This window comes from Panicum virgatum, chromosome 2K (genome assembly GCF_016808335.1).
Source record: "Panicum virgatum strain AP13 chromosome 2K, P.virgatum_v5, whole genome shotgun sequence".
NCBI classification, from domain to species: domain Eukaryota; kingdom Viridiplantae; phylum Streptophyta; class Magnoliopsida; order Poales; family Poaceae; genus Panicum; species Panicum virgatum.
In genome coordinates, this window is record NC_053137.1 from 33,558,608 (window position 1) to 33,630,696 (window position 72,089).

A 72,089-nucleotide genomic window follows, 5' to 3' on the forward strand; every position below is an offset into this window, starting at 1 on the left:
GCGTTTTCGTATCGCTGGTTTTGCTGCACAACCTGATTAAGCAATTTCCAGTATTTCCATGTCATTTTGAGTTGTATATTCCATTTGAAATGATGATAATGATGAGCCTAATGCAAAAGTACTCACATTTCAGATGGTTGGATCAACTCGAGGCACCCCTAGTGGTTTTGGAGCCGGAGGGAATGGTGATCCACCTCCACCTCCTCCACCAGTGGGTATTGCTGAGGTTCTTGCTGCCCAGACAGAGATTTTGCGGCAGTTGGTTCAAGCTCAGCAACAACCGCGGGGTGGGCATCATGCTCATCACGCACAAGAAGCGAGCTACCAAGATTTCCTCAGTACTCAGCCTCCGCTGTTCAATAAAGCGGATGAGCCTCTGGACGCTGACGCTTGGATTCGCACGATCGAGTCCAAGTTTTCTCTATTGACTACTCCTTGTTCCGAAGCGAACAAGACTCGCTATGCCGCGCAACAGCTTCGTGGATCAGCTCGTATGTGGTGGGATCATTACCACGGGATGATACCGGCTGATCATGTGGTGAATTGGAATGAATTCAAATTGGCTTTTCGAGATCATCATATTCCAGCTGGACTTCTTGACCGTAAGCTCAACGAGTTCTTGGCCTTGACTCAGGGCACTCGTACCGTGGTGCAGTATGCTCAAGTATTCCATCAATTGTGTCAGTATGCTGGACATCATGCCGATACCGACGCTAAGAAGCGTGAACGCTTCCGTCGAGGCCTTAGTACCAAATTACAGGAGAGGCTAAATCTTGTCCGAGCAGACTCATTCAATGAATTGGTGAATATGGCTATATCTCAGGAGGATCTAATTTCTGCACACCGCGCTGAAAAGAAGCGCAAGGCACCTGCTGGACCCTCGAGTGCCTCTACACCGAGGTATCGTATTGTGCAAAATAACCCACCCGCATCCTCTCAGAAGGCCCCTCAGCCAGGGCGTTGGATTATTAGACCTCCTCAACAGCAGCAGCAGACTCGATTCGGGCTTCCCCAGCAAGCTCGATTTGCACCTCAGCAGCAGCAGAACGGCCCTAGGCCGAATGCTCAGCCAGCCGCTCGCCCCGATAATAATAACCGTTGTTTCAGATGCGGGAGTCCAGATCACTTTGCCAAGATGTGCCCCCAGACGGGACAATCTCAAGGGCAGGCTTCTCGCAGAAATGATCAGAACAAGGGCAAGAGGCAAACCATTCAAGTCAGGCAGGGCCGACTTAACTTCACCAACCTTGCTGACCTTCCTGAGGGAGCACCAATCATGTCGGGTACATTCTCTATAAACCAACACCCCACTGTTATCTTATTCGATTCTGGTGCATCTCATAGCTTTATTAGTTCTAAATTTGGAGCAAGGGTTGGGTTAGATTTCTGTCACACAAAAGGGTCATTCATGATATCTACCCCGGGTGGTAAAGTCGCATCAAACCAAATCGTTCATAATGCGCCACTTAGTTTGGGTAGTAAAACTGTTCCTACCACTTTAATCTTGTTGCCACTAGAAGGTATGGACATTATTCTGGGAATGGATTGGATGAAAAGACATGGGGTAATGTTAGATATCTCTTCCCGAGCCGTTGAAATAAATTCTCCAACTCATGGTCATTCGGTTCTATATTTACCACATCATCAATGTCACAACTCTTGTGCCTATGCCATGAAAGATATTCGTCTCGAAGATATTCCGGTAGTCCGTGAATATGCAGATGTGTTTCCGGACGATTTACCTGGTATGCCGCCAGACCGGGATATCGAATTTATCATTGAACTTCAGCCTGGTACAGCCCCTATTTCAAAAAGGCCGTATCGAATGCCGCCTAAAGAATTGGCTGAACTAAAAATCCAGCTACAAGAACTGTTGGACAAGGGTTTTATCCGCCCAAGTGCTTCACCTTGGGGCTGTCCAGCATTGTTCGTAAAGAAGAAGGATGATAGTCTGAGGTTGTGTGTTGATTACCGGCCTCTCAATGCGGTGACCATCAAAAATAAATATCCACTTCCCCGCATTGATGTATTGTTTGATCAATTGGCTGGAGCAAAGATTTTCTCCAAGATTGATCTTCGTTCGGGTTATCATCAAATTAAAATCCGGCCTTGCGATATTCCCAAGACCGCCTTCTCAACCCGATATGGTCTCTATGAATATTTGGTTATGTCTTTCGGTCTCACCAATGCTCCGGCTTATTTTATGTATCTCATGAACTCGGTATTTATGCCGGAACTTGACAAGTTTGTCGTGGTCTTTATTAACGACATTCTGATCTATTCCAAAGATGAGGCGGAACATGAGCAACATCTGCGCATTGTTCTTCAACGTCTCAGAGATCATAAGCTGTACGCAAAATTCTCTAAGTGTGAATTCTGGCTGGACACAGTCAAATTTCTGGGTCACACTATATCTAGTGAAGGCATTTCAGTTGATCCCAGCAAAGTACAAGAAGTGATGGACTGGAAACCTCCTACTTCAGTTCATCAGATCCGCAGTTTTCTCGGCTTGGCGGGGTATTACCGCAGATTTATTCCGGACTTCTCCAGAATTGCTAAGCCCATGACAGAACTACTAAGGAAAGATGTCAAGTTTAAATGGAACACGAAGTGTGATGAAGCATTCCATACATTGAGAGCACATCTAACCACTGCACCAGTCTTGGCTCAACCTGACAACAATAAACCATACGACGTTTATTGTGATGCTTCAGGCACTGGTCTTGGTTGTGTTCTAATGCAAGACAATCGGGTGATAGCTTATGCTTCCCGAGCTCTTCGGCCACACGAGCTAAATTATCCCACTCATGATCTGGAACTAGCCGCCGTTATTCATGCTCTCAAGCTTTGGAGACATTATCTTATGGGCACTCATTGCAATATCTATACCGACCATAAGAGTCTCAAATACATTTTCACTCAAAGTGAGCTGAATATGAGGCAACGAAGATGGCTGGAATTAATTAAAGATTATGATCTGGAGGTTCATTATCATCCGGGCAAGGCGAATGTTGTAGCCGATGCGCTCAGTCGCAAGGTTCACTGCAATTGCCTATCAATGGAGTCATATAATGACACATTGTGTGCTGAAATGCAAAGGCTGAAATTAGAAATTATTCCTCAGGGCTCTTTGAATCATATTTCGGTGGAACCGACACTCTATGACCAGGTCATCATGGCACAATTACACGACAAAAGTGTTGGTATCATCAAGCAGCAAGTAGTAGAAGGTGAAAATAAATGTAAGTGTTTCCGAGTGGACCATAAAGGAATTTTGTGGTTCGAGGATCGCCTAGTCGTTCCCAAGAATCCTGACCTGCGAAAACAAATCCTGGACGAAGCACATCTCTCTAAATTCTCTATTCATCCGGGCAGCACCAAGATGTACCAAGATCTCAGGCAAAATTTTTGGTGGACTCGCATGAAGAGAGAGATTGCCAAATATGTCGCAGAATGTGACACCTGCCAGAGAGTGAAAGCTAGTCACTTGAAAGTTGCTGGAACTCTCCAACCTCTACCGATTCCGTCTTGGAAATGGGAAGATATCAGCATGGATTTCATCGTGGGCTTACCAAATACTTCTCAGCACCATGATTCCATTTGGGTCATTGTTGATAGGCTCACAAAGACTGCTCATTTTATTCCAGTGCATACTGAATATCGAGCCAAGAAATATGCTGAGATCTATATTGATCGGATTGTCTGCCTACACGGTATACCCAAAACAATTATATCGGATCGGGGTCCTCAGTTTGTGGCAAGGTTTTGGGAGCAACTCCAAGAGGCTCTCGGGACTAAATTAATTCGAAGCTCAGCTTACCATCCACAGACTGACGGACAGACCGAAAGGGTAAATCAAATTCTTGAGGATATGCTTCGAGCATGTGTCATCCATTATGACAAAAACTGGGACAAATGTTTATCCTTGGCTGAGTTTTCTTATAACAACAGCTATCAGGCCAGTCTGAAGATGGCACCCTTCGAGGCCTTGTATGGTCGACGGTGTCGAACTCCTTTGAGTTGGTCCCAGACTGGAGAACGTCAAATCTTTGGACCTGAATTAGTGGTCGAGGCTGAAGAGAAAGTAAAAATAGTACAAGCAAACCTCCGAGCAGCCCAGTCTCGGCAAAAGAGTTATTTCAATAAAAGAAGGGATCCTTTGAAGTTCATGGTTGGTAATCACGTCTATTTACGAGTGTCCCCAACTCGAGGCGTTCAACGTTTCGGAGTCAGGGGTAAGCTCGCACCTCGCTATGTCGGGCCATATGAAATCATTGAAGAATGTGGACCCGTGGCTTATCATTTGCGACTTCCTTCACGACTTGCCGCCATCCATAATGTTTTCCACATATCCCAACTCAAGAAATGTGTTCGAGTTCCTACGGAAATCATTGATCAACAGAAAATTTTAGTGGAGCCCGATCTCTCATATACCGAATATCCACTCAGAATTCTGGATCAAAAGGAGAGAGGTACTCGTCGAAAGGTGGTAAAAATGTATAAAATTCAGTGGTCTCATCACACTGAAGAAGAAGCCACCTGGGAGACGGAGGATTATCTTAATCGACATTATCCGGGTTTCATTAGCTCCATCTCAGGTATATCATTTTCCCCGCCTCAAATCAATCATCCAATCTCGGGACGAGATTCTTTTTAAGGGGGGTGGGTTGTGACACCTCAGGTGTCAGTACGTTTAAATACAATCAATGTACCTTAGTTAAAGTTAAAATAAAAATTTGAGAAACTAATTCAAAGAGAAAGGACCAAATAAAATACAAATCATACAAAAGAAATTAAAGGAAAAAGAGAAAGGAGTGAAAAGCTACTCAAAACTTAATTCAAAAATGTGCACAAAATTTTTTGTTGGCTCATGAGAGGTGTTTCAATTGACATGTGCTCAATTGAACTTCAGCCAAAATCAAGTCAAAAACTGAATAAAACTAAAGTCCTTTTGTGCAAATATGCAAATGTACCAATAGTTCAAAATGTGAGTTTCAAATGAAAATTTGCATAACACAAAAGTTGTAGATCATGAAAAGTTATGCAAAAGTGGTATTCAACACTTTCCCATTTGAGCCCTCCAAATAGGAGATAATTTTAGTTTACCGAGAGGTCCCTGGAAATTTCAGAAATCGCAAAAGAGCTCCCATCTCCATCTCTCTCTCCCGGCTGGCTCTGTTTCGCCCGCCGCCCGCCGTACGCCGCCGGTGGACTTCGTCCACCGCGTGCCCGCGGCCAAATGGACCCGGGGAAACCTCTCCACGCCACCTGGCCCGCCCCTTGGCACCTCCTCGCGCGCACACGCGTCCCAGGCCGCTCCCGAGCCGCCACGACACCCCGGCCGGCGCAGCGCCGCTGCCTCCTCCGCCCGCTCGCCGTCGAGTCGCCCAGGACCAAATCAACCGCCCCCAGTCCCTCCATTCCTCACCCAGGAGCTCTTTGGCCTATAAAGACCCCCAGAACCCCCACAGTCGCGCCCCTTCTTCCCCTTCTTCCTCCTCCCGCCGCTCCGCCATGGCCGCCGAGATCCAGCTCGCGCGGGCCGGCTAGCCCAGCCCCACATTGCCCCCTCCGACCACCGCAGCAGCTTCGCCACCTCCCAGTTAAGCTCCACGCGCGCGGAATCGAATCCAAACCCCCTCCCGAAGCCGTTCCCCTTTTACGCCGCCGCCGGCGAGCTCAGGCTCACCGTGGACCAGCCAGCTCCGGGGAAGACCGAGCCCGACAGCTACCCCAGAAGCATCCACGAGCTCACGCGGTGCTCGTGCGCGCCTTGTTCCCCTACCCCGAGCCCTCCTTCGCCTCCAGCGCCGGAATTTTTACTGCGTGCATGTAAAACTAAAATACTATTAATACCCAAATTTAAGATTTATTAGAGTTCATTTGCTATATACCATGATTTATGCTTGTTTAATCAACTTAATTCCTCGTATATAGTTGTTATGCTCAGAAAAATCCATATTTATTGCTGAAGTCTCTTTTTAGCTCTGTGTTCCTGTCTAAAAATTTTGAGCTGAAGTTACTGAGTTTGGCTTTGTCGAATAATCATGCTTAGCATCTTAGGGCTAGATTTACTATTTTTGTTCTGAGTAATATACAATGTTTCTGATCATTATTTTTGGGCATGATCTTGTTTAGAGTATGTTCTACCTGTGATAAAAAGTTCAGATGCAATACTGGTCAAATGCATCTTGAGAAATTTATTCAAACTCATGTTAAGTTAACTGAATAACTAATTTATCAAAGTGAGTTAAATCTTGAAAAATTTTCTGGAGTATGTTTAACTCAGGACTAGTCTCTGGTAAAAATTTGAGAACCAAATCCTTAGTAAAACTTTCTGTAGAATTAATCTTTGTTAATGGATTGCTGTTTTTAATTTTTTTATCACCTCTGCTATATAAGTGTATAAAATCTGGAAAAATTTTAGTACTGAGTTTATGCTTTGAAGTACCCATGTTGAACATTCTGTACAAAAAGATGAAGCAACTAGAGTAATCCATTTGCATGAATAGTTATAGTTTTTGCTCTATGGTAGATGCTGAAATTTATACCATGAATGTTCAAGTTTGAATCTGAGTTACTTTAGTGTTTCATCACTAGCTCTTTAGTTGTTGTGTTGTTAAGGAATAATGAAAGCATGCTATGTGTTGAAATTAAAAAAATGAAAACCCAAAACCCCACTCATTCATGAATAACCGTAGTTATGTTTGCTACTCTATAAACGATTGCCCATGCAATGAAATGTGAAATCATCATTAAATTAACTTTCGTGGACTACAACTTTATCGTGAAGGAAAGAAATTATATCCCTGAATAACTCAAAATCTTGCATTGCATATAGAAACGGTTAACCTCGCGGACGGAGACTACGAGCTGGTGCCTGCGGACTCTCGTGCGGAGCAGGAGGTTAATCTGAACTGTACTAACTTGTCTCAAGACCTGGGCCAAGCCCCAGAAGCTTTTCTGCCTGACAGTACCCAAGAAGGCAAGCCCCGGAGCATAATCCCACTAATTTTCCGAATTATCATTCTGCTATCTATTTATTAATGTATGGTAATAGTTGGTTTTCTGCATTTAAGTTCTCTAGGCGTTGATCGAAAACCCTAGATGCATGATCCATAGGAACCTATGTTTGATATCGGATCTTTTTATCGACTAGTTGCCATGCTAAATAGGCACGGTAGAAGTCGAGTGGTTCCCTGCCTCTCGCGAGCAAATAGGAATTGTACTGACTTTAATTCCTTTTGAAATGTAAGGACAACAGGCGGGGTTGTGTAGTTGTGATACCCCGCTGGTATAGTCAAAATGGCTAAGGTCGCGGTGTGTGGCTCATTTCGTTAAGCGTTTGAAAGTACTAGCCACATACCGAGAAATATGGTAATCGGTAAGCTTAAGTACCTGATTGGACCGGCGAGTGGAATGATCTAACACCCTCCTGGTAGAAGTAGGGTTTATTTTTATGTCGCGACGTACGGGTGTAGAGTGGTCGGACTCTGTAGTCGGGGAGGGTGTTCCGGATCCACGGACTGGAAAGAAAGGGGAAAAGTAGCGTGGGCGGGAGCGAAGTCGATCCCCATGCATGTGGTCTAGGTTCCCCTGGCCAGGTTGAAATTTGATTCGGAATCGTCCGCCTCTCACGGCATGAGATTGCTTAATGATTTCGGTCACATAGAGTAACAAGTGGAATACGATGATGAAAATACTGCTGGTTGATTAAATGGTTGCTCTACCATGTTTGAGTAGAGTTAGTTGCAAATTTAGAATGGTTAATTCCACTAGAATCTGGCTAAGTAAAACCTGAAAGTAAGGATCAACACTTAGCGGCATTTTCGGCAAACAAACCCTACCAACCAAAAAGCTTGCATGTCTAGTTATCGGACTATGTTATATCCGGAGACGGGTCAGTCTTGCTGAGTATTAGTATACTCAGCCTTGCTTGTGGCACTGTTTTTCAGGTACTAACTTTGAAGATCTGTTTGCGAGTCTTACTTGGCCTTGTACTCTGCCTCCGGGTTGGTCTGTTGAGTGGGATGGCCCTTCAGCTGGTGCTAATCACCCTCCCGCTGAGTGACGCATTCGTACGGGCTTTACCGATGCGTCACGTTATGTCGTTAGTTATCTTTTAATGCTTCCGCTGAACTTTGAGACTTGAATAATTTGAGGAGTTGGAACTCCGTAGTAATTCGCTAGTCTGAACATGGTTTGTAATAAATTTTCTTTCCGCTGCAATCACTCTGAGATGTATGAAATGGTTTGTGTTGTAATCTCTGGGCTCACCTTCGTGTGAGTGTTGTCTGCTGATCCTGGAATAGCGTGGCTTTTATCGAGGCTTCACTCGAGGAACTACCGGTGAGTGCCAAATTGGGTCAGAGTTGCCTAGCAACGAAGATCAGTGCACCCGGGCCCAGTAGTTTTGGGTGGTTCCGCCACACCGATGGCCCTGGAGCCCACACCCCTCACGTGGCTCGAAAGCTTGGCGCGCGAGTCAATCCACTCGTGGGAGGACCTGAAGAAGGCGTTCGTCGACAACTTCCAAGGGTCGCTACACCGAGTAGCTACTCGCCACGCCCTATCCATGATCAAGCAGGAGCAAGGCGAGTCGATCAGATCCTACATCAAGCGCTTCTTCGACATAAGATCTACGATCCCTAACGTCGCCGACAACGACGTCATCGACTACTTCCAGAGCGGCATCACCGTCCAGTCGCTATACCGCGACTTTGGGCGTAATCCACCCAAAACGGTCGTAGATCTACGTGACATGATGCAGCGCTGGGCAGATAAAGAGGAGCAAGAACGCAGTCGCTTTCCTCGCTGCAAAAACGACAACAACGGGAAGCGCCACAACGACTGTGGAGGTTCCAGCAACCAGTGGGATCCTACGCGTAAGTGTAAGCCTGACGACACTGTCGGCACTATGGATCGTACACCGCGTGGTAAGAAGGGCAACAAACCGCAGGACCAGTTCGACAAGATACTTCACAACAAAAGATGTCCAATCCACCCCAAGAGCAACCACTCGATGTGGGAGTGCACGATCCTGCGCAAATCCTTCCAGTCGGCACCTGCAACTGCTCCAAAGAAAGAACAAGACAAAGATGATGAAGACAACAAGAAAGACCGTGATGGTTTCCAACAGCAGCAAAACGTTGTCAACGTCATATTTGGAGGAGATTCCGGCTTCTCCAAGCGAGCTCAGAAGCTCCTACTCAGAGAGATCCTCTCAGTCGAGCCAGCAATTCAGAGGCCACTCAAATATAGCGAGGTCCCCATTACCTTCTCCAGGGAGGATCAGTGGACCAGCTTCTCTGAACCTGGAAAGTTCCTGCTAGTACTTGATCCAGTCGTTCAGGGCTCCAAGCTTACTCGAGTACTCATCGACGGCGAAAGTGGGCTCAACCTGATCTTTGTAAGCACATTGGTAAAGATGGGCCTCAACTATATGAGTCTGCTTACTCCAAGCAAGGCTCCATTCTACGACATCGTCCCCGGAAATTCCTCTAAGCCAATTGGCTCAGTTACTCTCCTAGTCACATTTGGTACAGAACAAAACTTCCGGACAGAATACATCAAATTCGAAGTAGCCGACTTCGAATCTTCCTACCATGCCATCTTGGGAAGACCTACACTAGCCAAATTCATGGCAGTACCGCACTATGTTTACCTGCTCCTCAAGATGCCAGGCAACTCAGGAGTCCTTTCACTATGTGGAGACCTCCTTAAATCTTTCGAGTGCGACAAGGAAGCAATTGATCATGCTGCTACAACCCGGGTCCCTAGTTCTGTCAGCGAAATACTTGCTGCTGCTAAGGAACTCTCACTCATGGAGTCGATGCCTTCTAAGAAGCCAACTCAATCATCAGTTAAACCGACCAGTGATGTGGGCACCAAGATTATCCAGCTACAAGAGGGAGACGACTCCAAAACAGCCATCATCGGAGCAGGACTGGGTGACAAATAGGAACTCGAGCTCGTCAACTTCCTTAGGGCCAACCGAGACGTATTCGCGTGGAAACTAGCGGATATGCCAGGGGTGCCCAAAGAGTTGATCGAGCATGCCTTAAAGGTCGACCCTAAAGCAACACCAAAAAAGCAACGGTTACGGCGGTTCTCACCGGACAAGCGAGAAGCCATCAAGAAAGAGCTGGCAAAACTACTTACAGCAGGGTTCATCAAGGAAGTCTACCACCCTGATTGGTTGGCCAACCCTGTGCTCGTCCAGAAGAAGAACAACAATGAGTGGAGGATGTGCGTCGACTACACTGATCTAAACAAGCATTGCCCGAAGGATCCTTTCGGGCTACCACCTATCGATCAAGTAATCGACACGACAGCAGGATGTGTCCTGTTATCCTTCCTCGACTGCTACTCAGGGTATCATCAGATCACCCTAAAAGAAGAAGACCAAATCAAGACGGCCTTCATCACCTCTTACGGGGCATACGCCTACAAGACCATGTCCTTCGAGTTGAAGAACGCTGGCGCTACTTACCAGCGTGCGATACAGCTATGCTTCTCCGATCAGCTACATCGCAATGTTGAAGCCTATGTTTACGACGTCGTTGTCAAAACGAAGACCCAGGATCAATTCATTACTGACCTGGAAGAGACCTTCAACAGCCTCAGAAAATTCTGCTAGAAGCTCAACCCAACCAAGTGCGTCTTTGAAATACCCTCTGGAAAACTACTCGGATTCATCGTCAGCAACCGAGGAATTGAAGCTAACCCAGAGAAGATCAATGCCATCATGGTCATGGATGCCCCAGCTACCATCAAGGAAGTCCAGAAACTTATAGGCTGCATGGCAGCCTTGAATCGATTCTTGTCCAGGCTTGGCGAACGGGGATTACCCTTCTTCAAACTCCTAAAGCGACAAGATAAATTCGAGTGGACTACAGAAGCTGCGGAAGCGCTCGAGAATCTCAAGCAACATCTCCAGTCACCGCCGATTCTAACAGCTCCACTACCCGGTGAGGAATTACTCCTCTACATCACTGTGACTACCCATATAGTCAGTACGGCGATAGTAGTCGAATGCTCGGAGGAAGGCCACGCTTACGGTGTTCAGAGACCAGCCTACTTCATCAGTTTAGTACTCTCTGAATCAAAGGTTAGATATCCATCAATTCAGAAAATTCTGTATGGGATTCTAATCACCTCCAGGAAGCTCCGGCATTACTTCGACGAATACAAGATCTCAGTCATAACTGACTTCCCATTGGGGGATATTATCCACAATCGGGATGCCACTAGACGAATCTCAAAGTGGGCAGTTGAACTGGGAGCTTTGGAAATCAATTTCAAGCCAAGAACAGCAATCAAGTCATAGGCATTAGTCGACTTCTTGGCTGAATGGCGGGAAAATCAGCACCCCAGAACATTCTAGAGCATTGGGTGATGTACTTCGATGGCTCACTCAAGATCGATGGAGGCGGCGCAGGAGTTTTGTTCATCTCCCTCAAGGGAGAACAATTGAAGTACGTGTTCCAAATTTTGTTCAAGGTCTCAAACAATGAAGCTGAATACGAGGCATTGCTACACGGCCTCCGACTAGCAGTATCTCTCGGCATCAAGCGACTACTTGTCTACGGCGATTCTCTACTCGTCGTTCAACAAGTCAATAAAGAATGGGACGTCAACAAGGATACAATAGACACATACGTTGCAGAAATCAGAAAGCTCGAAAACAAGTTCTCAGGATTGAAAATCCACCACGTCGATCGCAACAACAACGTGGGAGCTGATGTCCTCTCCAAACTTGGGTCCACTTGAGCAGCTGTTCCACCAGGAGTTTTTGTCCATTAACTTCACCACCCATCAGTCAAGGAACAAAGCCAACAAGCCACTGACACGGAACTCCCGGCCACATTCAGAGAAGTGCTGATGATTGATGAAGATTGGCGGACTCAGTTTATTGACTTCATCAAGGAATTCAAGCTTCCAACACATATTGATCCTAAAAGCGCTGAAGCTGCCCGCATCACAAAGCGCAGCAAGGGTTTCGTCCTCATCGGCGACAACCTATACAAGCACTCTGCTTCAGGCATCCTCATGAAGTGCGTTACTCTTGAAGAAGGCAAAGACATCCTCCGAGAAATACACGAAGGAGTTTGCGGCAATCACGCTGCATCAAGGACACTAGTCAGCAAGGCATATAGGTCAGGATTCTTCTGGCCAACAGCTGTCTCAGACGCAGAAGACCTGGTCAGATGGTGTCCTGGCTGCCAATTCATCAGCAAGAAGACTCACATCCCAGCACATAACTTGATAACAATCCCTCCATCATGGTCGTTCGCCTGTTGGAGTTTGGACATGATCGGACCATTAACCGTCGCTCCAGGAGGATTCAATCATGTGCTGGTAGCAGTCGACAAGTTCACCAAGTGGATCGAGTACAAGCCCATTGTCAAGATCTCATTAGATAGAGCTGTGGACTTCATCTCCGACATTATCCATCGGTTTGGTTTTCCTCACACCATTATTACAGATCTTGGCTCTAACTTCACGTCACAATCTTTTTGGGATTTCTGTGATAACTCCTGCATTGAGGTCAAATATGCTTCAGTAGCTCATCCTCGGGTAAATGGACAAGTTGAGCGCATCAATGGTTTAGTACTCGATGGCTTGAAGAAAAGACTCTCTGATGCCAACACCAAGAAAGGTGGCAAATCGATTCAAGAACTACCTCATGTAGTCTGGGGGCTGCGAACCCAGCCTAGCAAAGCAACTGGACAATCTCCTTTCTTCCTTACCTATGGGTCAGAGGCTATACTACCCGCTGATATCATATGGAGATCCCCAAGAGTAGAAGTCTATCAAGAAGGAGAAGCAGATGAAGCTCGACAACTGGAGTTAGATTCAGTCGAAGAGGCCAGAGTCAACGCCTTAACTCAATCGGCTAGATATCTTCAAGGAGTCAGACGCTATCATGATCGCAACGTCCAGCAAAGATCCTTCAATATTGGAGATCTAGTACTTCGCCGGATTCAGGATGAGACAGGACTGCACAAGTTAAATTCTAGATGGGAAGGTCCCTTCATCGTAACTAAGGTTACAAGACCAGGTTCATACAGAATCACTGATGCAGATGGCAATGAGGTACCGAATTCCTGGAACATCGAGCACTTGCGCAAGTTTTATCCTTGATCCAAGCAACTTAGTGGTGTTAGTTGATTTCCTTAATAAAGTGAGGATCCTTATTGGCATATCGATTACATTAAAGGCAATTTGACGGCATCACCAGTTCAGGATAAGCTTACACAGTTTTCCATCAAGACAACTACACAAGCCGCATCCTTTCCCTTAATATAAGGACGCAACCTACTCGCCTAGCTTGAGAAGGTGTATGGATACCTTTACTAGTTGTCCATCTTGGGTAACTCGACGGAGTTCATCCTCACAGGTCAACTATAAGGAACTCCGGCCTTGCTATAAAGGCAAAACTACTCGCTCGCTCGAGTATGTTATGGATACTACTGCATTTTGTCCATCTTGGGCAACCCGACAGGGTTCGCCCTAACAGGTCAATCTTAGTAGTTACTCCAGTCTAAAAGTTAGACACCTTACTCACCTCACTCGAGTAAGCCTGGGATATTTCTATGACATTTACGTCTTGGGCAACCCAACATGGTTCGTACCTAACTGTTTTGTCTTACGGATTACTCCAGTCCTTGGTAAGGACACACTACTCGCTTAATCGAGTAGTTTATGGATATCTTTACAAGTTTTTTCTATTTGGATAGTCCGACAGGATTCATCCTAACTGATTAACTTTAAGGATTACTCCATGCGGGTATTCTACTCGACTTATCGACTAGTTCCTACTTATCCTATGATATCAGATTATGCTTCTGAAGACACACCAACAGGATACAAGATATGAACAACGACAAGAGCTCATTGAAGATTATAAGAGTTGTTACAAGCAGTCTACTCTACCATGTTCTTCAAAATTTCCTCCGCAATCACTTCTGATTCCCTACAATATTCTTGGAATTTCTCATCAGAGCAACTGGGAGCTATTCCTTTAGCTATCGGAGCTAAATTAAACTGAGACAAGTATGACTTGACAACTCCTATCATATGAGTTAGATAATTCTTGGAAGTAGCTGTCATGACATCAAAAATTTTCTGGGGAGCTTCTTCCAAGCGCTCCACCAAGGACTTGCTACTTGACACTCCTCTTCAATATCAACCACATCTACAAGGGCTTGAGCTGCTGCTATTAGTCGAGTATGGTCTTCTAGAGAACCTGATGAGAAGATATCTCAGAAATTGATATGACAAAGCAAAATTAGGACAAAAGGTCGAGTGCTTACAGGCTTGGGCAGTCTCCAATGCTTCTGAAGCCTGGAATTTTCTTCTTGAAGTTTTGATCTTTCTTCCTCAAGGTTCTTAATTTGGCACTTCATGTCACAAATCTCCAGATGATGCTGCTGCTGACTTGCTTCATAAAATTTGTTTCGAGCAGCAAGGGCTTCATCCAGTCGTTTGGCAATCATGGCCTTTTGCTCCTCTAAGATCTTTCGATTATCTACAGTCCTATATAAAGCATGAGACTTCAAGAAAGATCGATTGGCTACATCCTAAGACATACAAGGCGAATCTGGTCAGACATCAACAACTACTTGACAAAAACAAGTAGTGGCAGAAGACTCACCTTGGTAAATTTAAAGCTCCACTGCATACAATCTGCAAGTTTCTTCATGTTGTCTAGAGACAACAGTGGATCATCAAACAGTTCATTTCCCAACTTTTCCTGGGTGGACTGAGGCATAGACTGGAATGGTGCCAGTCGAACGGTGTAACACCCTAATTTAAATTTCAGCATTTATTAATAAATTTAATTGGCTTTATTTAATTTTCTAAGGTTTATTGTGTTTAGTTGGCATTTAATTTAATTTTGTTTCACAAGTAATTAAAAATTTGTCTAAGTTTAAAAATTTTGTGTTGCATTCATGCTGGTGCATACTTTTATTTGATTGTGGTTTGAATTCAAATTCATATTTGAATTCAAACTTGTTTGAATTAGATTTAGAAAGGAGAGAAATAGAAATTAGAAAGAAAAACCCAAAGAAGAAATCAGCCTTCGGCCCAGCAGCAGCCCAAACCCATCGGCCCAGTCCCTCCCCGCGCTCGGCCCGACTCCCTCCCGGCCTGCCCCGCGGGCGGCCCAGCCCGCACGCCACCTCCTCAGCCCACGCGACGCGCCAGCACGGCCCAAGCACCCGGCCCACTCCTCTCCTCCACGCGCACGCGCCCACGGCCCGCTCGCAGCGCCGCCAGCGCGCCCGCCTCTCACCCCGCACTCGCCGGGCCCGCCTGCCAGCGTGCGCCCGCTCCCCCCCAGTCAGCCCGCGCCTCGCCTCCCTCACTGACGGGCCGACCCCACTGTCAGGCCCGTCTTCCCCCTCGCGCAACTACCGCCGAGCATCTCGCCGGAGATCTCGCCCGCGCGCCCCGTGGCACGGACGCCCAGGACCCCAGCCCCCTCCTTTAAACCCCCACGACCCCCCTGCACCCTCACCCCATGCCAAAGGCCGCCGCAAACCCTAGCGCCGCCGCCTTGCCCAGAGCAGAGCCCCCACCGCCGGTAAGCAGCTCCGCCGGGCAGTTCCATCGCCGCCAGTGGCTTCCAGCCCTTCCTGACCTCGTGACACCCCCGCAGGTGCCCCACGAGCCGACCCGCGGAGTCCAGGCGCCCGGAGAACGGCCGCCGAACCCCGCCCGCGATCACCGTCCCCGCTCCGCCGCCGGTCAGCATCGCCATCGTCTTCGCTCGGCCCTCTCCTTCGAATCCGAGCTCGGTGAGCACTCCAGATCCCTTGCCTCCGTTTTGCGCTAAGCTAATTAGGCCGCTAGACCGCTGCGTTGTCCGGGCACCGCACGCCGGCAAGCGCCCCCTCCAGCGCCGCCCCTCGCCGTGGCAGGCTCTGTCCGAGCCCCGAAACCCCTTCCTAGGTGCACGGGTGGATTAGCCACGTCGTGCTGATCGTCCACGGCCAAACCTCGGCCCAGACCGACACCTAGAACACCGGTTTAACCTTCTCCTGGCGGGTTCCCCTGCGCGCCGCCGCGGGATTCCTCGCCGGCGGTAGCGCGCCGCCGCTTCCCCACGCGGATTGAACCCCAGCCGCCCGATCCACAAAGGACGCACTAGATTAGATCCAGATCCCATTAAATCCAAACCGCCAGATCTGAATCCTACGGTTGAGATCTGTAGATACCGGTTCGGCCCGTTCTTTTTGCATAAGAGTCCCTGGACTCTCTGCTATTCAACCCGCAGTCCACTGCCCTTGAAAAATAATTACAGTTTGGCCCAAATTTTTGCGCAGACCCCCCTGAGCTTCTTAAGTTTTGAACCCGCCATCCACCCTTGGTAGTTTTGCGTGTCAGACCCTAGATCTATAGTTTAATTATGTTTTAGCCCTCGGTTTTAGCAGAAAAGTCCCTGGAACTTTAGTTTTCTTACAATTAAGCCCCTAGAACTTGTTTTTAGCCTAGATTATGCGTCTTAGCTCCGTTTTTAGCGTTCTTTATATCCACGCGATCGATGTAACGCGTAGAACAGTATTAGAGTAGTTTAGTGTGCTGTTTTTATGTATTGATGTACTATTTCTTAGTTTTTGTTAATGTTTGTTTGTATGCTTATTTTCGTGCATTGTTTTGGCCATGTGTTCGTGAGTAGACGCTGAGTTACCGGAGGAGCCCCAGTACCAGTACCCGGAGCAGCCGTCTTCCGAGCACTTTGAGCAGCAGCCAGAGCAGTACGAGGAAGGCAAGTATAACATGAACAACCTATCACTTTAATTATAATTTCATACTGCATTTTAATACTGTATGCCTTTAAGGATTTCCTAGCCAGTTTATATCCTTTAAATATACCTTTGGGTTGCATTTTGGTTAGTTGTGCTAGGTTGCTGCGCTATAACACACTTTGGTCCTTTTTAATTAAATTGATTAATGGTTTACTTGAACTTAATTCTGAGAGTGGCACTCTGTGTGGCTTGAGTGGCTCACGTCTCGTTAAAAGATGTTTTTGTAGAAACATGGTTTAGGGGGCCAGCACGGTGCTTAGTGCTTGGTTGGCCACTCTCCATAAGGACCGGTTCATAGAGCGACAACCTGGGACAACAGCGCTACCACAAGGCTAGAATGGGATAGACTTGGCTTACTAATTAGGTCTTTTTGGTCTGGAGTAACTTACCTGCGGGGCAAGAGTAGTAAGCTTCAATGGTCCCTGCTCCTCCGGCTGGTCTGTGCTTGGATTGCGCTCCTGTGCTTGTACCCCCGTGAGGTGGGCCCCATCGTCGCTGACCTATCTCTCGCGGTTACGCCTTACCAACGAGATTCTTTGTAACTGCCTCGTAGTGAGTCGCCAGTCATCTCACCTAAGGAAGTGTGATGAACCTCTGGCGTAGCTCACGACTTGTGGGTAAAGATGTGCAACCTCTGCAGAGTGTAAAACTGGTATACTAGCCGTGCTCACGGTTATGAGCGGCCCAGATCCTCCTTTTGATTAGTGGAGTTATCTCCTTCCGACGAGGGAGGTGCTTCTCGGGGTTACCTTGGTGGCTTGGTTTTGGTTCTCAGTAGTATCATGATTAAATTTTACTAATCACTATGCAACTGGGTTAATGGTAATTCATCAACTCGTAGTAAATAGTTTTAATAAAATTTTGCCAACACTTAAAAGCTAATGCAGTTGAGTCAGCCAGCCTAGAGCCTCATAGTTTGTGTTATACTTGTTGAGTACAAGTTGTGTACTCACCCTTGCCTCTTCTCTACTTTTCCTCTTGGCTACGCTACTGCTGCTCAGTTCCTGCCAACACGAGGGAGTTCGTCCAGCGCTACCAGGACTACGAGGACTTCTAGGTGTTCGTCTCCCAGTCGACGTCCCTGTGGCGCCCTGCTTCAGCTTCGGAGAGCTTTATCGTATTTTTGTACTTCGCTTCCGCTGTATCAGACATTTTTGTCATTAATGTAATAAATAACATTCGTATTCGCTTTATTATATATTTTTACGTGATATGTGCTTTGATATACTGTTCATTCTGTTGTATATACGTGTGACTTGATCCTGACACGTATATGATTGCTCGGTTTATGTTCTTTTATAAACCGGGTGTTACAAACGGAAGGACCTTTTGACCCTTCTACTCCACTACTCCTAGATCCACTAGGTTTGGAGGCTTCTTCAGTAGCTGCAGGAGTATCAGATGTTTCAGGGCTTGGTTCCCTTGGTTTCTCAGCTGTGTCTACACTCGGGAAACCGGCAGCCGGGCTCTCGATCAACCCAATTATAGGAGAATCAGGGGCTGATCGACTAGTTCCTTCCGAACCACTCGACACCCAGCTGCGGAAGTCTTGGACTTGATCTTTCTCATGCGGCGAAAGATGTTGGATCCTAGCCAATCAAGATTCTGAATAAGAAAGCTGAGGCAAACAGGATACAATCAACAAAATATTATATACTTACTAGCCGGCATCGAGACGAGGAACTTTCCTCTGCAACATTGATCCGGGAGCCACCTTTCCATTTCTTGCTGTCGTCAGAATCAGCATTTGCAAAAGTCGGAGGCATACAATACCAGGATTTATAATTCTTCTGTAGAAAGAAGCCAATACTTAGTCAGAAGATCAAAAAATAGTTAACTATAAGTACTCGACATGGTATCCAAAGCACGTACCCAGGCATTCTCGGGAGGATTTTGTGCCGAAAAGAGTGTTGGAAGCGTCAAAGACTTGTCGAAGTTATTGAGTACTTTGCAGCATCTCTTTACTACTTCAGACTGAGCCATTGGTTCTGAGGACATCCTAGTGGGATCCTGCGTACCTTCATATCTAAAGGCAGGATGCTTTCGCAGCTGGAGAGGCTGCGTACGGTGACTGATAAATGAGAAGACCACATGATCTCCAGTGACTCCTTTTTTTCTTAATAATGGCAACCGCACGAAGAATGGTTTCAACTTGCTTGCCACCAGGTCCTCTACTCGACCAGTTGTCCTGGACTTGGGGGGCACCAGTAGTCCTTTCTGGAAGTGGGGGTTCAAAGTTCCCAACATGGAACCAGAATTTCTTCCATTCGGCTCCTTGACCCGCTGGATCATAAGCCAAGTACTCGTCTCGGTTCTCAGGGCGGAGTACCAATTCACATCCCCCGACGACAGCGGGATTGGTGGCATTAGGGATTGGAACAAGAAAGAAGAAATGTTGGAAAAGGTGGAAATATGGGAGAATTCTAAGGAATGCCTTACATAAATGAGTGAAAATTGAAAGATACAGGATGGATTGGGGAGTGAGATGGTGTAATTGAATTCCCCAAAACTGAAGAAGTCTATAGAAAAATTCTGACATGGGAAGAGTGAGACCACATTCTACAAAATCGTGAAACATAACGGTCTCAAGAGTACCTTCCATAGGGTAATCTTCTCCTTCACCAGTGCGCCATTGGCTCACACCCTGCTCATGGAAGAGACCCATACTCTCCAACTCCCGGACTAGTGATTCAGACATCTTGCTTTTACGCCAACCTGTGGACATATTGGCGATCGTTCCCTCTTCAATCTTAGACTTGTTCTTCTTGGAAGCCATCTCACAGTCACGAGTTTTAGCTCGGAGGCTACGAGAGGGGCTTTTGGATTTTAAGTGAGAAGAGGCAAATGTGAATCTGAGTTTGACAACGCCTAGGAGTTCAAGGGGTAAAACCCTTGGAGGCTTTCAACCGGCTTTATACGGTCTTCAGGGGTAATTTTGTGAATATTTGGGATGCCAACGGATTCTTTTCTTCGCAGGGAAGATTTCAGTTTTTGCCACGAGTTTACATTGATTCTTAAATCTAAATGGAGGGATTTAAATTCAAGACTTGGGGGCTGCGGGATATGTGCATCAGAAATTTATTTTTCAATTTTTTTGGAAAATAAAGGAGGAAAAAAGATTGAAGTGACCCTCAGCCTGATTCTGCGATTCAACCTAAGGTTCGGGGGCTACTCCATATGGAGCTCGACTACTTCGCGCACCATATATGATTAAAATTTCGGGGCTTGAGCACCTCACAGCCTCGGAGCAACCACGAGTACTTGGAGGACTACTCGGCGCATCAGAAGGAAGACTCAGAAGCAACCAGAAGGATGTTCTGACTATTTGAAGTACTCGAAGACGCTGTCCAAGTACTCGACGCCTGGGTCTAACAAAGAAATCAGCTCTGTTCCTTAGAAATTTGATGGTGCCTTTGTCTTCCTGTCAGACCCGGGATAGCGGGACTGCTCACAGGCATAGAATATTCTAGAGTAAGGGATAGCTCATGGATATATCTTACCTCTTTTGTAACTACCCTAATAGGCATAGTACTAGCTGCAGTACAAGGAAACTACCCGATCGTGTTGTAGAAGGACTCCAACTGTGCTCTGCTAGGACTTTCCATGTAACCCTGTCCCCCCGGATATATAAGGGCGGGCAGGGACCCCCTCGAAACACATCTACACCTAAGGCAATACAAACCACCACACAGGATATAGATTATTACGCAACTCGCGGCCTGAACCTGTCTAAATCTTTGTGTTCCTTGCACCATCGAGTTCTAGAGCCGTCGATCCCTACCTACAAACCCTACTGCTAAGGGTATCCCTAAGCAGGCTTAGCGGTAAACACCGACACCCACCCTAGTTTTTTCCCGTACATGCAACTTTTCTCTTAAGTTACGTCAATGGGAACGTCTATCATCTCCATATTTACTTTAGGGTTGATTATAATCCACAGATGACCTAACATATATGTCTATAGCAGGGGCTCTTAGCGATATCCTTAAGTAATGAATCGATGATATGATTGATTATTTTGTTTCACACTTTTTTTATTACATATACATATTTTCAGAAATAATTATATAAAATACTTATATGTGGCAAATTTATTTGTACAGCTCTTTCGAAAGCTATTAAATAACTTTTTAAGATACAATTACTAGAATGAATATGAAAATAGTTAATTAAATAACTTTTTTTGCAAAACTTCTACTAAATGCTATGGAAATTAGAATTGGAAAAGATGCAAATAATGCTCCATTGTGATCTGCCACCCCGGTGAGTACTACCAGAAAAGTGAACATTCGTCCGCAGTTGTTAGTACCGGCTGTCATTCACCCGGTACTAACGCGTGTATTTAGTATCGGTTTTGCAGCACGGTACCTATATGAACTATTTAGTACCAGCTAGAATCACCAATCACTACTAGAAGATAGCACTGATGTCAAGAGATAACCATTTAGTACCTGCTGGTGGCCCCAGCCGGTACTAAATAGCACCCATAAAATTTAATACCGGGTAGAGACACCACCCGATACAAAATTATCCAATTAGTACCGGATGGAGCCTTCACCCGGTACTAACTGACCATGTAAAAAAATCTTCTGATGGACAAGCGGTCAGCAGGGGCCTTATCTCCTCCCTTTCCCTTCCCCCTTTTCCCTCATCTCTTCTCTCACTCTTTTCTTCTCCCTTCTCTCCTCTCTCGAGCGTCTGAGGTGGAGGCGTGCGGGTGACGCGGCCAGGCTGCATCGGCGGAGCAGTGCGCGGCTTGACCCGGGCAGAGGAGCCAAGTCCGGGTGGGCGAGGCCCGGCCTGGCAGTGGACGCGCGCGGGCGGGGCGGTCCAGGCCGCGGCGACAGAGCCGAGCGTGGGCGAGGGCGGCTCAACCCCGGTGGCGTGGCCATGCCGCAGCTGCGGAGCTACCGCCACGTGCGGGCACGACCTACAATGGCGGTGGAAGCATCGGCGCCGGCTCCCTGCAGGCGCGTGAGGGCTCACAGCCTGCAATGCTATTGGCCCAAGAATTTTTATTTTTCTTCACTTTCAAATGTGTAGCTGAATGTTGAATCTTTTCCTGTTTGAATGTTGAATTTTTCCCTGTTGAATCTCGTGTTGTATAATTTTCCTTATAATTTTAGGTCTTTATAATCCTGGCTTGAATGTTGTAACCTAAGTGAAGCTTTTTCGGCTCCTCACCCCTTCGTTTCTGCTCTTAGTTTTCTTCCCACCGCCGCTGCTTATCTATTTTTTCACTGTTCTTGAAGAACATAGATGTTCTTGAAGAATAGAGAAGAAAGACGAAGCAACAGTGGTAAAAAGAAAAACTAGAGGAGAGAGAAAGGGATGAGGAGCGGAAGAAACAACCTATTTTTTTTTTGCGCGAAAATTTCTTTAGAACCGGTGGTGATTCTGACCGGTACTAAATGCATCATTTAGTATCGGTCAGATCGACTAGTGCATTTAGTACCGATCGGACAGTACCGGGCAAGAAACTGGTACTAACCAGGGGTTCCTGCCCTGTATTAATGTCCAATTTTCTAGTAGTGGAGCAGTTATGGATTGACTAGATCAGAAAGACTGGAACGCCTGGCCGGCCAGGAAACACTGCCAGATCGCCGAAGAATAGGCCGCCTAAGGCTGGTTCTATTCTTCTTCGATAACTCTAACCCTTGGACTCATGCCACCTTTATAGACTAGGCGCCCTAGCTAAACCCTAATCACCCAAGGTACTGTTCACACATATAATGTAGCCACGTGAACAGTACCACGGCCTTTTCTTGGGCTCTACTCAACCCATACAGGCCCAGCCTGCTGCCATAACAGGAGCATATGTTGCAAGCCTCTAGTGGCGCACATGTCGGATCCAACATGCCTTAACCCACCACACACTCCTAACTCCAATGTGCGTGGCTGGAGCTCGTCCATATCCCGTATTTGCATCACCGGTCACCGGGGCTCCCTCACTACTCTAGAACTCATAAAAAGAAAAAAGGATGGAAAAAGGGTGTGCCGAAGGAGAGGGAGCAGATATTATTATAAACACCAAGGGGAGATGGACCACAGGAGCAGGGGCCGAGACGGGGGCAGGGGCCAGGGGCCAGGCCCCCCCTAACGTTGCTGCAACTCCACGTAAAACCCCCTAATCTCATTACTAATATTGCTTATTAATAAGGTGTGGCCTCCCTATCTAAATTGGCCCCCTATGTTTCAATCCTGGCTCCGCCCCTGCACATGAGGAGGCCTGTGGTCTAGAGATGCACTAAAATCCAAGCGAGCTCATGCACATGACTAATTTCAGTTGGTTAATTAGGTCTCTCTCCTTGCCATATCAGAAAAATTGATAATAATATTTAATGTCATGAAACCCTTCATGAAATCCCTATTGAGACTGACCTTATATTACCATTTTTGCTGTTTCACAAATACATAGAAGAGCTATATATCATTATATTAGGAAGAATTATGCTACGTGCTCTTTATTTTGGTATTTATATTTTCGTCTAATTATTATGCCTTAAATGAAAAAAAAACAAAAGCCTGACCTATGTCGGTACGCACACGTGCGGCCTCAGCTTCGCACACGGGAAATATCCAGCTCAGCTTGGAAATTAGCCAGATGGGACTTCTGAGGCGAGTATCACCCGATGCAATGGCTGGCTATTCGATAGTGCGTGAGAACAGTTCAGTGCATATACACTGAACTCTCTGGCCTGCACCGTTTGTAATCTTGCCAGCCTTTCGGATTCTTGTAAATGAATTGGCTCGCGCAGAGTTTTTCCACTACTACAAAAAAGGCCTTTGTTCCAGATCATTTGTCCCGGCAGCCTTTGGGCCCGGGACAATAGATAGCTTTTGTCCCGGGTCCAACGGCTAGCCGGGCCAGCAGAGGTACATGGGCCTTTTGTCCCGGTTGGAGGCACCAACCGGGACAAAAGAGTGTCCTTTTATCCCGGTTGGTGGCTCCAACCGGGACAAAAGGCCCGCGCAGCCTTTTGTCCCGGTTGGAGACACCAACCGGGACAAAATGAGGGCCTTTTGTCCCGGTTGGTGTCTCCAACCGGGACAAATGCATGTCTCGCTCGGTGATTTCGAGAAGCTGTCTCTCACCTTTTGTCCCTGTGTACTGGTGCCTTATCATTTCATACTCCTCGAGCTGTCTCTCACCTCAACTCCTCTCACTCTCATCTTTTCTCTCAGGGGAATACTAGATCTAGCGCTCGGCCCGGGGAGGCGCAAGCGGGAGGAGGCCGGGGGCCGCCGGCGCGTCCGGACCGGCGCCCAGCAGCGCGGGAGGAGCGGGCCGGGCGACGCCTTCGGCCGCCGCGCGTCCAGGCCGGGGGCCGCCGGCGCGGGTGGGGCGCCGCCGCCGTCGACTGCCGCGCGTCCGGACCGGCGCCCAGCAGCACGGGAGGAGCGGGCCGGGCGACGCCTCCGGCCGCCGCGCGTCCAGGCTGGGGGCCGCCGGCGCGGGTGGGGCCGCCGCCGCCGTCGACGGCCGTGCGTCCGGACCGGCGCCCAGCAGCACGGGAGGAGCGGGCCGGGCGACGCCTCCGGCCGCCGCGCGTCCAGGCTGGGGGCCGCCGGCGCGGGTGGGCCGCCGCCGCCGTCGACGGCCGTGCGTCCGGACCGGCGCCCAGCAGCACGGAAGGAGCGGGCCGGGCGACGCCTCCGGCCGCCGCGCGTCCAGGCTGGGGGCCGTCGACGGCCGTGCGTCCGGACCGGCGCCCAGCAGCACGGGAGGAGCGGGCCGGGCGACGCCTCCGGCCGCCGCGCGTCCAGGCCGGGGGCCGCCGACGCGGGTGGGCCGCCGCCGCCGTCGACGGCCGCGCGTCCAGACCGGCGCCCAGCAGCACGGGAGGAGCGGGCCGGGCGACGCCTCCGGCTGCCGTGCGTCCAGGCCGGTGTAGGCGGAGCCGGTGCGCCGCCGCGTGGGTGGGAGCTCGGCCAGGCCCCAGCGCGGGGCCGGCGAAGGGCGAGACCGGCGTGCGCCGGCTTGACGGCAAGTGCAAGCGCATGATTGGAGGTGGAGATCCATAGTATTTTTATTTTTCTGTTGATGAACTTGTTCTAGCTGTTGTTGTTCGAAAAAAGGAAGGTTGAATATATTTTTAATTTGAGGATTGTTGCTGGTTTCATTGTTGTAATTGAACGGGAGATTTGATGATGTTGTTATTGATTAGAGAATTTGAGAAATGAGACATATGCTGTGTAGAACTAGAACAAGCAGAGGTAGAAGAAGAGGGCGCTGGGGCCAGCGACGGCCGCCGGCCGGCAAAGCCGCCGAGCGGTCAGGGTTCATTTTTTTTATTCGTGAAAATTCTATTTGTCCCGGTCGGTAGCATGACCCGGGACTAAAACTACTCTTTTGTCCCGGTTGCCACACCCGGGACTAAAGACTCCTATCTTTTGTCCCGGATTGGTGATCCCGGTTGAGAAACCGGGATAAAAGAGGTTTGCTAACCGGGACTATTGAGCTATTCTGTAGTAGTGTTCCTGCATATACACGGTCATCTCTCCTTGTGTTCACGCGCCCTAGTAGAAGCAAACAGAGAAAAAGAGGAAAAGGCGAGTTTTTCCTTGCCGATGACTTCAGCAGGGCAAATGGGAACGGTCAAAGTCGACCTAGTTGTGAAAGTCAAATGGGATTTGAAAATTTTAATAATGTAATTGAAATTAAGATTTTGAAATTCTTGGCATCTTGCAAACCTCGAGGTGCAACTTTTTTATCTCTATTTCTATGAGAACATATATAGTTGCAATACGTACAATGTCATGAGAGTACATTCTGGAATAAATATACACATATAACCTTACTTTATGATGCCAAACTAAATATACTTTAAATAATGTAAATGGTAGCCATGTTTTGAAACTTTTAAAATCGACAAGATGGGCATGCCAACAAAGCAACAACACTTCATAACATCCCGAATCCACCAATCATCAATCATTACCACCTATCAGTTCGTTATGCATGCGTCCATTTAATAGTATAAACGTTGAGTAATGCGTATCAGTCTCTGCAACTCAAAATCACGTGCACACGTCCATCCAGCCGACCGTATTATTGCGCATGCGTGCAGCCACGAGCATGTTCTCATTGCCTTTCCCTTGCGAGCAGTCAACTGGTAGGTGTATGGCCGGCCAAATCGATAAGTAGGATACGACCAGGGAATTCGATCGAGACCCTGCACACGGGCCTATAAGAACCCACGTATAGCTGCTCCCTTTTTCTCCACCAAAAACGCTCCACTACACCGATCCATCGTGTTGGCAGCGCAGCATAGAACCAGAGAGACCATGGTGGGCTACAGGTCGGCCATGGCGGGCACCGTGCTGTGCCTTGTGGTGTCGTCGTCCATGCTGGTAATGATGGTGGCTGCCGCTGCCGCCAGTGCGCGGCCGCCGGCGATGTTCGTGTTCGGGGACTCGACGCTGGACGTTGGCAACAACAACTACTTGCCGGGGCCGGGCGTGCCCCGGGCCAACAGGCCCTTCTACGGCATCGACTTCCCCGGTGCCGTTGCCACCGGACGCTTCAGCAACGGCTACAACATCGCCGACTACCTCGGTTAGTTACACTTGACATCATGATAAATCCATGTCAAAATGCATGTGTTTTGTTGTGGAATTATGAACTCCAAATAAATGTGTGTCTACAGCGAAGAGCATGGGGTTCCCGTGCAGTCCTCCGCCTTATCTATCGCTAGCACAAAACACCGGCCGTCTGGTCCGGGCGGCTATTGGTGGTGGTGTGAGCTATGCTTCAGGAGGAGCTGGGATCCTCGACTCCACAGTAAGCATTTAAATTTGGAAAAAGTCTAAATTACTTCCCTCGACTATAGCCAAAGTTTGGATAACCCCCTAAACTATTTTTTAGTTCATTTTACCCTCAAACTATCCCATTTGGTTCAAATTACCTCCTACTATAATTTGCCATTTTCATTTCTTCATGCATAGGTGGAGTTTTAAGTTGAAATTTTACAACATGATAGTATACACCATAACACATGTTAGAAAACTAAATCATAATTTTTATTATTGTTTTGATAGGTTAGGATATTTAATAATAAATTAGTCGTTGGAGTTCAAAATTATATGAAAACAAATGGGGAAAAATTATAAAACTTTTTCTAAATATGCATTGTGATGTCCACTACTACCCTGCAAAATTTGAAATTAAAATTCAACTTGTGTAAGGAGAAACAAAAAAAATTGTGTTATGGGGTAAAATAAACTAAATGACATAGTTTCGGGGGTAAATTGAACCAAGTCATAGTTAAGGGGGTTATCCAAGCTTTCGCTATAGTTGAGGGGAGTAAATTGGAGAAGTTAGATCAAATTTGAATTCGAGGAATCACTTTCACGTAGTACAATGCAAAATGAACAAATTCTAATGAACTAGTACATTTGTGCACATGCGTGCAGAACGCTGGCAACAACATCCCGTTGTCGAAGCAGTTGGAGTACTTCAAATCTACCAAGTCCCAGATGGTCGCCAAGCTGGGCTCCCGCGCGGCGAATCTCCTGCTCGCCAAGTCCGTTTTCCTCTTCAGCGTCGGCAGCAACGACCTGTTCGTCTTCGCGGTGGCGGAGCAGAAGCAGAACAAGTCGTCCGCCGACCAGCAGCGCGACGCGGGCGCCCTGTACGCCAGCCTCGTCTCCGGCTACTCCGCCGCCGTCCAGGAGCTGCACGCGCTTGGCGCCAGGAAGCTCGCCGTCATCAACGTGGGGCTGCTGGGCTGCGTCCCCACGGCGCGGCTGAACGACGCGGCGGGCGCGTGCTCCGACGCGCTGAACCAGCTCGCGTCCGGATTCGACGACGCCCTGGCCTCCATGCTCGCCGGCATCGCCTCCAGGCTGCGGCGGCCGGGCTTCGCCTACTCGCTGGCCGACTACTACGGCCTCTCGGCGGCGACCTTCGACGACCCGCGGGCAGTCGGGTACACGGACATCGCCGGCGCGTGCTGCGGCGGCGGGCGGCTCGGCGCGGAGGCGCCCTGCCTGCCCAACGCCACGGTGTGCGCGAACCGCGACCAGCACGCGTTCTGGGACGCGGTGCACCCGAGCCAGCGGGGCGCGATGCTGACCGCCCAGAACTTCTACGACAGCCGTCCGGGGCGGTACACCGCGCCCATCAATTTCAAGCAGCTGGCTCAGACAAGTTTATGATCTTCTACAGACTGAATATATAGTAGATTGGTGCCGTGTTTGTATGTACTATAGTACTCCTCATGATAATTTGTTACGTACCCTGAGAGACACTACTACAAAATTATTATTTGTAGAAGCGGGTACAAATACATTTATAAGGCCGCATACTATGATTGTCCCTAGTTCTCGTAGCTACAAATGCTGTTTGTAGAGGCGGGTGACGTATCCACCCTTAGAAACCGATTTAGAAGAAGTAACTGATTTAAGAAAAAGCTGACCGCCGTGCCTACGCCCCGCCGCCGGTAACGCGGCCGCGCACCTCTCGCGCTGCGCGGGAGATCCGCGCTCCGCCCGCGCCGCCGTGGCGACGACCCGCGTCCGCACATCTCCCGCGCGGCTCCAATGAACCATGGCCGCGAAATGCCTGTGCCACCGCAAACCACCGCAGCTGCGTCCTTCCCGCGCTACCCTAACGTGGGTTGCACGACACCCCCTGCTGAGCGCCTGTGCGGCACAGATCCTCGCCGCAACCGCGGCGTCTACCTCGCCGCCCGATCCGAATGCGCCGCTACTGGATCCGGTCGCACGGAGGGTCGGGAAAGATGGCCACCGGCCATATCTGGTACAGGGAGGAGTGTCGCCGCCGCCGCTGTCAATGCCGCCTGGTGGGCCTGCCTGGCTAGGGTTTGGGGCTGGGAGAGGGAGAAGCGAGAGAGAAGGTGAGGAGAGAGGATTTGTGGGAGAGAAAGAATGGGCCGCAGTACATCATTTTATACTAAAAGATAATTTCTAGGCATGGGTGACGCAGTCACCTGCCCTAGAAATGATGGTCACATTAGGAGTGGGTGATACCGTCACCCGCCCCTACAAATGTTGTTTTTAGAATGTTGTTTTTAGAGTCGGGTGATGCCGCCACCCACCCCTGAAAATGGTGGTCATTTCTAGGGGCGGGTGACTCCATCACTTGCCCCTAAAAAATCTATTTTCAAGAGTGGGTCGATTGCTAAAATAACCCCACTCTATTTATAGCAACGAGATACATTTTGATTCACCCTTGAATAAATCGGGGCGTTGTTACAAATTATTTTTTAGTACTGTGACTAATTTATTAATTTTTCCAACTTCAAATAAGTATACAAGTATATGTACTGTTGTAGGCTTATAGCTCGGGGGATTCATTGTTGAAGAAAATTCTTTACTTTTTGAAGTAGTCAATAACAGTTATACACATCTTGTCCATTAATTTGCGATTGGCCAACTCAGTATTGGCACGTGACTACCAATCTCTCTCTAATTCTGGGTTCAAACTGTCATTAGCACAGTGGTGGATTCCATACAAACACGAAACTCCATTCCTCCACCCTTAAGGTGTGTTTGTTTGAGCTGAGCTTTTGTGAAAAGCTGGTGTTAGCTTTTTTTTTTTGAAACCTAACACTAGCTTTTAGAAGATGCGTTTAGCTTTCTGAGCTAAAAAAGGTACGAAAAGCTTGTGAAACGAAGTTTTCCCACTTTTCATATAAATTTAGCTTTTCTATACTTCTAGCTTTCCAAAAGCTGCACCTGAAGTTCACTGTTTATTTGAACTTCTAGCTTTTGATGCTAAGTAGCTGCTACAAAGCTCAAACAACATGTCCATAAGATATGGGCCAGCCTATTGGGGCCTGGATTTGTGATCTTAGAGGACCTTGACCTTAAGCGAGCTATACCAGGAGTGGGCTGTGACCAATCTAGTTAGGTCTAGGGATGCAAGCAATGCGGGCCCCGCCGCTAGCCTACTAGGCCAACCTGTGCCGCTGGCTCCCGCAAACCCACTAACCAGCCCACATAATATAAGGGGGCCAATACGGGTAAACCCAATTAGCCCACATCGCCCACATATGCACCCGCATCTACTCCCCACTAGTCTGCGCGGCTGTCTCGCAGTTGCGCCACCGCCTCCATGAAGAAACCTAGCTTTGCACCGGCCCCTGTCACAGCAGAAGCAAGGCAACGTTATCATTCAGATATCAATAGAAAGTTATCTATGCATGTTCCAAACCTAGGAGTTACTCAAGCTGAAGATAGAAATCCGACTATAAACCTCGAGGATTGGACTATCACTTTCAAAGAATATCAGCCTAAAAGAAGCAAGCAGCCTAAGAAACAAATTAGTAAAACAAGCCAAGTGAAGTTGGAGTTACCGCAACCATTGGCAGATAGCCGTACTCAATCCAGTTTCAACCAACCACAGCCTAAAGCTGTTCAACCTCCACATGACAACTCTATCAAGAAGAATCATGATGTGCAAAGAGTTATGGTGGAGCAGAAAAATAGCCCAGATGGATGTCTTGCTATTTCACGTGAACAGGGGAATATTTCACAACAGTGTTGCAACCGAACCGTAAGCAAGTTAGGTCATCACACTAGAAGATGCCCAGCAAAGCGAGATGTAGACAATACTCAGTGGTCATGCTACAATTGTGGTAAAGGAGGGCACAATGCCCATAGTTGTCCAACAAAGTATAAGAAGACCAGGTCCCATGATCTTGGGTTGTATTGCCTCAAGTGTGGAGAAGACGGACATCTTGCCAGTTGGTGTGAAAAAAAATGATAATTAATGACAGAATTACATGAAGACTTGAGAGGTGATACAAGACTCCAAGCCAGAAAGAAACAATCAAGCTCTATTCAAGTCACTTTATCAAGGTACGAAGGATGTTCTTCGAAAGATGTGCCAACGAAGTTGAGGAAAAAATGGATAGTTAAAAAAATGTAATTAGATTGAGTATCCGTGAAGTGTTTTGTGTGAGTTACCAGGAATTAAGAAGTATACATTGTAAGAGGAAATGATCGAGAAGGAAGATAATATGTGTTGGATGCTACCCACCTAAACATTTTGTCTCTTGCTAGCCTTGTGAATCTCGGGACGAGATTCCTTTTAAGGGGGGTAGTTCTGTCACACCCTGAAATTTTTGGATTTCAGGATGTGATTAAAATTAAAATTAAAACAACAATTTTCTCTTAATTTTAAAATTTTGCCAACATTAACTTTTCTTCATAGGGAATTTAGTAAAATTAAATAAAGTTTGTTTGAATTTCAAAAAAAAATGAAGTTGGTTGTGTGTTGCACTCATGCTACCCTTGCATTGTTTTAATGTTGTGGTTCAATTTGAATTTGAATTCTTCGAATTTGGATTCAAATTGAATTTGTTTGAAGTCTTCTGCAAAAAGAAAAAAAATCCTTTCTCTTCTCTCCCCCTCTCTTTCTCCTTTCAGCCCAAACCGCCAGCCCGGCCCAGTCCGCTCCTTTTTCTCCTTCCGCACGCGGCCCAACCTCCCTTCCCCGGCCCAGTCTCGCGCGCGCACCGGCCCATCCGCGCCTTCCCCTCCTGTGACGCCGACAGGCGGGTCCCGCTCGTCGGATCCGTCCTCCCCCTCTCGTCCGCCTCTGCTCTCTGCTCCTGGCCACGCGCTGTGCTCCGCCGCTGCCATGGGCGTCCGCCCGTGCCGAGCTGGTCCCGAGGCCCCCTGCAGCTCCGCTTCGCTCGCACGCGCCGACCCGGACCCCGCACGAGCCGCAACCGCACCGGACTCCAATTCGTTTTCGTCCGGGATTCGGCAACCGAATCCGTGCTGGGCACACCTCCCGCAGCCCCGGACCCGCACGCCGAGGCGGCCTCGCGGCCCTTTAAATAGCGCCACCGCACCCCCTGGAGCCCCAACACTAGCAAGCCGCCGCCCTCGCCTGCGCGAAACCCTAGCCGCGCCGTCGCCTTTGGAGCCGCCGAGCTCGGGCTCGACGCCGACCCACCGCTCCGCCGCCTCTCCTCGACGATTTCGACGCCCAGGAGCTCCGCGAGGTAGAGGGGACGCTCGCCGACCCATCTTTTCTCCCTAACCCCTCCTTCTCTCATCCGCATGGCCTCGCCAGAATCTGCGCGCCGCCGCTCGCCGTCGCAAGCCCGTTGTGGCCGCCTATGCCCCGCGCAAACCCCGCAGTCGGGTTCGTCGTCTCCCCAGCTAGCTCCCAGGCCAGATCCCAGGAGAAACTGTGCCGGAATCGCGTTTGCGATTAACGCCGGCAAGCCGCCGCCGCCACCCTGCCTCGCCGCCGGCGTCTTGCGCCGCCGCCATCCACCCCGAGCCCCTACAGAGCCAGCGCCAAGCCGCCAGCTGCTCCCCTGTGCCTGGAGCCGCGCAACCAAGCCGAGCCGTCGCCTGCCAGCTGAGCCTAGCCGCCGTCCGCCGTTGGATCGAGATCCAACGGATCCGATCCACCAGAGCCAAGCCAGATCTGAGCCATCCTTGGCCTTTTTTCAAAAGAGCCCCTCGATTTCATAGGAATCAAGCCGCAGTCCATGCTAGGTGAAAAGAATTTACAAACCAGTCCTTTCTTTTATGGTTTAACCCCTGAGCTTTTCCAAAATAGAACCCGCAGTCCTGCTTAGGTGTTTTTACGTGCTAGCCCTTGAAGTCTATGGTTAATTTGGTTTTAGCCCCTGGTTTCTTCAAATCTAGCCCCTGGAAGCTCTGTTTCTTCGCAAATAAGCCCCTAGAATCCTGTTTTAGCCATAACTTCTTCATTTTAACTCCGTTTTCATCGATTCTCGCGCTCACGTGATCCTTGTGACATGTGCAATAGCTTTATCACCTTTTTATCCTATGTGAGCACAGTTTTCTGTATCTTACAAATCTTTTCTGTTAGTCCTTAACCCTTTAGTTAATCGCGAGTAAATCCCTGAAGCACCGTTTATCCCATAGAATCGCCGTTTTAGCTCCGTTTTCCGTGTTTCTTGCGCTCTCGTAACCGTAGCAGCGAGCTCTATCCTTTAGTACGTTCTTTTAAAGCCTTTCTTTTGTTCTGGTGTATTGTTCTTAGTTGTACTTGTTGTTTATTTTGTACGTTTGCTCGATGATTGTTCCGAGTAGAAGGATCGTTGTTCGAAGATTGAAGATCAAGAATTGCAAGTGAGCAAAAGTTGAAGAGCAGTAAGAGTAGCTTTTCATTGGAGAAAGGCAAGTGACCCTAACCATACTTCTATCTATGCTTTATTTACAAGAGTACTTGATTTAATTGGAACATGGAGAACCACCCAAGAAAACCGTACAACCACAATACTATATGGCTCTGGTCTTGGCTAAGTAATTAGATGATCTATATGCCGTGCCTGGGGCGTTTGATTGGTGGATATTTGGGTTATCGAGCTTTGAGGAGCGGGTGAAGGAAGCTTCGTCTTCTGAGGTACCGCAGAAAAAGGGACTAGTGCGTACATATAGTGATTCTTTGGAAAGGCCTCGTAGCGCCCCTATGCAATCACACCTCGGAAGTGTGGTATTGTGCCTAGCTAGCACATTGCGTGGTTGGGTTCAAAGTTCTTCGGAACTTTTACGCGAATTGTGGTGAAAGTGTACAACATCTGCAGAGTTAAAACTAACCGGTTAGCCGTGCTCACGGTCAAGAGCGGCTTGGACCCTCACATGATTAATAAAATTAAAGATGGATTTAAATCATTTTCTGTTTATTTCTTGTGGCATTGCTGAGTACCAACCATAAGTGTACTCACCCTTGCTTATTGCTGCTCAGAAGGGAAAATTGCTGAGAAGTATTTTGAAGATGATGCTGAGTTCTAGGCGTACGCAACCCCCAGTCGATTGCCTGTGAAGTTTGGAGTCTCCGTTTCCAGGATAAGCTATATAACTCTGATAGTCTTTTATTTGTTTTAGTTCTCTTTTACGTGATACTGTTACTGATTATTCACTTATGATGTCTCTATATGTATGAAACTTGATCCTGGCATACATATAGTTATGCATTTGGTTTTGTCCTTAAAACCGGGTGTGACAGAAGTGGTATCAGAGCTGTATCGACTGTAGGATGTAAGCCTAGATAGCAATGGCCGTGTTCTAAGGTTTCTTTTGATATCAAGTCTATTCCTACTTGTTCTTTGACCCCCTCCATTGAATATTCTCTCTCCATAACTATTATCTTCCCTCAGTCAGCATTGATAACTCACCTTCCTCACCTGACTCTCTTTTCATTTGCACGTCATTATTTTGTAAATGTTAGATCTTCAATCATTGTCTATTTATTTTCCTGTATCAATTCTTGATTTTGATCATACCTCCATCTTGATGTATGATTTTCCAATTTCATCCAGCTCACCTATTTTTGATGTGCTGGTGAAAGGGGCTCCTTGAAATTCTTTTTTTTAACTTACCTTTTTGGATCTATCTTTCCTTTACTTTATTCACAATGTGCTTAGTGCCTCTCCTTTCTTTCCAAATAAATACCGCTCTGGATTCATCCTTTAATTTCTGATTCCAAAGTACCTCTTCTGATTCAAAAATACTTAGATGAACCGCGCCATGTATACTAATGCCTGTCCAAGTCATCTGAGATCCAAGTCATCTTAAGAATAGAGCTGCTAGTTCATCATAAGGAGTCGAGTTGAATTGGAAATAATACCACCTGCTCACCTTCCTACTCATGTTGGATGGAAAATTCAAGGCACTACCAAAGAATCAAGCTTGAGCCACATGGTGACGCTATCACTACTACTGCAATCACGATGGTAAAGTCAACGCTGGACAAGTTGAAGGAGACACGTGCCATCCATGACGAAGCTGGAAGATATAATCAAGCTTAGGAGTACCCCTTCTAACTCTATTAACAACGTTAGCATCGTGTTGACTGGTGGTATTTTGTGTTTGCATGATGATGCTTGTCTTTATGACCTTGTTTGATTCGCTTCTTTGTAATGATTGTCGGTGTATTGTGGGTCTTCTACCTACAATAACATCGGTTGCCTAGATGGGTTCTTATGTATCTCCCACCTCCTTGTTATCTTCTATCTTTCTACCTAATCCTTTAAAGGATGTCAAGAAAGAAGTTCATGGCAACACTCGTCTACAATGATCAACAAATGAAAGAAACTGAAGACAAGAATGCTCTCTTTTCCTTTTTGTTACCCCCATGTCTTTCTCCCCTCCACCTTGATTTCTTTAAGTTACGACCACCAAGAGTTGAAGAGGGTATCATGGATTTTGCCTTGTTAATTCGATCTTTCTTTTTCATTCTCTCTACTGACCTTATCCTTACCACGCAACTAGATGGTGAGTCCCAGCAGAAAGGAAAAAGAAGACCTCAACATCCCAGCACAAACTCAGAGAGTACAAGCAATGGTTCCAACCAGGGTCAATATTCAACAACATGTCACAGAGCAAGCCTCATTTCCTAGGAGCCACAACCCTGTTAGCAGTGATAATCAAGTCCCAACCGGTCTGCCACCGTTTGATAAAGAGAAGCTGTTAGCTATGCAAGCTCGTGTCTTACAAGGAAGGTTGTAGTCTAAAACACCAACCTCAGGTGATATGGCAGAATTCCCCACCGGACCAGTGAAGAGGCAAGTAGCTGAAGCATGGAACAATGAAAAGCGTAAGAGAAACTATGAAGCACCAAAGCCACAGATAAAGGAACAACATGAGATTAGTAAGACTTCAGAAAAGTGCCAATGTTGTGAGCATTATGGCCGTCGGTGTCTACAAGAAGAAAGCTTAATGACAGCAGAAGCAAGGCAACGTTATCATTCAGATATCAATAGAAAGTTATCTATGCACATTCCAAACCTAGAAGGAGTTACTCAAGCTGAAGATAGAAATCCGACTATAAACCTCGAGGATTGGACTATCACTTTCAAAGAATATCAGCCTAAAAGAAGCAAGCAGCCTAAGAAACAAATTAGTAAAATAAGCCAAGTGAAGTTGGAGTTACCGCAACCATTGGCAGATAGCCGTACTCGATCCAGTTTCAACCAACCACAGCCTAAAGCTGTTCAACCTCCACATGACAACTCTATCAAGAAGAATCATGATGTGCAAAGAGTTATGGTGGAGCAGAAAAATAGCCCAGATGGATGTCTTGCTATTTCATGTGAACAGGGGAATATTTCACAACAGTGTTGCAACCGTAGCAAGTTAGGTCATCACACTAGAAGATGCCCAGCAAAGCGAGATGTAGACAATACTCAGTGGTCAAGCTACAATTGTGGTAAAGGAGGGCACAATGCCCATAGTTGTCCAACAAAGTATAAGAAGACCAGGTCCCATGATCTTGGGTTGTATTGCCTCAAGTGTGGAGAAGACGGACATCATGCCATTTGGTGTGAAAAAAAATGATAATTAATGACAGAATTACATGAAGACTTGAGAGGTGATACAAGACTCCAAGCCAGAAAGAAACAATCAAGCTCTATTCAAATCACTTTATCAAGGTACGAAGGATGTTCTTCGAAAGATGTGCCAACGAAGCTGAGGAAAAAATGGATAGTTAAAAAAAATGTAATTAGACTGAGTATCCGTGAAGTGTTTTGTGTGAGTTACCAGGAATTAAGAAGTATACATTGTAAGAGGAAATGATCGAGAAGGAAGATAATATGTGTTGGATGCTACCCACCTAAACCTTTTGTCTCTTGCTAGCCTTGTGAACCTCGGGACGAGATTCCTTTTAAGGGGGGTAGTTCTGTCACACCCTGAAATTTTTGGATTTCAGGATGTGATTAAAATTAAAATTAAAACAACAATTTTCTCTTAATTTTAAAATTTTGCCAACATTAACTTTTCTTCATAGGGAATTTAGTAAAATTAAATAAAGTTTGTTTGAATTTCAAAAAAAAATGAAGTTGGTTGTGTGTTGCACTCATGCTACCCTTGCATTGTTTTAATGTTGTGGTTCAATTTGAATTTGAATTCTTCGAATTTGGATTCAAATTGAATTTGTTTGAAGTCTTCTGCAAAAAGAAAAAAAAACCTTTCTCTTCTCTCCCCCTCTCTTTCTCCTTTCAGCCCAAACCGCCAGCCCGGCCCAGTCCGCTCCTTTTTCTCCTTCCGCACGCGGCCCAACCTCCCTTCCCCGGCCCAGTCTCGCGCGCGCGCTGGCCCATCCGCGCCTTCCCCTCCTGTGTCGCCGACAGGCGGGTCCCGCTCGTCGGATCCGTCCTCCCCCTCTCGCCCGCCTCTGCTCTCTGCTCCTGGCCCCGCGCTGTGCTCCGCCGCTGCCATGGGCGTCCACCCGTGCCGAGCTGGTCCCGAGGCCCCCTGCAGCTCCGCTTCGCTCGCACGCGCCGACCCGGACCCCACACGAGCCGCAACCGCACCGGACTCCAATTCGTTTTCGACCGGGATTCGGCAACCGAATCCGTGCTGGGCACACCTCCCGCGGCCCCCGGACCCGCACGCCGAGGCGGCCTCGCGGCCCTTTAAATAGCGCCGCCGCACCCCCTGGAGCCCCAACCCTAGCAAGCCGCCGCCCTCGCCTGCGCGAAACCCTAGCCGCGCCGTTGCCTTTGGAGCCGCCGAGCTCGGGCTCGACGCCGACCCGCCGCTCCGCCGCCTCTCCTCGACGATTTCGACGCCCAGGAGCTCCGTGAGGTAGAGGGGACGCTCGCCGACCCATCTTTTCTCCCTACCCCTCTCTCTCTCATCCGCATGGCCTCGCCAGAATCTGCGCGCCGCCGCTCGCCGTCGCAAGCCCGTTGTGGCCGCCTATGCCCCGCATGAACCCCGCAGTCGGGTTCGTCGTCTCCCCAGCTAGCTCCCAGGCCAGATCCCAGGAGAAACTGTGCCGGAATCGCGTTTGCGATTAACGCCGGCAAGCCGCCGCCACCACCCTGCCTCGCCGCCGGCGTCTTGCACCGCCGCCATCCACCCCGAGCCCCTACCGAGCCAGCGCCGAGCCGCCAGCTGCTCCCCTGTGCCTGGAGCCGCGAAACCAAGCCGAGCCGTCGCCCGCCAGCTGAGCCTAGCCGCCGTCCGCCGTTGGATCGAGATCCAACGGATCCGATCCACCAGAGCCAAGCCAGATCTGAGCCGTCCTTGGCCTTTTTTCAAAAGAGCCCCTCGATTTCATAGGAATCAAGCCGCAGTCCATGCTAGGTGAAAAGAATTTACAAACCAGTCCTTTCTTTTATGGTTTAACCCCTGAGCTTTTCCAAAATAGAACCCGCAGTCCTGCTTAGGTGTTTTTACATGCTAGCCCTTGAAGTCTATGGTTAATTAGGTTTTAGCCCCTCGTTTCTTCAAATCTAGCCCCTGGAAGCTCTGTTTCTTCGCAAATAAGCCCCTAGAATCCTGTTTTAGCCATAACTTCTTCGTTTTAACTCCGTTGTCATCGATTCTCGCGCTCACGTGATCCTTGTGACGTGTGCAATAGCTTTATCACCTTTTTATCCTCTGTGAGCACATTTTTCTGTATCTTACAAATCTTTTCTGTTAGTCCTTAACCCTTTAGTTAATCGCGAGTAAATCCCTGAAGCACCGTTTATCCCATAGAATCGCCGTTTTAGCTCCGTTTTCCGTGTTTTTTGCGCTCTCGTAACCGTAGCAGCAAGCTCTATCCTCTAGTACATTCTTTTAAAGCCTTTCTTTTGTTCTGGTGTATTGTTCTTAGTTGTACTTGTTGTTTGTTTTGTATGTTTGCTCGATGATTGTTCCGAGTAGAAGGATCGTTGTTCGAAGATTGAAGATCAAGAATTGCAAGTGAGCAAATGCTGAAGAGCAGTAAGAGTAGCTTTTTGTTGGAGAAAGGCAAGTGACCCTAATCATACTTCTATCTATGCTTTATTTACAAGAGTACTTGATTTAATTGGAACATGGAGAACCACCCAAGAAAACCGTACAACCACAATACTATATGGCTCTAGTCTTGGCTAAGTAATTAGATGATCTATATGTCGTGCCTGGGGCGTTTGATTGGTGGATATTTGGGTTATCGAGCTTTGAGGAGCGGGTGAAGGATGCTTCGTCTTCTGAGGTACCGCAGAAAAAGGGACCAATGCGTACATATAGTGATTCTTTGGAAAGGCCTCGTAGCGTTCCTATGCAATCACACCTCGGAAGTGTGGTATTGTGCCTAGCTAGCACATTGCGTGGTCGGGTTCAAAGTTCTTCAGAACTTTTACGCGAATTGTGGTGAAAGTGTATAACCTCTGCAGAGTTAAAACTAACCGATTAGCCGTGCTCACGGTCAAGAGCGGCTTGGACCCTCACATGATTAATAAACTTAAAGATGGATTTAAATCATTTTCTGGTTATTTCTTGTGGCCTTGCTGAGTACCAACCATAAGTGTACTCACCCTTGCTTATTGCTGCTCAGAAGGGAAAATTGCTGAGAAGTATTTTGAAGATGATGCTGAGTTCTAGGCGTACGCAACCCCCAGTCGATTGCCTGTGAAGTTTGGAGTCTCCGTTTCCAGGATAAGCTGTATAACTCTGATAGTCTTTTATTTGTTTTAGTTCTCTTTTACGTGATATTGTTACTGATTATTCACTTATGATGTCTCTATATGTATGAAACTTGATCCTGGCATACATATAGTTATGTATTCGGTTTTGTCCTTAAAACCGGGTGTGACACCCCTGCCCCGCCGGCGATGCCCCCCGCCCCTCCGGCGCTGCCTCCTGACCCTCCCTCCGTTGCAGCACCTCGATCTGCATCAAAAAGGACTGGTTACAGTGGTTCATTGCCCGCGCCGGTGCGTGTCCTCGTACTCGCTCCCGCACCCGCGATGAGGACATCGCCACCACCATTGCCAGCAGGTTGTCCCCACCGCTGAGATCTGGGCTCATGGAGAGGAGTTCATCTTCAGTAAAAGCTGCGGTCGACATGTCAACTGCACATTGGGAGGCAATTTTTTTAAAAAACAGTAAGTATTCTATTAATCATAACTCATAAGCAAAGTACAGAGATGGGACAAAACATGCCCCATTGAAAGTTTTGTAGTGCCATCTGCACAATACAATTTTGAGAATGCCCTAGAGCCTCGCATGAGTAAAGGCAAGAACTTGGAATTGGGGCTTGTCTTGCCTGCTTCGCGAGCTTGTCTGCAACCTTGTTGGCTTCTCTTCCAATCTTGATAATTGAGTAATGCCTTCCTCTTGTGGCTTCTGCAAAGTCCGCAAGTATTGGTCTGAGAGACCAATGACCTGGATTATGGAGTAGTGATCCTTCTTGTGTAGCCGTCGCCACCATCTGATTGTCAGTAAGCAAGTTGGCCACCTGCAAGTTCAATGCAAGAGCTAATTTGGCTCCTAACAGGAGAGCTTGTGCTTCCGCCTCCAATGGGTCGATGATTTTTGGAACGGCAACCTGAAGAAAAGACGCATCACAGACACTATTTGTTGGATTCGTGAGTATGAAAATACCTATGCCTATTTGGTTTGCATTTGGAGGAAGTTGTGTACAAACAGAGGCATCACAAAAGATTTTTGGCCCGTCCTGCAATTGAATAGTGACAGTTGCAGGTCTTGTATCTAGATGTAAGCATTGTTGGTTGGCTTGATGCGCAGGAGTATTAGAAAGGGATAAGTCTTCTTCCATGGCCAGACTGTAAGATCTATCTATAGCTACAGCCTCATGAAGCACTCTAGCAACCGACCAATGTGCATTGTTGAACCTGTGATCGTTACGTGATTTCCAGAGGCACCACATGATAGAAAAAATCAGGCCTGTGGTGGCTAGTGATTGCCCTTGCTGTAGGATTGTGGCTACCTGGATATGGAGACCATGTCCTGATGATGGCAAAGCATCCGCTCTGAGTCCTAGCGCTGAACCAAACCATACTGCGCTGGCAAAGCTGCACTCAAAAAAGATATGATTTTCATTCTCTATTCGATCACAATGTGAACATGTCTCATCAATGCTTGGTATTATTCTGTGCACTCGGCAAGTAGTGCCCAAAGCAAGTCTAAGTAAGCTCCAAGCAAACGTCTTGACCCTTGGTTGAATTGTCTTGTCGGCCCACACTTGACGAAGGATCTGCAGGACCTGCATGGGAATGTTAATTGGTGTAGAGTATGTTGACTCTTCAATTGCCAGCATTTTGTAGGCACTCTTGGAGGAACACAGGCCATTAGAAGCTAACTTCCAGCAAAGAATGTCCGGGCCAGAACCTGAAATGATTGGAAGCTGCAAAAGAGTATCCAAAGTTTGCTGCCCAAAAAAAGTTACAATTTTATTAGTGTCCCACTTTTTTAGAGTTTGGCATCCAAGATCAGAGACTTTATTTGGTATTTGGTAATCATTTTGCTCAAGATTTAAACGATCGTGCATTTCTTTCCATATGGGACACCAAGGCTGATTCCAGATCAAGCTATTTCCTTCGACTAACTGAATGGTAACATGCTTCTCAAGGTGGTGCCTGATACTAAGAATGGAAGCCCAGAAGGTAGATTTCGGCAAATAGGTTACAGCAGTCCATAAGGAGGCATATGGAAAATACTTGGCTTTGATTATTTTGGAAATGATAGAGTCAGGATCATGAACAAGACGCCAAGCAGTGTTGATAAGAATACCTTTGTTAACTAGCTCTAACTTCCTGATACCTAAGCCCCCTTCTTTTTTTGGCTTGCAGATGGAATTCCATGACCTGTAATGAATGGGTTTTTTTTGCTGCTCCTTTTGAACACCTTGCCACCAAAAAGCACAGATAATGGATGTGATCCTTGCTAAGAATTTCTTGGTGAAGAGAATGTTAGCCATGTATTAGATGGGAATGGAAGCAAAAACAGATTGGATAAGAGTAAGCCTGCCAGCATGGCTGAGGGTATTTGCTTTTGTGAGAGTGAGTCTGGATTTGAACTTTTGATAGATGAAATCATATGCCTTACTCTTGTCCCTATGAGTGATGAGCAGAGGATGACCTAAGTGCATGGTGTTAGCCTTGAAATCATCAACAGGAAAGATAGCCTTGATCTGTGATCTAACGACTGAGCTTACCTTTTTGCTGAAAAGAATTGAAGACTTGGACCAACTCAGTGTTTGTCCTGACATGGCACAAAAAGACTGGAGAATATTATTAATTGTGTGTACCTGATGGATATCTGCTTCCCCACAAATGATCAGATCACCAGCAAAAAGAATGGAATGAATTAACGGACAACCCGGGCCCAAAGCAACACCTGTAAGCTCTGCATTGTCCATGGCATCTTGAAGTCTGATAGATAGCTCATTTATAGCAAGGACAAATAAGTATGGAGGGAGCGGGCAACCTTGCCTGATACCCCTAGTAGCAGAAACATGACCATAGGATTCCCCATTGATATTTACAGAAAAAGATGCAGTGGAAATGCATGCATGAACTAGTTTTATGAAGTGGCCCTGGTAACCTTTACGTCGCAGTGCATCAAGAACAAAAGACCATTCTATTCGATCAAAAGCTTTTGCCAAATCAATCTTTAACATGAAAGCATGTTGTTTAAAAGATTTCAGGTTGAAAGAATGAACAATCTCTTGGGCGATAATGACGTTGTCTGTAATTCTTCTTCCTTGAATAAAGGCATGTTGAGAATGATGAATGTAATCGGGTAGCTCCTCCTTGAGACGATTATCTAAAGATTTTGCAATGAGACGGTAAGCTACATTTGTGAGGCTTATAGGTCTATAATCTGTAACATGATTTGCATGAGCCTTCTTACGAATCAGAACAATGCCAGTATAGTTTAGATGTTCGGGGAAGTTACCTGAGGTATAGAAATCTGTGACCAGCTTGTGTATATCTTCTTTTATCCACGGCCATGCTGCTCGGTAGAATGCTAGATTCAGCCCATCAGGTCCAGGTGCTGCATTTAGTTTCATGCTCTTGATAATCTGTAAGCACTCGTCAATACTTGGAACTGAATTAGTAAATCCATTAGTAATAGAGCCCTCATGATAAAAATTTAGGTTGTACACAGGAATGGTGGAAGCGAAAAGATTAGTGAAATAGTGAATAAATTCCTGAGCAATATCTTGAGGATTAGACACCATGGAGTTGGGGCCATTTTCAATGAAGAGAATCCTATTCTTTTGCCTTCTCCTTGTGCATGCTTGCCGAAAAAATCTTGTGTTTCTATCACCTTTTGTTGCCCAATGCTTTTTGGATAATTGTCTGTAGTAGTCAGTTAGCTTGTCTACGATCTGGCCGTGACGCTTTGTTAAGTTTTCTTCTCTAGAGTGTTCAATCAGATGTGGTGGGGCTTGTTGTATGTGGGCAAGCTCATGCTCTATGTCAGTAAGCTGCTGGTTTAGAGGTTTCTTCTTCTTAGCCCATTTTTTAAGAGTGGCCGCCAAAGTTTTAGTACGCTGATGGAAAGGCTGTGCAAAAGTTCGATGCCAGGCTTGAGCTGCAGTCTCATGGAAATCCTCTTCAGTAAGCCACCAATTTTCAAACCTAAATCTTTTCTTTGGTTTGGGACAGCTGGGGTTCATAACAGCAAGGATAGGAGCATGATCATTGTACAGCATGGGCAGATGGTAAACCACAGTATGAGGGTAGGCTTGAGACCAATCTGCATTGCCAAGACATCTGTCCAAACGCTGAAAAGTGGGTTTAGTAGTGAAACGCTTATTAGTCCAAGTGTAAGCAGGCCCACTGTAACCAAGATCGATTAAACCACATTGCTTAACAAGGGCACAAAAATTATTAATGCGAGATAAACAAGGAGGACCTGGGCCCCATTTTTCATTAGGATGCATAATATTGTTAAGGTCCCCCATACAAAGAGTTGGCCTATCATGGCTCTGAACAACAAAAGAGGAGACATCATTCCATATGGAATCAGTACGCTGGTGATGGGGGTCACCATAGAAGCAGACTAGATTAAAGCTAACAGCACTACACTTTTGTACAACGGATGCTAAGACATAGTAGCGGCTAGAGGAGACTATATTAACATCCACATCATCAGTCCACATCACCCAAAGGCCGCCTGAGAGGCCGGTCGCTGGAACTACAAAACTATCAGAGACGCAGAAATGATTAGTTAACTGATCAGCATTAACACTTGAGTTTCGAGTCTCAGCAATGAAAGTTACCTGGGCACATGTTGATGAAATTAGCCGAGCGAGATGTTGCATCTTCCGACTACAAGGGCTCCCGCCCGAACCTCTGTAGTTCCAACTGAGAAGACTCATGGCTGGGGTGGCGCCCTCGAAGCTGGCGCCGTAGCTTTTGCAGGAGTATTATTAGCAGTGAATACGGTGAAAATAGAGCCACTACAATCTTGCCCACAATTGCGAGAAGCTTGGAATCGTTCAGTTTTATCTTGATGGTCTGCCAAATTCAGGGTGACATCATGTCCCTCCACACGACCTCTACCACAATTGCCAACCACATCACGTGCATGATCATCCACAGCCTGATGCAGAGGTCCCTGGTCCCACCTACTAGCACGAGCTTCAACTCGGCCTCCCCTTCTTCGATGTCGGGCACCTGGGTCAGAGGCTGCTGATCTGGGTCCATTAGGTGGTTGATTACGGCTGCTTTTTGCGATGTCATTTATGGGATTAAGCACCAACTTGCTTTTCTCGAAAAATGGATGACAGGGGTAAGCTGCTATGGGATTTCACCGGTGAGGAGGTTGGTAGGGAGGGGATGGATTGATGAAATAGGATGCCTCAACAGTCAAAATATGAGGTGATTCTTTGCTGGAATCCATGGCAGCAGTGGGATGGTAGGAGGTAGCATCAGAGGTGGAGGAGTTCCCAGGTGAGGAGAATCGGCGGCGAAGCGGGCGATGTGGTTCCCCATCCTTGGATGCTGCAACTGCAACACGTTGCACTAGAGGAGAGGGAACGTGAGTGGAAGAGGATGGCTCACGCCTCTTGTGGGTTTGGGAAGCGACTGGCAAATCCGCATGAGCTTGCCGGTATCTCGAGCACTGAGGGGAAGGGATGGCCGCATAAGCTTGCGGGTTTTGACTTGCTTTTTCTTGCAACGCATGCTGGGCTTTTGGTGGCTGAGCTTTTTGTTGCTGTTGTGGCCCAGGTAGCTGTGACGGGAAACGGCCTGTGCTTGTACAAGGGGGAGGCAGCTTCGAATTGAGAGAAAGATCCAGAGGAGGGTTATTAGCTGCATCTGTAGATGGAGGGAAAATATTTGCAGGGTGCCCACTTGGTGCAGTAACTGCTTTGCTCTGCTGCAATGGTGGTAGTTGGGTCCCTTGACTGCACGGTATGGGTATAGACTGCAGCAACTGTGGAAGTGGTTGGCTCCCCTGCCCCGTGGCCGTCGGGACTTCCGGCGATGGATCAGCCTGCACTGTGAGACTTGAGAAGTACTGCACAAACCTTTGGATTATCTAATTAGCTGGCTGCTGCTGCTAAATCACATCTGAAATTTCTGGGATTTGCCTTTCATTTGTCATCCATTGACCATAAATCACATATGGAATTTCTTGATCAGCATCTGGGTTGGAGGATTGTTGTAGAAGAAGCTGATTTCTTTGGGGACAATCAGTGGCATTGTGAAACATGAGACCACAAAATGTGCAAATCCTAGAAATTCTTTCATAATGAACATAGACGTTAATGGGCTTGGATTATTGCAAATCCAACTTGATACGATCAACCATCTTTTTTGTGACATCAATTTTTGCCCTGGCAACCACAAAACTATGATCTCTAAACATGGAAGCTTCAGAAAATTGATCCAAATCAGATGGTGTCCCAACCGCACGCAAGAGAGGAGTGATCAGAGTGGCAATAACATTGGGAGCTTGTCTGACTGATTGAGGAATACCGTAAAAACGAACTGAAACATAAAGTTTGGCAAACCTGTATGATTCTAGAGGCTTCGCATTTGCATTCGGGTTGACCCATTCCAACAAAAGAGTTTCTTTCCCCACTGACCAAGGTTGTCTTGTCCACACAAACTGCAGTGCTCTAGCATCTTGAAAATGCGCCATGAATAGGTTAGGGTCAATCTCAGAGATATCATGATAGCTTCTTCCCCATGGTCCTCGAAGCGCTGCTTGAACAACTCGGAGAGGAATAATCCTTGCAATTCCAGCAGTGTCCCCCACCTTCATAAGAAGATTGTGAGCGGTAATCCCTGTGACTGAACTTTTGGAGGGTGGAGGGCTGACTATGATGGTAGGTTGGTGTGAGATACTCATAGCCTGTAAAGTGGCAGCTATATCTGGAATAGAGATCGAACCAGGTTGAGTGGATGATGTTTCTCCCTCTTCCTCCATAGCATGTTGGTCTAGTTGTGAATTTAAAGCATCAAGCTTTGGGTTTTCCATCATATCATCTCCTTGGTGAGGAGTGGGATCAGGTGGATCAGATTGTGGTGGCTTCATGGTAGCTGGAGTGAGGTATACACAAGGCGAGGGCGACAGGCCAGAGAGATAGCAGACGAAGCTTGTTCGAAACTATGGAAGGAGAAGGCTTGGGCTTGATTAGAGAGTCGTGAGGATGGATGGGCGAGGAGGGAGCTAAGGATTCAGTGAAAGGATTGGAAGAAGCTAGAAGAGGAGGGAAGAAGGAAGAAGCGCGGCATGAAGCCTACAGCCACAGAGGGCACTCCGAGCATCGGTTCCGAGGGATGAGTACACCACGTTTCATCGGCAGGCAATTAGGGAAGGAGAAAAGAGAAAGCAAGCACATGTTTGATTTCTTGCCAAAAAATCCCTTATCGATTTGATTTGCTGATACTTGCAGCCATCAAGGTGGAGAGAGCAATTAGCTATCGATTTCTGTGTCGTCTCTGATGTAAAATCATGATTCATTGTTAAGCTTGTTTGTGTTCAGGGAAAGGGAGAAGCGGAGGTAGGTGCAGGGAAAGGGCTTATGGACAAGAGCTCAACTGTTGCCACCGCAACTGCACATTTGAAGGCAATTAGGAAAAGGGAGAAGAGAAAGCAAGCACAATTAAGGTTTCTTGTCAAGAATTCCCCATGGATTTTGTTTACTGTTGGTACATGTGCTACCTGCTAGTACTGATGCCTAAAGAAATAAATATTATCTAAGCAAGCTAATGAGGGAGAGGGGATTTCATCATCGGTGAAGCATAAGGTCCCCAAACCAAGGGCAGCACCTGCAAAGTGGTTCAAGTCACCACTAGAATTGAAGTCAACTGGAGTCGGGATGATGCTATCCTCGAGGGTCATTTCCCTATCTACAACATTGGCTAGGTCTTCACAAGAATCGCCAATATCTCCTTTTATCAAAAAAAAGAAGTATGCTTGGTCACGGTAAGTTCAAACCATTCAGAGCTATGAACTGATAGTTACTGCATTAGATTTAATTACTTGCTATCATGTTAATGCCTTGGATTTATGCTCCAATTAGTGATTTTAAATTGTTCTATACATCTTGTCTGAATATATACTTTCCATGCCAACCACTAGGATCTTCATAAAGAAATAAACAACGCAGTCTTACTTCACATATATGGAAAGAATTTGATCCAATATATGATAATAATGGGATTCTAGTAGAGGCTCAATGTACAAGTGCCTGTGGCAGACACTTGAAGACTTGCAAGGGAAAAGCTAGATTGGATCAAATGGTCTCCCAAATGAGTTTTGGTATGTCCAAGGCTGATGCGTCTTTGAAAGATTGGAGGTTTAATCAAGAAGTAGCCTACCTAGAGCTAATTAAATTTATTGTCATGCATGAATTGCCATTTAGCCTAGTTGAATATCCAAAATTCTGATCATTTGTGGATACCATAAACCCATGGTTCAAGCATGTGTCTAGAGCCACCATAAGGTATTATTGCATTGACTCCTATGAGGAAGCAAGAGCAAACTTAAGAAAGTTGCTAAACGACTCGAAATCTAGGATTTCCCTCGCTGCAGACATGTGGACCTCAAACCAGACTCTAGGCTACTTGTGTGTGACTGCTCACTATATTGATGATGACTGGAGACTTTATAAATGGATCATAAAGTTCACTCTTGTTGAGTCACCCCATGATGGTAGAACTTTGTTCAATGCCTTGTTGAGAACACTTCAGGATTGGAACATTGAAAGCAACGTATTTGCAATTACATTAGACAATGCATTTGTAAATGATAATTTTTCAAAAACTTTGCAGGAGAACCTTGTTGATAAGGGTCAATTACCTCGAAAAGTAAAATTGTTTCATTGTCGTTGTGCTGCACATGTCTTAAATCTAATTGTTCAAGAGGGTTTCAAGTCAATCAGTAGTGCTACCAAGAACATTAGAGACAGTGTAAAGTATGTTAAGAGCTCACAAGCTCGGAAGCAAAGGTTTGAAGAAATTGTAGAGCAAGTTGGTATTTCTCCTGGGAAACGACCTCCTCTTGATGTTGTCACTCGATGGAATTCAACCTTCCTAATGCTCGAGACAGCTTTGAAGTACAAGAAGGTATATGAAGCTTTAAAGCAGGGAGACCCGCAATACTCACATGAGCCTTCAACCAAGGACTGGGAGGTGGCAAAGAAGCTGTGTAACATGTTACAACCTTTCTATGAAGCAACCAAGATAGTCTCAAGATAAAAATATCCTACTTCAAGTCGTTACATTCATATGTTGTGGGAGGTGAAGAGAGAGCTGGACAAAAGGTCTTTAATTGGTGACCCTGTGATTACAACTATAGTGCATGGGATGAGAGAAAAATTGAACACATATGGGGATCTGTCCTATTTTAAAATCTGCATTCCAGTTATTCTCGATCCTCGATTTAAGATGCGCTTTCTTGAGTTCCACTTGAACTAATGGTTTCAGGACGAAGCATTCAGATATAGTTCTAAAGTGGAGAAGACATTTCGAAAGCTATTTGCTGAATATTCTGCAGAAATCAGTGACCCATTTCTTGAGAAGGCACATATGGTTGATGAGAAAGTTGATGAGAACAATCCATGGGCAGATTGGGGGCAGCATCAAAGTGCATAGCGAATATGTACAACAAATGAGTTAGACAAGTACTTAGAAGAAGAAACAATGTCACTAGGAGTTGATCTTGATATCTTGCAGTATTGGAAGATGCACTCAGGCACTTATCCAACACTTGTTTGTGTTTTTTGTGCTGCTCCAAGATGATGCCATCCTAGCAACAAGATTGATAGTAGCAGTGAACTGTCTGCTCTGTTTTAACCTGGTTACGATTTTCTGTTGCTTTTGATATTTTAGTAGTTTTTTAGACTGCACTCGAAGAAGCTACAACAACAGGATTAATAGTAGCAGTTAATCTTTTCAGACACACACCGATGTCATCATCCGATCCTAGAGTATAGTTATTATACATATTTGATTGTTAATGTATGGTGCTGTAAAATCTGGAGCTTAGTTGTTATAGTCCTGTTATAGATATAGTTGCAAAATTTTGAACCCAAAAAGCAAGCATGAATGCAGAAAGCAACTTTGGTGCCGCTTATACGTACGCAAGCATGCGTGGCCTGCCAGCTAGCGGCACTAAATGGGCTGCCACGAAGCCCGCGAAGATGATGCAAATTTTATGGCCCGCTCTGCAAAACCCACAAAGCTATTGTGGGCCGTGCGGACGTGGGGCGGGCTGTCCGCAGCCGCCCCACTTGCATCTATAGTTGTATTTTGGATTTTGACCAAGCCAATATGGGTTAGCGTCAGATCTATCAGAGAGAAATACTATCATACTAATTCATGTTAAAACTATGAGTCTAACACACGTGTCCCCCGCTAGTACAAAAAAAAATTTGTAGCAATGTCCAGATTTTTTTAGGAGCAGACCAAAATGTCACCCGTTCTTACAAATGGGGCATTTAGGGGGGAGGGGTTGAACCACCCCTAAAAATACCATTTTCAGAGGCGGTTCACCCGTACCTACCTGCCCCTAAAAATATCTATTAAAATCTGGGCACCTTCATATTCCTACCGACCCCCATTGTTTGCTCGAGAGAGGAGCTCCCGCAAGATCAAAGAAATATAAAAAAGGGAGGAGGGGGAGGATTTCAACTTGATTTCCTTAGAGTTGGGGACTCTAGAAAGTAAGTTCATGCTAATTCCTTGTTGTTTCTAAGTTCTTTTGTTAGATTTAGTCTTAAATGGAGCTATCTTTGCCTCTAACTAGCTCTAGATCTCTATGGTGTGGATTAGCCAATTTGGGACACCATTTGCCTCAAACTTTTGGATGAAGTTGTACTATTTTAGTAGGGTAACAAGATTATGTAATCATTTGGACTCAATCTATAGTTTTAACCTCATCCTAAGTAAATAATTCCCTAGATCTATGGAGGAGAAAGAGAAGAAGATTATTTTCCCTATTTTTACAAAGATGCATGTTAGTTTTTTTCCCAAGATTTGGTGGTACAATAACATGTTGAGTTTTGATTGTTTTTATTTAGTACTAGTTAAATTGACTTTTTTCAACACCTATGCATATATAGAAGTATATATTTATGTCAATTTAGTGCTCCATTTCTTTTGAGAAAAAGAATTGGTTTATTTTTTTATGTTTACACACATGCTTGATAGATTTTTTTCCCCAAGATTTAGTGGTACCATAATAGGTTGGGTTTTGATTTTTTATTTAGTACTAGTTAAATTGAGTCTTTGCAACATCTATATATATATATATATATATATACTATATATATATATAGAAGTATATATTTATGTCAATTTATGGCTCTATTTCTTTTAAGAAAAAGATTTAATGATAGGTTTCTTTTTCCAAGATTAGTGGTACATTAATAGGTTTGGTTTTCATTATTTATTTATTATGTGCAAATTGACTATTTTCAATATCTACATATATATAGAGGTATATATTTGTATCCATTTAAGGCTACAATTCCGTTGAGAAAAAGATTTGATTTATTTTCATGTGTAATTTTTTTCTCTAAGATTTAGTGGTAGAATAATAGGTTGGGTTGACTTTTTAAAACATTTAAGCATATATTGAAGTATATATTTCTTGCCATTTATGGTTTTCCTTCAAGAAAAGGATTTGATTTATTTTTTCTATATTTACATAAATGGATGACAATTTTAATCGAATTAAATTATTTGTTGCTGTTCAGAGATGGATAGGACATGGATGTACAATGCAAATAGGACGGACGACTACTTTCGTGGAGTGTTTAATAAATTTATTAAAGTTGTACAAAACCACACAAGAAATAAGAAGACATAGTTGATATATTGCCCATGCAAAACCTGCAGGAATTTGAAAGTATACAGCGACCTAACTACAATCAGATCGCATGTGGTGGTGAGTGGTTTTGTTAAGGACTACACGATCTGGGAGCATCATGGCGAGACGGATGCTCCCTCTCTGATGAATAATCCATTGGATGAAATCATACAAGACAAGGAGTTTGACAGAATGTTTGATGCTTATTCTGATTGTGGCAGAGGTGGTGATGGTGTCGGCGATGATAATGGTAGCGGCGATGATAAAGGTAGCGGCGATGATAAAGGTAGCGGCGATGATAATGGTAGCAGCGATGATGAAGGGGTTGGTGAGTTCCATGGTGATGATGTCCATGACAAGACAATCGATGGTGATAGTAGTGATGATGAACTTGATGATGGTGATTATCTGAGCCAGTTGTTGCCCCACACCAAATCGGAAGTATTGGTTGCTAGTGCTAGGGGGTTAGCAAACTTCGAGACAGTGAGAAAATCAGTAGAGGAAAATATATATGAGTGATCGAAGGGATGCCCGAAACACTGGACCATGATTTGTTTCATACTTGACCTGTTGACTCTAAAGGCTAAGCATAGTTGGCAAGATGGTAGTCTCAACAATCTGCTGCGTATATTGGTTTGGTTGCTTCCAAAGCCAAATAAAGTGTCAGCCAACATATACCGAGCAAGGAAGCTTGTGAGCCCATTCACGATGGGTGTAGAAAAAATTCATGCATGTCCAAATCATTGTATTTTGTATCATGAGGATACTTTCAAAGACTTGAAGAAATGCCTTGTATGTTCTGCGAGTTGGTACAAAAAAAAATGCTAGTTACTGTGGTGACGACAATCAAGGTCCAACCGATGTGAATAAAAGAAACGTGGTAAAGAAGGGTGTTTCCTCCGTTGAGCCAGACGATGCTACTTTAGGCATTTCTGAGAAGCAGAGTATAATTCCCGCCATGGTTATATGCTGTCTCCCAATTTCCGGTCGCTTGAGGCGTTTCTTCTCGTACCCAAAGGATACTGAACTAATGCGATGGTGGGATTCCGATAAGCTCGAGAAGGATAATGGAAAGCTTCGACATCCAGCTAATGCTCAGCTGTGGAAGGAATTCGATAAGAAGTACTATCTATAATCTGGGAATGACCCGAGAAATGTTTGATTCGCATTGAGTATTGATGGGGATGAGTCCGTTTGGTGAAAGAAGTAGCACCCGCAACACATGACTAGTGATACTGACAATGTACAACCTGCATACATGGCTATGCCAGAAGAGGAAGTATCTTTTGCTATCCGTCCTTATATAGGGCCCCAAGTATCCTGGCCTCGATATAGATGTTTTTCTTGAGCCTCTTATGCAAAAGATGGATACTTAATGGAACGAGTGTATCGATATCTTTGATGGTTTTACACAGCAACCCTTTAATCTTAGAGCCATTATATTCGTCACCATCCACGATTATCGGGCATTGTTTGTCCTGTCAAGACAAATCAAGGGTAGGACGCGATTCACAGTGTGCGTGGATGGCACCATATCGTCATTCCTTGAAAGTTCTCGAAAGGTAGTTTAACTTGGGTACAGACACTTCTTTGTGGAAGGACATATGTACCGAAGTAAGAAGTTCAATAATCTTTTTGATGGCAGGCCGAAATTACATTCTGCTAGTACAACAAGATGGGAACAATGTTTTCAATATGGTCCATACCATCTAGGTAACTTATGGGAAGAGGAAGAAAGATGGGAAGAAGAGAAAGAGAGATAAGACACCTATCAATGGTGTACCATTCATGAAATGGTCCATCTACTACAAGTACTTGTCGTATTGGGCGGATCTTGAGGTTTGCCATGCAATCGATGGTATGCATCTGAAGAAAAATGTGTTTGGTAACACAATTGGGCTCCTTCTAGAGACATCAGCCAAAACAAAAAGGATGCCTTGAAGTCGTGCCGGTACTTTTTATAAACGTATACATGATATATATAACATTTACATGTATACACAAGATGTAATAAATAATAAATAATTTCCTAAGTCAACATAGAATAAATTTAATAGTCTAAGTAAACAAAGTTATTACTAAGTAACTATAAAACGTGAGGTTTTACTCCAAACGGTTATCCATTGGGTATCCACGGGTGAAAAACCAAACCCGAAACCGAACCCGATAAGTTTCCGGCCCCGAACCCGAAAATCGTGGGTAAGAAATCATACTCGAATCCGAACCCGCAAAACCCGAAACTCACAGATATCCAACCCGAAACCGAACCATTGCCATCCTTAGGGTCATCCCCTCACCCGCCCCTAAAAATGGATCATTTTTAAGGACGGGTGAGGGGGTGATCTACCCCTACAGATGGCATTTTTAGGGGTGGGCTATCCCCTCACCTGCCCCTAAAAATTATTTTCAAATTTATTCAGATAATTTGTAAGGGCGGGTTAGCAGGATACTCAAGAGTATTCGAAGATATACCCAGAGTATCCGGGTACTCAATCGGATGTCCGGAGTATCCGGACGTATTCCAGGAGTATCTGGGTATTTTCTATGAATTAAATTGATTTTAGAATAAATTGGGAAATCCTTTGTAGGGGTGGGGTCCTCGCCCACCCCTAAAAACTGATTTTTAGGGGTGGTTGAGGCTCCCACCCGCCCCTACAAATGGTTTTCCAATTATTTTAAAAATGTATTTAAGTCGAGAAAATAGCAAAACGCATCAAAAAAAAGTGAAAGTTTTATCATAGGCCTATTTTGATCCATAGAACAAGAAAAAATATTAAAAACACAACCAGAAAGTGAGCCTTCACTTGTATGAGATAGTAGAGTGAGTGAGTTATACAATATGGCTTCACACTCTTAACCATTATATATGCTTAGATATAGTTTTGATTTTTTTTAAGTTCTACATATCACAATAAGCATATAGTAATAATTTCACTTTTTTAATTTTTTTTCTATATGTTTTCATTTAAACAAAATTTCATAATAGAAAAAACATTTCTAGGGGCGGGTGACGACACCACCCACACCCACAAATGGAGGCCGGGACACGGCAGGTCGTGCGGTCTACATGCTGGCAAACTATTGGCTGGAATGAATTGGGTGAGAATCGTACGGAGTGGCGGTGCCCGTACCGGTGGCACGTGGAGTGACGGCCCGGGCCGCGGGGCTCTATGGCGGCGCATGGAGAAATGGCGTCACACGGAGCAGCAGCAGTGGCACCCGACGGTGCGGATCAGTGGCGACCCAAGGCTGCGGCCGCACGGCGCGGAGCAGTGGCGGCATGGGGCGCAGCGGCACTAGCGTCAATTTTTTTAATTTTTTATTTGATCTATAGGGGCAGGTTGTGGCGTGACCTGTTTCTAGAAATCTATTTGTAGGGACGAGTCATGCCCTCATGCCCTACAAACTGATTTGTAGGGGTGGATGAGGGCATGACCGGTCCCTACAAATAATTTTTTTGGGGTGGGTATGTTACCCGCCCATGCAAATGTTAGTTTTAGCTGCGGATTGTGCAGCAATGGGCCCGGCGTCTGTTCCCAAAAATCTCATTTTGACTGTCCCTATAAATGCTTTATGTAGTAGTGACGCTCGGTTATTACTTTTGATTCGTTTCTCCAGTATCTCTACTATCAAATTCAGATGCCAGCACAAACACAAAAAAGAAACCATTCTAACTGTAGCTGAAAATATGTGGGCTGTGCAAGTGAGCGCAGATGCCGAGCTTGAGTTACACAGTTCTTTCAGAGTAATGTGGCATCGGCATGAAGTAGATTTTTTATAGGAACTACAGCTAACCCGTTCGGGTCGGCCTGAACATGTCATTAAAGGGACGGTAACCAAAGTTACAAGGGGGGCTCGAAGAGCAGCCGCAGGGAAGAGAGTTGAGAGGGGGGAGAACTGGGTACAGGTGGTGTGTAGGGCAGAGAAGAAAGAGAAAGAGAAAGCCAAGTAAAAAACAACACATAAAGAAACTAAAAACAGATTACATAGAAAGAAGAAAAGAGCTCCAATTGTCTATACACAAACGTGCTGTAGAAGAACGAGCGTGAGAAGCCCACAGGTTGAGGTCCAAATGGCAGTGTTGAATGATGTCACCATTAGAATTGTCAGCCATGTTGAAGACCTTGTTGTCCTGCACTTCCAAACATTCCACAAGAAGCAGGTGATAATGGTTGAGCGCACAATCTGGTTGGGAATAGTAGGCCCAGGGTAGTTAGTGGAATAAAGAAGTTCAATGGAAGAGACGTGGTTAGAATGGATGCCAAGCAAGAGCAAGAAATTTTGTGCCTGGGGACAGTGAAGGAAAAGATGAGGCACATCCTCCTCGGTGCCACAGAAATTGCAGAGACTAGTGTTGTTCGCCCTGCGGGATCTTAGCCGGACATGGGTATTGATTTTGCTGTGGTGCACAAGCCAAAGAAAAGAGCGACAACGAGATGGTGAAAGATTATGCCAAATAGAGTCTGCGAAGGCATCATTCGGCAGGTGAGAGAAGGCATGAGAGTAGGAGAGAGCAGTGGAAAACTGGACAGAGGTGGCGCCTCTAATATAACGAGTGTCTATTGAAGAAGGATGAAGGTGTAGAGGGCTGAGGGACATGAGCAGAGTAGAAAGTTCAGACTCAGCCGCCGACGTGAGGCGGTTACGAAGGATGAGGCGAGGCGCAGCTGTGCCCAATACCCAGGCAACTGACGTATGCTTGCGGCGTCAGTGGGAGAAGAGGGCCGGGAATCGTTGGGCTAAAGTTTGGTCACCTAGCCACAGGTCTAACCAACAGGAGGTGTGACAGCCATTTCCGACCGAAACGGCTGTCATGGAATGAAAGTCATGGAGACCCAACACAATGCCACTCCATACAGGTGTGTCAAGTGTTCTCTAGTCCCCGAGATCCCGCGAAGTCCCCAACCGTAGGAGGCGGAGAACCAGGTATGCCAGGGAGAGTCAGAGGTGGCATGTAGTTTTGCAAGGAACTTCTGGAGGAGACAACGATTTTGGACAGCAAGGTCCATGATACCCAGACCACCTTTGTCCTTAGGTAAACAGACTAAGTCCCAGGGGGCTTTGCATGCATCACCAGAGCAAGATTTTGCACCAGTCCAAAGGAAAGCACGCCTTTTCGCAGCAATGTAGTCGATAGCTCCTTTTGGGAGAAGGATGGATGTTGGTACTTTGTAACGTCACGAATAAAATCCGCAAGCACATGGATACCACTATAGCTTTCACCCAAGAGTATTCCATGGTATAGTATCCACTGGGGAACATAAGTCCACTATCTATGGGTTCAGACAGTCCGAGGACACACACACTGTTGTAGGAAGGATAGGATAGAGATGACTAAGATTTAGAATCTATGTTTAGAAGAAGAGATCACGTCGCCGTTATACTTCGAGCTACTGGTTTCAACCGGCTTATACAAGCCGATAGTTCCAATAATACGTGCTCTATCTAATATCCGAACGTGGAGGATTAATAGGGCTCGAACAGGGTTGTCACCACCTGTCGGCTACCTCTACAAACCGTGGGACTATCAGACAACAGAGTGGTATAGTCCAGCCTAGACACCACGTCTATGCTATTCCCTACTAACTCTAGAGTCTATAAGGGTTATTCTTTTCTATCCGGAGCCCAACTCTAGAGTCAAATGCTACTCTCTAAGCATACACCCATGTAATATAAGGCAGAGATGATAACTTGCAATCTAAACTCTAATTCTAAATAAGAAAGTATTGAACACTTACAACCGAATAAGCATCATCGAGGTACAAGCAGAGAAGAGCGCCGACAAGCCCGGCACATCCCCCGACTCCTCCTCACTCTCTTGTAGAGGTACAAATTGGAGAAGAGCGCCATTACCGGCGCCATTCCTGAGTACCTCTACCCTCTCTTCCTACACTAAACACAAGCTAAGAGGCTCTTCACTTGGTGGTGAGTGAGTGTTCTAATTCTCACCCTCTCCCCTTGTATTTATAGGAGGGAGCCACCAGCCATTTGCCTGAGAACTGACCCAAACCGCCATGGAGGACCAATAGCACCTTGCCACGTGTCATCTGTAAGTCGGTGGGGCCCGTGGGCCGCCACCACATGGTCGGCCGACCGTGGGCTGGGCCCATTTGGCCATGTCTTCGGTCAGATGGCTGCTAGGTGGGCCCCCATGTCATGTATATGGGTAAGGGCCTGTCTTAAGTCAGTTTGGTAGCTCTTGTGGGCCCGTAGATCCTCGTGAATGCGTCTGATTCGTCGAGAAGTTGTTGGCTCGGATCCATGACGTGTCACCTTGCTTTTGGGCTGCATTCTCCTCTCATTTCCAACCATAAGCAACCTGCACACAAATGTTCACCAACATTTTGTGGAATTTGTAAGTAATAACTCCTACCACTAGTGTTGACGCTCGTCTTTCATACGCTCATTGAGGAGCTGATTGCTTGCTCTGAAGGTCAGGTTTGTATCTTGACGCTTGAAGCCTGTTGTACCTACATTTCTGCCTGAATTCCAATGTAGTAATATTTCTAAGAGAAAACGTGGAATTGGCTCTTTCTGGATAACATCAGCAGATATGAGACTTTATTCTCATGATTTTAGTCTTAAGATGATGCTTGAAATGAGTCGTTAGTGTGGCAGTACCGCCCAAATTAATCCGGCTCAAGTGCGCTAACCATCACCCTAAAGGTAATCCCGGCTAACACGCACTTCAAACGGAGTAATCTGGCAGGGCTGTCTGGTAAAGTACCGAAGAATCCATCTGAGCGTCGATCGAACCCAAAGCTTACATGCAACCCACACAAAGGTGAGTCCAGAGAGTACAATATTTCACAAATATATTACATTACAGAGTCTTAACTTAATTATTACAAACCAAGTTCGAAATCTCAGAAGGGTACTTGGAGTTCAAAGTGAAAGTAGTTCAGGGTTCAACTGCAGTGGAAATAAAGCGAGTTCTAAATGACGATACAAGATGTCATGATGAAGCCCGTACATGACATCACTCGGCATTGTCATCGTTGGCCGGAGTCGTATCCCACTCCACCGACCAACCAGGAGGTAAAACACACGGCCAAGTCAAGCTAGCTATCTGATCTTCAAACGTATCACTTGAAAACAAAGTGGAGCCACAAGCAAGGCTGAGTATACTAATACTCAGCAAGACTTACCCGACTAGGATAGATTTAGGGTCAGTTGGATCCATGCCACTACAATTTCACGAAGTTGGATTTCATGTTGAAATCCATGCCATTGAGTGGCATGATTTTCAACGTGAAACCCAATTTCACGGAGTTGTGGTGGCATGAATCGAATTGATTTAACCCTCTAACTAGACATGCAAGGCTTTTGGCTTGAGGGTTTTGTTTTTGCCGAAAAGCAACAAAGAGTAAGTCCTTACTTTCAGATTTTAGCTTTCAAGTTCTAGTTCGATTAACTATTCTACGTAAGCATCAATCCAATAGCATACATGGTGAAAAACAATTATTTTTCATCATTCAACCATATTTCGCATCATCATTGTTCCACTTCTTACTCTATGTGGCAAAAAGTTAAGCAGTCTCAATATCCGTGAGAGACGGATGATTCGAATCGAATTTGTTAACCTGGCCAGACAGACCTAAACACACGCATGGGGAATGAAATCACCCACGCGACTTTTCCCCTTTTTCCCCGGGCATGGAACAGGCCCACCGCCCTAGGGTGCCCTGCACCCGTGCGTGACCAAAGACCAGACAATGGGGAGTATGTTCCACGGCCGGTTCCATCAGCTACTTAAGCTTACCGATTACCATATTCTTGGCATGTGGTTAGTACGTTCAAACGCTTAACCACCACTACCACACACCGCACCCTTATCCATTTTCACTAAACGGACGGGGTATCACAAGTACAACAATCCCGCCCGTAAACCTTATATTGCAGTGCGTAGTAGACATTCAACTCCTATGAGCTCGCGAGTGACAGGAAATCACTCGACTTCTACCGAACCATTAGCATAGCTAACTAGCGACCTACACATACTAGTGTTCAAGCTTAGGTACCTAGGATCATGCAACTAAGGTTCCAAACAATTCCTACAAACTGAAATGCACAAGTAGATAGGAATATAAGCAGTTGCATAAATTTAAAATAGATAGGACATGCTCCGGGGCTTGCCTTCCTGAGCGGAGCTAGTCTTGGGCCCTTCTGAACTTTGATTCAGGTCTTCAGCAATTTCAGTTAGATTAACTTGAGCTTCACACTGCTCACTCTTGGACTCCGGCACCAGCTCGTACGTACCGTCGGCGAGAGTAGTCAAATCTATATGAAATGCACATACATGAGTTGTGGTGATGGTAACAAACTTAATTTAAATCATTATAGAGTTGTAAAATATTTTCTTTACATCTCCTTGGGCAATTGTTTATAGAGTATTATCTAGATTAACTATTACTCATTAAGTAAGTGAGGGTTTTGTTATTTTTAGAAAGATTATTTTCAAGTGCAAGCATGGAATATTCAAAACAGCTGATGGGTAAAGTTTCTGAGGATGCAATTTTTATGGGGAGCCAATTACTTAAGTACAAACCTTCCATAAAATTTTGAGCTATTTTCATTGAGCATATTAATTATTAAAAATACATTAAACAGCTACTACTAGGACTAAGATTCATTTATACAGAACAAACTCTACAAATAAAGATGCTAAAAATTTTACTGAGTTCTCCTAAATTTAGGGTAAGTCTACTGTAAATTTTTCAGATTTAACTGAGCAAGAAACAGAGCATGATAAATAGGACAAAATAAAGCTACATTAATATAGTTTAAAACCTACAGACAGTTATAGCAAGTTCTAGAGCCTTATATTTTACCAGGATGGTTATAGACTCAAATTTAACACATATAAAAATTATTAGAATTTTACATGGGCATGAACTATTTTTCTTGAATTAGCACCTTTACTCATGCTATTAATTTGTGGGGGGTTACACTTAACTAAAAAGTTCCAAAATTTTTCTACCGTAACTATATCATGGCATAGATATACTAAAGAATTTTCAGATGAAGAAACATAGCATAACCACTCGAATAAATAAATCTACTTAACCTAGGCATAAAGCAAGATTTAAATAAACTGACAGCTAGGCATGTCAATTATTAACGAAACTTTTACACAAGGCTATGCATCTAACATGTAACACATTTACCAAAAATGGAAAACAGATCATGCATGTAACTTGAGATCTAATAAAAGCTATATTTTCTTTGTATTTTAAATAAAGCAAAAACTACTGAGCAAATGAAAAAGTGCATGTAACAAAAGTTGTAGATCTCTTTGTAAAGATTCCAGAACAGTTGAGTTTGAATTTTTCTGAATTTTCTACGATTTTTAAACGAATTTACAATTTGCTATTTTTCAAAACAAAAGAAAAAGGAAAACGAGATCTTGCATCTAGGCCCCTAGAATGATTTGGGGGCTCGCAGATAAGCCCCTGGCCGGAGCCAGGAACAGAGGAGGTGGCGGCGGCGTTTCCCGGCGAGGGAGCTCACCGGCGGCGAGGGGAAGTGGGGGAAAGGCAAGAGGGAGGCGAGCTCTACCCCTGGGCAGCTCGGGTTGGTCTCGGGGTGGCCGGAGGCGGCTCGCCGGCGTAGCAGTAGGGGCGGCGGCGGGTGTCAACGGCGGCGGCGGTGCTCCGGTGCGGGAGGGAGGGTGAGGACCGGCTGGGGAGGTCCACTGGACCACGAGGAAACTCTTTTGGGGGTCGATTTGGGTCGAGGAGGGGCGGAGGAAGGGGCTCCATGGCGGCCTATGGAGGAACGGCGGCCATGGCGCCGGCGGGGGTGCTCTGGACGGCGGGAAGGAGCTCGGGTGGACTTCTTGGGCGCGAGAGGGAAGAGTGGAGGGGCGAGGGTGCGGCTGGGAGCAAATGAAAGGAGGGGAGAGCTCGGGCAGGGGAGGAACGCGGGGCAGCGGCCGGTCAGCGGACGGCGGCGAGCTCTAGCACGTGCAGGGGGTTCTGGGCCGTTTAAAGCGAGGCCAAGGGAGGAGAGGGAGGAGGGTTGGGGTGTCGGTGGCGCGCGGCATTGAAGGCCGGCCGCAGTCAGCGGCTTAGGCAGGTGCATGGCCGGTCTCGTTGGGCTCCACGGCGGCATCGCGGCGCGTCGTCGAGCGCTCGTCGTTTGCGGCGTGCTCGTCGACGGAGCAGAGCGCGGCAGGCTCGATGGGATGTGAGGGAAGTCAGCGGGCGAGCGTGCAGGCGAGGCACTCATGGCCGGGCAGCGAGCACGGCGGTGCAGCGGCGCAGTGAGCTCGGGTGCTCGAGTGCCCTGCCGCGCGCGCAGGGAGGAGGAAAGGGGGAGAGAGAAAGAGAGTAGAGAGAGAAAGAGAGAGGTCAACGTGTTGACTCGGGATTTTCTCAAAATTTTCCATGGAAACTCAAAAAAGTTTGAACATGAAAGTTGTTCAAAATTTAAATTCCTACAACTTTCCTTTCAAGCCAAACTTCGTTTGAGCAATGGTTTGAAAGTTAAAATTTGAATTCATGTTTAATGAACCCACTGTTTCTCGGGGTTTTCTCCAAATTTCATGTTATAACTTGAAAAACTTTGAATACGAAAGTTTTTTATCTTGTCAAACTCTACAACTTTTGTTTTGGGCAAAAGTTCATTTGAGCGAAGGTGTGAGAGTTGACTTTTTGGTTTATTTAAACGGATTTCTGGCTTTTAAGCAATTGAAAATGGGGGGGGGGGTTTAACTTGTCATTTCACATTAAATGCATGTTTAACAGTGCTAAACACCGGAGGTGTTACATCCTACCCCCCTTAAAAGAATCTCGTCCCGAGATTCAGATAAGCAAGCTAAGTGCGGGAAAAAAGGGTGTACCTCCAGTGGAATTCAGAAAACCGGGGAAATTTTGATTTAGGTAGCTTTCAGTTTCCCAGGTAGCTTCCTCTTCGGTATGGTGACTCCATTGAATTTTGTACATTTTAACTGCTTTTCTTCGAGTGACCCTTTCCTTTTGATCAAGAACCTTGATAGGATACTCGACATAAGAGAGATCTGGTTCTACCAATATTTCTGTTTGTTCAACAATCTCGGTGGGAACTCGGACACATTTCTTGAGTTGAGAGACATGGAAAACATCATGTACTACTGCAAGTCGAGGAGGAAGTCGCACTCTATAGGCCACTGGTCCACAAATTTCAGTGATTTCATAAGGGTCAACATATCGGGGGGCTAATTTGCCCTTTACTCCGAATCTCTGCACACCCTTGGTTGGCGAGACTCGAAGATAGACAATATCACCCACTTCAAATTGCAAAGGGTCTCTCCTTTTATCAAAATAACTCTTTTGTCTAGACTGGGCGGCTTTTAGATTCTCTTGTATTACCCTTACTTTTTCTTCTGCCTCTACTACGAGATCGGGTCCGAATACCACTCGTTCTCCGACTTGCGACCAGCTCAAAGGGGTACGACACTGTCGACCATATAAGACCTCAAATGGTGCCATTTTCAAGCTCTCTTGGTAACTATTGTTGTATGAGAACTCTGCTAGAGCTAGACATTTGTCCCAACTCTTGTCATAATGAATGACACAACCTCTCAACATGTCTTCCAGGATTTGGTTCACTCTCTCAGTTTGTCCATCAGTTTGTGGGTGATAAGCTGAGCTTCGAATCAATTTTGTCCCAAGAGATGCTTGCAACTGTTCCTAAAAGCGTGCAACAAACTGTGTACCATGATCAGAAATGATTGTCTTGGGTACCCCATGCAAGCAAACAATGCGATCGAGATAGATCTCAGCATAGTTCTTGGCAGTGTAAGTAGTATGTACCGAAATGAAATGTGCCGTCTTGGTGAGTCTATCCACGATAACCCATATGGAATCGTGCTTCTGGGATGTGTTTGGCAATCCAACAATGAAGTCCATGCTTATGTCTTCCCATTTCCACGATGGGATAGGCAAAGGTTGAAGCAAATCGGCTACTTTCAAGTGGCTGGCTTTTACTCTCTGACAGGTGTCACATTCTGAGACATATTTAGCAATTTCCCTTTTCATCCTAGTCCACCAGAAATTTTGCCTAAGATCTTGGTACATCTTGGTACTGCCCGGGTGAATAGAAAATTTGGAAAGATGTGCCTCGTCGAGAATTTGCTTCCGAAGATCATGATTTTTCGGAACAACTAAACAACTTTCAAACCATAGGACTCCGTTATGGTCTTGACGAAAACACTTATACTTCCTTTCTCCTTGAGAGAGTTTTTGTTTAATGATCCCAACACCTTTATCATGTAATTGGGCCATAATGATTTGATCATGAAGAGTTGGTTCAACTGAGATGTGATTTAAAGTGCCTTGGGGAATCATTTCCAACTGGAGCTTCCTCATCTCATGACAGAGGGTTTCAGAATAGGATTCCACGGATAGGCAATGGCAATGAGCTTTGCGACTTAGTGCATCTGCTACAACATTAGCCTTGCCTTGGTGATAGTGCACCTCAAGATCATAATCCTTGATTAATTCTAGCCACCGTCTTTGTCTCATATTTAGGTCAGCTTGAGTGAAGATATATTTGAGACTTTTGTGATCGGTGTAGATATTGCAATGGGTACCCATAAGATAATGCCTCCATATCTTTAGAGCGTGAATGACAGCTGCTAATTCAAGGACGTGAGTAGGATAATTCTGCTCATGGGGTAGAAGAGCTCGTGACGCATAAGCAATAACTCTATTGTCTTGCATGATCACACAACCAAGACCAGTACCCGACGCATCACAATACACGTCAAAGGACTTGGTATTATCAGGTTGAGCTAAGACAGGTGCTGTAGTCAACTGCTCCCTTAGGGTGTGGAAAGCCTTTTCACATTTTTCATCCCACACAAACTTTACTCCTTTCTTCAACAGTTCAGTCATCGGCTTAACAATTCTGGAGAAATCCGGAATGAATCGGCGATAATATCCGGCTAAACCAAGAAAACTGCAAATCTGATGAACGGAGGTAGGAGGTTTCCAGTCCATCACCTCTTGCACTTTGCTAGGATCCACAACTATGCCTTCGCTGGAAATAGTGTGGCCCAAGAATTTCACACTATCTAGCCAGAATTCACACTTGGAAAATTTAGCATAGAGCTGATGGTCCCGAAGACGTTGGAGAACAATGCGCAGTTGCTTAGCATGGTCTTCCTCATTCTTGGAATAAATAAGGATGTCATCAATGAAAACCACGATGAACTTGTCAAGCTCAGGCATGAATACCGAGTTCATGAGATACATGAAGTAGGCAGGCGCATTTGTGAGACCAAAAGACATGACTAAATATTCATAGAGTCCATATCGTGTGGAGAAGGTGGTTTTAGGAATATCACATGGACGAATCTTGATCTGATGATAGCCAGAGCGAAGATCAATCTTTGAGAAAACTCTAGCTCCAGCCAGTTGATCAAAGAGAACATCAATGCGGGGAAGTGGATATTTATTTTTAATTGTCACCGCATTGAGAGGTCGGTAGTCCACACACAACCTCAAACTATCATCCTTTTTCTTTACAAAGAGAGCTGGACAACCCCAAGGTGATGCACTAGGGCGAATGAAGCCTTTGTCTAGAAGCTCTTGAAGTTGAATTTTTAACTCGGCCAACTCCTTAGGTGGCATTCTATATGGTCTCTTTGAGATAGGGGCAGTGCCTAGCTGTAGTTCAATAACGAACTCAATCTCTCTATCTGGTGGCATTCCTGGCAAGTCATCCAGGAAAACATCGGTTTACTCTCATACCACAGGAATTTCCTCTAGTTTGGATGCACTCATGACAAATGCACAAGAATTGATACACTCTCGGAATGGTAAATAGAGAGTAGTGGCTCCATATTTTGGTGAATTTAGTTCAACAGTTCTGGCGGGAATATCTATTATAACCCCATGCTGAGTCATCCAGTTCATCCCCAAGATGATATCTATACCCTCAAGTGGTAGGAGTATAAGGTCGGTGTTGATGATTAGGCTACCCAACTTGATTGGCACAAGTCGTATTATTTGGTTTGAAGCAATTTTACCCCCTTGGGTTGATATCATGTATGACCCTTTCGTGTGAATAAAATCCAAACCCACTTTTGCACCAAATTTTGCACCAATGAAGCTATGTGATGCACAAGAATCAAATAATATAACTGCAGGCTTGTTGTGGATAGAAAATGTACCCATCATCACTGGTGCGCCCTCAGGAAGTTCTGCAAGAGTGGTGAAATTGATGCGCCCTTGCCTGACCTGAATAGTATGCCTTCTGCCCTTGTTCTTGTTGTTCTGATTAGAGCCTTGGCCCTGGTTTTGTCGCTTGGGTTGCGGGCACTCACGGGCGAAATGAGTGGAGCTCCCACAATTGAAGCAACGATTTCCCTCACTTGGACGGGCGGGCTGTGGAGCATTTGGCCTTGGGCCAGTTAACTGAGGAATAGGGAAACGTGCAACGCCCTGCTGTAGTGGAGGCCTGATAACCCAACACCCTTGCTGAGGGGCTTTCTGAGGAACCTGGGGTGCAACATTCTGCACTATGCGATACCTCTGTGGCTGAGCACTAGAGGGTCCAGCTGGCGCTTTCCTCTTTTTCTCAGCACGGTGAGCCATGATACAGTCCTCTTGAGTGAGTGCTAGATTAACCAGCTCATTGTATGTGTCGACCTTAATGGGGTTTAGACGTTCCTTGAGCTTGGTATTTAAGCCTCTACGAAAACGATCACTCTTCTTAGCATCTGTGTCAGCATGATAGCCCGCGTACTGACAGAGATTGTTGAAAGTTTGGGCATATTGGAGAACTGTACGTGTCCCTTGAGTAAGAGCCAGGAACTCATTCAGCTTCCTTTCCATGAGTCCTTCTGGAATATGGTGACCCTTGAATGCAGTCTTGAATTCATCCCAAGTGACAATGTGATCAGCTGGGAGCATGCCAAGATAGTTATCCCACCAAAGACGCGCCGAACCGCGAAGCTGTTGCGCGGCAAAGCGAGCCTTGTTTTGCTCTGAGCATGGCACCAGAAGTAGTGAAAACTTGGACTCGATTGTGCGAATCCAAGCATCCGCATCCAGCGGCTCTTCTATCTTGTTGAACAAAGGGGGCTGGGTTGCTAAGAATTTCGGGTAACCAGTAGCTTGAGGTTGATGAACATTGAGTCCACCCCGCTGCTGTTGCTATTGTTGCTGTCCTTGGACGAGTTGACGGAGTAACTCGGTTTGGGCGGTCAGATATTCCGCAAAGTTGGGTGGCGGTGGTGGCGGCTGCTGCGATCCGCTACCATTCGTATTCCCGAAACCCTCAAGGTTGCCATGTGTCGCTCCCACCATCTGGAACGGCAAATTATTTCATTAATATGGTGATATATGACTTCCCCAATGTACAGAAGGGTAAGCGCGGAAAAGTAGAACTGGAATGAGTATGATAACAACAGGGACAGCAACGCTGTTCGTTATAAGAAAATCCAAAACTTGCACTCTGTTCATCGAAATGTGCCCAAATTTTGACAGAAGATAGATAATTTATTATACTACAACTTTAGTATTCAACTCCAAACCTAAATCGATAGTTAAGATGGTCGAAAAATGCAACTTTTGCCTCTCTGTCCAGTCTGCTTTTCAGCAGACCGAGGTACAATGTTCGGGCCATAACTATTGGCACACAACTCTAATGATGCTGAAATTTTGTTAGCACCTAGGTCATGAAATTCACAACAACTTTGGTATTCAACACATAGACCAGAAATGCAAGGAAACATGGATAAAAATTTAGACAAGTTTCTGCAGTGATAGATTCAACTGCAAGCAAACCATTACAACCATCCATCAAGTTCTTAGCCAAGGCCTAAGCGATTAAGGTACTTTTACATCTGAGTGGCACTCATTACAAAAGCAAGGTACTCAACTCTTAGTTAGCCTATTACATCACTGTCCAAAAGTTAGGCTACCCTATAGAGGAGTATGCGCGAAAGACTACTTAAGACATCATCTAAAAGTCGTCAAGGTTGTTGACTGACGACTCGCTCCTCACTGGTGAGTGAGCTCCCGGAAGTGGTGGCAGGGGCACTCCAGACATAGTGTCAAGTCCTGAGATACCCTGAACCTCCTGGGGCTCCTCCTCCATGGCCTCGGGCTGGGCCTGCTGAGCCTCCAACATCTTGATGTGATCCAAGGCATTATTTAGCTGAACCTGTTGGGCGGTGAACTGCTGCTCCAGAAGTGCAAAGTCAGCATCCCTCTCATCCAAGAGAACATCACGCTCCTCAACTAGACCCTCAAGTTGGCCAATATGGGCATCAAGATCCACGATCTGCTCGTTCTTAGCAGTCACTATCTCATGGCTGGTCCGTGCAGAACCAATGATCTGGGCCATGGCTTTGGCCTGTAAGGTCTGCAAGCGGTAGAGTGCATTCATGCACTTCACCGACATGGAGATAGTCTCTGCAGCTCTGTTCTGAAGGTACCCAGTGTGTCCGACCTGACTAAGCCAGTTAGGGTCATTGGGCAGCTCTGCTGGGAAGAGGCCAATAGGGGCTAGTGTGACAGCTGCATAATTCTTTTCGCAAAACTTGTTGAGCGCTCCCATGGCTGCAATTTCCCAAGTGTCAACCAGACGGTGTCCAACTACCTCCAGCTCCAAGGAAGCCCAGTGAGCTGGAAAAGGGTGGGGAGCATGAGTCATGCGCAAGCGACAGCGCGCGACTCCCATCTCATGGAACTCCTCGCACACATAGCGCGGGAGACTGGGATATCCGGCATCGCGCATCACTTCCCAAAGAATGGAGGGAAAAACCTGCCAGTGTGTGCACTCGGAGTGTGCACGCCCATCCTCATCAAACACCAGGAGAGCAGGGGCAGCCATCTGAACAAAAGATGTGCACAAGTGAGTGATGGTTAAAACAGATTTTAGGTAGTGCACGAAAACAAGTATAACTAGAAGCACGTTGCTCTAACAATTCTCAAAATTTACAGGAACATTCCTAAGGTTCTTATGAACAACTTTTCTAGTCAATCCCAGAGCTAGGTCAGAGCCTAAAAAGGTCTTATCCTTAGAGTTTTCCTTTACTGTCTGCCCAGAATTTTCAGTGACCAGAGAGCTAGTAAAATGAGTGCTGAGGACAAACGACTAAGCCTAAAATTACCACATTTTGACAGAAGCTCGGTGAGTAAATTTGGCATAAGTTTTGTGTTGAACACATCTGCAGAAAAAATCTCTAGGAAGGCCTAAAAATTTGTGCAACCGAAGTGCTCAAAACTGACAGAAAACAGGGTATCAAAGTTTCTAGTGTACCCCGCTGTATACTAGTCGAAAAATTCTAAAATTTAAACAGAAGTTAGGAAACAAGATTTGGATCAAAATCCTCCACATGAAGAACTACAGACAAGATCATTTTATAGGTCTAAAAATTTCATCTCTTAGGATATAGCAGAAAGTGGCAGATTTCTAGATAGACCTTAATCGAGAGAAATGAACCGTGCTCATGTGCAAATCTTAACATTCCCGACTAACCCACATCCATTTTCATTGGCTTTCAATTTATGAGCATGATGCATGCACGACCTCATGGTCCTCACAAGGAAAACAATTGCCAAATAGCTTTGGACTTACGGGGTTAGCACCGGTGGCATGTCACAATTTACGTCTCTCCCTATATATATATATATATATATATATATATATATATATATATATATATATATATATATATAGCCGAGTTCTAACCGTTCTTAACTTACATAATCGTGGTTAGTGTACCTGCAGAAAAATGGACAAATATATATTCATTGAACCTTTCATGCCAGCACACATGAAAGCGTCCCCATACATTACCGCTCACTATAGAAGCGGCATCCATGCGTCCAACGCTGCATGGACAACGCTCATACGCTACCGAGGTGACGTATTCACGGTTTCTTTTACTCCCAATATAATCGACCGATGGTCGGTATATTGGCAGCAGCTCAAGTAGGCCACTACTTGAGCGCAGCGTTCGGTTCGCATCACCGACGGGAAGGTCAGACTCCCTCAGCTGACTGAGTATACTTTACTCCCAATATAGCCAACTAATATTGGTATATTGGCCGCACCTCAAGTAAGCCACTGTTTGAGGGCAGCGTTCGGCTCGCATCACCGACGGGAATGTCAAACTCTCTCAGTTGACTGAGTATACTTACCGTCTTACCTTAGCGTAGGTGCGTCGTTACATAATGTAAAGTACTGAATTTAAAGTACAGAAAGAAATGTGCTGGAAGTCAGTCATAAATAAACCATAAGTTAAATAGCCACCTAGTAACTCCCATAATTTTCCTCTAGGACTTTACGTACTATGCACGATCCTTAGCGAACCAACGTATTTTCCAAACGTGATTGTGTGGCTAAGTTTTAAGGAAAACTTTTGAAATCTAGTCGCACTCTCGGGTATGTGCTTTGTTCGGCTCTGATACCAGCTGTGGCAGTACCGCCCAAATTAATCCGGCTCAAGTGCGCTAACCATCACCCTAAAGGTAATCCCGGCTAACACGCACTTCAAACGGAGTAATCCGGCAGGGCTGTCTGGTAAAGTACCGAAGAATCCATCTGAGCGTCGATCGAACCCAAAGCTTACATGCAACCCACACGAAGGTGAGTCCAGAGAGTACAACATTTCACAAATATATTACATTACAGAGTCTTAACTTAATTATTACAAACCAAGTTCGAAATCTCAGAAGGGTACTTGGAGTTCAAACTGAAAGTAGTTCAGGGTTCAACTGCAGCGGAAATAAAGCGAGTTCTAAACGACGATACAAGATGTCATGATGAAGCCCATACATGACATCACTCGGCATTGTCATCGTTGGCCGGAGTCGTATCCCACTCCACCGACCAACCATTAGGTAAAACAAACGGCCAAGTCAAGCTAGCTATCTGATCTTCAAACGTATCACCTGAAAACAAAGTGGAGCCACAAGCAAGGCTGAGTATACTAATACTCAGCAAGACTTACCCGACTAGGATAGATTTAACCCTCTAACTAGACATGCAAGGCTTTTGGCTTGAGGGTTTTGTTTTTGCCGAAAAGCAACAAAGAGTAAGTCCTTTCAGATTTTAGCTTTCAAGTTCTAGTTCGATTAACTATTCTACGTTATCATCTATCCAATAGCATACATGGTGAAAAACAATTATTTTTCATCATTCAACCATATTTCTCATCATCATTGTTCCACTTCTTACTCTATGTGGCAAAAGGGTTATGCAGTCTCAATATCTGTGAGAGACGGACGATTCGAATCGAATTTGTTAACCTGGCCAGGCAGACCTAAACACACGCATGGGGAATGAAATCACCCACGCGACTTTTCCCCTTTTTCCCCGGGCATGGAACAGGCCCACCGCCCTAGGGTGCCCTGCACCCGTGTGTGACCAAAGACCAGACAGTGGGGAGTATGTTCCATGGCCGGTTCCATCAGGTACTTAAGCTTACCGATTATCATATTCTCGGCATGTGGTTAGTACGTTCAAACGCTTAACCACCACTACCACACACCGCGGCATTATGCATTTTCACTAAACGGACGGGGTATCACAAGTACAACAATCCCGCCCGTAAACCTTATATTGCAGTGCGTAGTAGACATTCAACTCCTGTGAGCTCGCGAGTGACAGGAAATCACTCGACTTCTACCGAACCATTAGCATAGCTAACTAGCGACCTACACATACTAGTGTTCAAGCTTAGGTACCTAGGATCATGCAACTAAGGTTCCAAACAATTCCTACAAACTTAAATGCACAAGTAGATAGGAATATAAGCAGTTGGATAAATTTAAAATAGATAGGACATGCTCCGGGACTTGCCTTCCTGAGCGGAGCTAGTCTTGGGCTCTTCTGAACTTTGGTTCAGGTCTTCAGCAATTTCAGTTAGATTAACTTGAGCTTCACGCTGCTCACTCTCGGACTCCGGCACCAGCTCGTACGTACCGTCGGCGAGAGTAGTCAAATCTATATGAAATGCACATACATGAGCTGTGGTGATGGTAACAAACTTAATTTAAATCATTATAGAGTTGTAAAATATTTTCTTTACATCTCCTTGGGCAATCGTTTATAGAGTATTATCTAGATTAACTATTACTCATTAAGTAAGTGAGGGTTTTGTTATTTTTAGAAAGATTATTTTCAAGTGCAAGCGTGGAATATTCAAAACTGCTGATGGGTAAAGTTTCTGAGGATGAAATTTTTATGAGGATCCAATTACTTTAGTACAAACCTGCCATAAAATTTTCAGCTATTTTCATTGATCATATTAATTATTAAAAATACATTAAACAGCTACTACTAGGACTAAGATTCATTTATACAGAACAAACCCTACAAGTAAAGATTCTACAATTTTTACTAAGTGCTCCGAAACTTAGGTTAAGTCTACTGTAAATTTTTCAGATTTAACTGAGCAAGAAACAGAGCATGATTAATAGGACAAAATAAAGATATATTAATCTAGTTTAAAACCTACAGACAGTTATAGCAAGTTCTAGAGCCTCATCTTTTACCAGGATGGTTATAGACTCAAAGTTAACCCATAGAAAAATTATTAGAATTTTACATGGGAAGGAACTATTTTTCTTGAATTAGCACCTTTACTCATGCTATTAAATTGTGGGGCCAGTTACAATTAACTAAAAAGTTCCAAAATTTTTCTACCGTAACTATATCATGGTATAGATATACTGCAGAATTTTCAGCTGAAGAAACATAGCATAACCACTTTAATAAATAAATCTACTTAACCTAGGCATAAAGCAAGATTTAAATAAACTGACACCTAGGCATGTCAATTGTCCACGAAACTTTTACACAAGGCTATGCATCTAACATGTAACACACTGACGAAAAATGGTCAACAGATCATGCCTGTAACTTGATATCTAATAAAAGATATATTTTCTTTGTATTTTAAATAAAGCAAAAACTACGGAGCAAATGAAAAAGTGCATGTAACAAACGTTGTAGACCTATTTTCAAAGATTATAGAACAGTTCAGTTTGCATTTTTCTGAATTTTCTATGATTTTTAAAAGAATTTACAAATTTGCTGTTTTTCAAAACAAAAGAAAAAGGAAAATGAGATCTTGTATCTAGGCCCCTGGAATGATTTGGGGGCTCGCAGACAAGCCCCTGGCCGGAGCCAGGAACAGAGGAGGCGGCGGCGGCGGCGTTTCCCGGCGAGGGAGTTCACCGGCGGCGAAGGGAAGTGGGGGAAAGGCAAGAGGGAGGTGAGCTCTACCCCTGGGTGGCTCGGGTTGGTCTC

The 72,089-nt window shown here is 45.8% G+C and overlaps 1 protein-coding gene across 1 annotated transcript; it reads left to right on the forward strand.

Annotated features, from left to right (window-relative positions):
* Positions 1-25,971: 25,971 nt before the first annotated feature.
* LOC120673825 (GDSL esterase/lipase At5g55050-like) lies at positions 25,972-28,124 on the forward strand. The gene is made up of 3 exons (XM_039954848.1): positions 25,972-26,376; positions 26,468-26,601; positions 27,234-28,124. The coding sequence occupies exons 1-3, from the start codon at positions 26,106-26,108 to the stop codon at positions 27,975-27,977; spliced, it is 1,149 nt and encodes a 382-aa protein (XP_039810782.1). The 5' UTR covers positions 25,972-26,105; the 3' UTR covers positions 27,978-28,124.
* The last annotated feature ends 43,965 nt before the right edge of the window (positions 28,125-72,089 follow it).

What these genes read in the sequence shown, in the direction of transcription:
- LOC120673825 (XM_039954848.1), top strand. Translation starts at nt 26,106, where the DNA reads ATGGTGGGCTACAGGTCGGCCATGGCGGGCACCGTGCTGTGCCTTGTG. An exon ending in CAACATCGCCGACTACCTCG is followed by an intron (nt 26,377 to 26,467) that starts GTTAGTTACACT and finishes GTGTGTCTACAG; the next exon opens with CGAAGAGCATGGGGTTCCCG. An exon ending in CTGGGATCCTCGACTCCACA is followed by an intron (nt 26,602 to 27,233) that starts GTAAGCATTTAA and finishes ACATGCGTGCAG; the next exon opens with AACGCTGGCAACAACATCCC.